At 33.4% G+C, this 71,197-nt stretch overlaps 11 protein-coding genes across 14 annotated transcripts in view; 3 read left to right on the forward strand and 8 right to left on the reverse strand.

Annotated features, from left to right (window-relative positions):
• LOC141678973 (uncharacterized) overlaps positions 1-2,489 on the forward strand; it is a 3,337-nt gene extending 848 nt beyond the window's left edge. The window contains exons 4-5 of the mRNA XM_074485444.1: positions 198-695; positions 2,080-2,489. Coding sequence (XP_074341545.1) covers positions 198-695; positions 2,080-2,178 — 597 coding nt within the window. The 3' untranslated portion in view covers positions 2,179-2,489. The remainder of the gene's footprint in view (positions 1-197; positions 696-2,079) is intronic.
• A 3,614-nt stretch (positions 2,490-6,103) lies between these two features.
• LOC141680972 (F-box/kelch-repeat protein At3g23880-like) lies at positions 6,104-7,135 on the reverse strand. The gene has a single exon (XM_074487042.1). It carries the CDS (start codon positions 7,133-7,135, stop codon positions 6,104-6,106), a length of 1,032 nt encoding a protein of 343 aa, XP_074343143.1.
• Positions 7,136-12,155: 5,020 nt separating this feature from the next.
• On the reverse strand, positions 12,156-13,289 carry LOC141680973 (F-box/kelch-repeat protein At3g23880-like). The gene has a single exon (XM_074487043.1). The coding sequence runs from the start codon at positions 13,287-13,289 to the stop codon at positions 12,156-12,158; it is 1,134 nt and encodes a 377-aa protein (XP_074343144.1).
• Positions 13,290-19,835: 6,546 nt separating this feature from the next.
• On the forward strand, positions 19,836-21,781 carry LOC141681014 (uncharacterized). Of its 2 annotated transcripts, XM_074487078.1 has the most exons (7): positions 19,836-19,927; positions 20,018-20,254; positions 20,347-20,463; positions 20,699-20,815; positions 20,912-20,974; positions 21,081-21,161; positions 21,255-21,781. In XM_074487078.1, the coding sequence occupies exons 2-7, from the start codon at positions 20,150-20,152 to the stop codon at positions 21,714-21,716; spliced, it is 945 nt and encodes a 314-aa protein (XP_074343179.1). In that variant the 5' UTR covers positions 19,836-19,927; positions 20,018-20,149; the 3' UTR covers positions 21,717-21,781. The 2 variants fall into 2 exon arrangements, with proteins under 2 accessions (XP_074343179.1, XP_074343180.1); XM_074487079.1 differs by having other exon boundaries at positions 19,896-20,254.
• Positions 21,782-24,831: 3,050 nt separating this feature from the next.
• Positions 24,832-27,231, reverse strand: LOC141678373 (protein FAR1-RELATED SEQUENCE 6-like). Of its 3 annotated transcripts, none has more exons than XR_012557712.1 (3): positions 26,960-27,231; positions 25,464-26,546; positions 24,832-25,232 (listed from the first exon to the last, which is right to left on the reverse strand). XR_012557712.1 is itself a non-coding variant. In XM_074484674.1 (2 exons), exons 1-2 carry the CDS (start codon positions 27,200-27,202, stop codon positions 25,959-25,961), a joined length of 831 nt encoding a protein of 276 aa, XP_074340775.1. In that variant the 5' UTR covers positions 27,203-27,231; the 3' UTR covers positions 24,832-25,958. The 3 variants fall into 3 exon arrangements, 1 of the variants encoding a protein (XP_074340775.1); XR_012557713.1 differs by having other exon boundaries at positions 24,832-25,254; XM_074484674.1 differs by having other exon boundaries at positions 24,832-26,546.
• On the reverse strand, positions 27,216-28,892 carry LOC141677617 (protein FAR1-RELATED SEQUENCE 5-like). Its single transcript, XM_074483618.1, has 4 exons — positions 28,425-28,892; positions 27,619-27,877; positions 27,288-27,517; positions 27,216-27,246 (listed from the first exon to the last, which is right to left on the reverse strand). Exons 1-4 carry the CDS (start codon positions 28,856-28,858, stop codon positions 27,216-27,218), a joined length of 954 nt encoding a protein of 317 aa, XP_074339719.1. The 5' UTR covers positions 28,859-28,892.
• A 1,820-nt stretch (positions 28,893-30,712) lies between these two features.
• Positions 30,713-31,279, reverse strand: LOC141680974 (F-box/kelch-repeat protein At3g06240-like). Its single transcript, XM_074487044.1, has one exon. The coding sequence runs from the start codon at positions 31,277-31,279 to the stop codon at positions 30,713-30,715; it is 567 nt and encodes a 188-aa protein (XP_074343145.1).
• Positions 31,280-36,858: 5,579 nt separating this feature from the next.
• Positions 36,859-37,425, reverse strand: LOC141680975 (F-box/kelch-repeat protein At3g06240-like). Its single transcript, XM_074487045.1, has one exon. The coding sequence runs from the start codon at positions 37,423-37,425 to the stop codon at positions 36,859-36,861; it is 567 nt and encodes a 188-aa protein (XP_074343146.1).
• A 7,848-nt stretch (positions 37,426-45,273) lies between these two features.
• Positions 45,274-47,348, forward strand: LOC141680976 (uncharacterized). The gene is made up of 8 exons (XM_074487046.1): positions 45,274-45,285; positions 45,388-45,504; positions 45,601-45,663; positions 45,770-45,850; positions 45,944-46,533; positions 46,645-46,822; positions 46,926-47,072; positions 47,184-47,348. Exons 1-8 carry the CDS (start codon positions 45,274-45,276, stop codon positions 47,346-47,348), a joined length of 1,353 nt encoding a protein of 450 aa, XP_074343147.1.
• A 2,237-nt stretch (positions 47,349-49,585) lies between these two features.
• On the reverse strand, positions 49,586-52,332 carry LOC141677037 (protein FAR-RED ELONGATED HYPOCOTYL 3-like). The gene is made up of 3 exons (XM_074482766.1): positions 52,275-52,332; positions 51,616-52,173; positions 49,586-51,202 (listed from the first exon to the last, which is right to left on the reverse strand). The coding sequence occupies exons 1-3, from the start codon at positions 52,305-52,307 to the stop codon at positions 50,615-50,617; spliced, it is 1,179 nt and encodes a 392-aa protein (XP_074338867.1). The 5' UTR covers positions 52,308-52,332; the 3' UTR covers positions 49,586-50,614.
• Positions 52,333-52,342: 10 nt separating this feature from the next.
• LOC141680978 (protein FAR1-RELATED SEQUENCE 5-like) lies at positions 52,343-54,362 on the reverse strand. Its single transcript, XM_074487047.1, has 4 exons — positions 54,187-54,362; positions 53,080-54,046; positions 52,458-52,533; positions 52,343-52,372 (listed from the first exon to the last, which is right to left on the reverse strand). The coding sequence occupies exons 1-4, from the start codon at positions 54,212-54,214 to the stop codon at positions 52,343-52,345; spliced, it is 1,101 nt and encodes a 366-aa protein (XP_074343148.1). The 5' UTR covers positions 54,215-54,362.
• Between the last annotated feature and the right edge of the window lie 16,835 nt (positions 54,363-71,197).

The raw sequence follows: 71,197 nt of genomic DNA on the forward strand, positions 1-71,197 counted from the left end.
ATTTTGTGCAACATATCTATTCATAGGTTTATTGTTATTGTTCTGCACTCTCAAATTCAAATCGTCAAACATGATTAAAAAGTAAATGCCGTGCAGTATATATATAATTATAGTTAGTTTAAATTCTTTGTTCTTGTTACTTAACAATTTTCAGCTTGATTGTGTAAATTTGGACTTATGTCTTTTACATGTTGCAGGAAGATATGGAAAGGGTGCGGGCTTCACAATCCATACCGGAAGAGATGACTTTGGATCCACCTCCATCACCAGCTAGTTTGAAGAAGATACATCGGAAAAATGAATTGAGCCTAACAATCCTAGCGAGGCCCCCGAAAAAGGGAATATCTGTCCTTCATCCTCGACATCCGGTAGCTGAAATTATAGGAGGCTACAAGGCAGCGGAACTGACTAGCTTCCAAAGTACACAGAATTCTCGTTCCTCTTCCCAGCCAATTTCTGATGATAATCTGGATTTGATAGTCAGGGTTTCTGGTGAGATACACCTAATGGTTCATTCCCTGGAGATGACGGAGGTGCCACGTGCATTACTAAATGATCGAATGCAAAGCTTGGCCACTGCAGCATTCCCGAACCGAGATGACCCGAAGCAGCAGGAGTTATGGACTGAATATATGCGGCTTGGGACGGCCTTTGTTGTTGATGCCATGGCATTGAACAAAAAAGTCATTTTGGAGGTACCTTTCTTATCTTAGTTCATATAATTTTCTACGGCATCTTTATTTCAGTTACAGTAATACACATTACCTAAACTATAGAGATAAATTTGATTCTATAGTTATATTATATTTTCTTCAAAACTATTATTCAAAAACAAATATGGAGCCAAAAGTGCCTGTGTACTATGAACATTTTATAACAATAAAGTACATATAGTAAGGAAATTGCTTCCTTGAAAAGCAAGTGAAGTGAATCTATTCATATTTTTCTATAAATAGTCAATAAAGTTATAAAGTCAACTGTGGTTAAATTATTTGAATAAAGTTGGTAAAAAAAGAAAAAGAGACCAGAATATGCAAAACCATATAAAGGGAAGGAAATTTCCATGAATTTACAAGTGCTAGCTAGTTCCCACTTAGGTTTTATGCAAGAAGATATTATTTCTAACAAAGGGGATAGTTTGAGTTAAATTATTGAGGAAGTGAACCAAATTTTAGCTACAATATTTGGCTTCACAACAACAAGAAAATCTAAAGGTCGGTTGGAGAAAATTGACAAAAAAATAGTAGTGTATTAATTTTTTACAAGTTTAGGCAGGGGTGTTTTGAATTTCAAGTATGTTTGTAGGTGAAAAATTGTCCTAAAATAACTATAACTGTAGTCTACATAATTATTTGATTGCATTAAAGCAGGAGCTTCTTGTCAAATAGCTCAACTTGGCCTTTTCTTCAAGAGTGGTTCAGACAGTAGGGAATGACAGATGAGTTGAATGGTAACACAAACACAATGCCTATGAAATGTATAGGCAGCCATTTTTAAAAGCTTAGATTTAAACAATAATTATATGTGAAGAGATAAGGTTTTGGAAATAAGAATATGATGACATTGATTTGTGATGCCTGAAATTTCTGGTACTCGTGTACAATTATTCAGGATTATCGTTATAATTCTGGGCTGATGGAAGGGTTTCACAGTTTGGAAATTATAGCTTTTTTACCTGTGTCTCTAAACTTGTGTATGCTGGAATTTATGTGTGACACACCTGGAATGTATGTTTTATAATTGTAATGGTGCCTGAATTTGTAAGATAATAACTAACCACACCTTGTGCATGTTTTTGTTACGTGGTTTAAAAGTAATATCACTTAGTGAGTAGGAAGCATAAAAATAACAAATATAAATTTATTTGGTCCATGAACCACTACCTATAACTAAGTTTCTATTACAGACTTCTGAAAGTTATTGCAGGTGATAATATAGCGTGTGTTAATAATATTACTAAGTTTTTCTAAATCCTCAGCTGAGTAAAGACACCTTTGTTGGCAGTATACAAATTTTGTGATAATGTAAGCTAATTTCTTTTATGTTGTGTTCTTATATAATGTATACCATGTATTGCAGGGTACTAGAATTGAAAAGGCTCCTTTGTATGACAACCACTTCCAAGACAACGATGAAGATGATGAAGATCAAGATGCTGAGAATTACTCCCTCCATTAGCGTAACACTCCCAGCTCTAACTAGTACTCTAACTAGTACAAGTAGGTTGACTTTGCCGTCGAATGAACTTCAAATATCTACTAATATCATCTGTTAGATAATTATTTTGGGATATAACAACTAATTTCTCCTTGGTAGCTAACTTTTTGGGACAAAAACTTATGTGATATGTCTCCTTTTGGGTTAACTTTTTGGGATTGAACAATCAATCTCCCAGCCTAGCTTAACTTGTTGAGCTATTAGATGTCAAACATTTGACAATATATTGGCATGTATAACCTTTTGGATGTTTTAAGGAAGTTATTCGGATGGCACAATTTAAACTTATCTTTATATTGTTTGAGTTTTTGTTTATTTTTGGAGATTGTGGATGGGATATACAGGTTATGGATATACTGGTTCACAGGGCCGGTTTTTTTTTAAATAATTGTATGTTAAATCTGTCCGCTTTTCGTCACATTTAACATACCAATATCTCATACAATAATTATATCTGACTAATATTAGTCACATTTGCTCTTTAAATTTGATCAAAATCAGTCATTTTTATAAATTCGACTAACACAAACGGAGTCATATTTACAATTTTGACCAAAAAATAACCTAGTCAAATTTATAAATTTGACCGATACCCGTGGTATTTTGTGACCAGAGGCGGGAAATTTAATTTTTACGAAAATTTTGAAGTCAAAGGTCAAAATATAAAACTGACCGATTGAAGTCGATTTTAGGCGGTCAAATTTAGTGGGTCATATTTGAGCGGTCATATTTGGTCGGTCAAATTTAATTAATTTTGACCGATTTCACTAAATTTGACCAGCCTAAAAAAGACCGACACATTTCGGTCGTATTTAGCTAAATACGACCGCCAGCGGTCAAATTTGATTAAATATGACTGGAAAATTTCGGTCATATTTAGCCGTTTTTCTTGTAGTGGGAGATCCTCACGTTCTTTGTGGGATGAACCCGAGGAGGATGAGATATTGATGCCGGGCGAGGAGATAGAGCGCCAAGTACCGTGACAAGCACAATAACCTAATTATACACCTCTATCCGAGACACACTCAAAAGGTTGTTGGGGAAATAAGCCCCCCATCCAATTTTGATCGGTATCGAGAAAGGACAGTAAGTATATCTATTTGGTAATGGTTTTGACTTCTTTATTGGCACATATAAATATTGACAAGTGCGAAATTTTGACTACTAAATATAGTATCAAGAACTCTGATGTGAAAAGGACCTTTAAATAAATTTTTGCAAGTACATTGGCCCCCAGGATGCCAACTTTTGTTAACAAAGTGATTAAGGAGTTTAAGTCACGTTACATATATATATAGCATTTGTGTGTCTGTGTGTGTGTTTCATCATATTTTGAATATCATAATTGAATCAACAACTTATCTTTTGCAGAAGTATTACAAGCTTATAGCTATATAAGATTACTCTCAGTAAGGTCAATGTTTACAAAGATTTTGTAACACACATGAATGCAATAAAAAAACTGAACGAGGTGAAATCAAAGGCATACTCTGATGCCGATAAGAGGGGTTTGCCGTTGTCAGAGGTCAATCGCGGTGATAATGAATGGTGGAAGGATGCACGAGACCATTGCAAATTTCATCCCACCAACATTGCTCTTTGAATCCGGGAATCGCAAGGAGCAAAATAAAAAGCATAATGCCGGTGCAAAAGCTCATGAATATATAAGAAATTTTTGATAGTTTTTAGTACATATTTTTGGATTTTACGCATCGAGCATTTATTTTTTAAAATATTAAGTACAAGAATCGGGATGCATTGGATGCAATGCCCGAAAGGTAGAGGCAGCTGGACATCCTATCCAATGGTGGCTCGAGGCAGTTGCACCGGTAATGACAAGGCCTCCCAAAAAAGAGCTACCTAGTTTTCCAAAAATTTCGGCATCTTCACGCCTCCCTGATCTTTCTGCGAATTATAAAGCTCGACGTGGTGATGATGCCGCATCTTGTAGCCAACCCGCACGTGGATCTATTATGCCGGATGGTATTTTTTACAACGTGGTCCGGATATAATGGAAGGTGTAGCAGGAAATACATCCAAATACCATCAGGAACCCACATACAAGAGAGTAAATATCATTGCCCAGGTCATGCTTGATATGCATAACAATGTAGACAATTATGTCACCGTCTTCTCAGCTACCCTTCTTGGAGAGGTGACCCGTTATGTCGGGACCTTACTCACCCTAATCTGGAAAAGTATAAGGTGGAGCACAAAGAGGTAAAATCATAAAATTTCTCAATTTAGGCCTAATAGTGTTATTTTGAGGCGTTTTAACTCAACTGTATTTTAGGCTATAAGGGGGGCTGAAGAAGGCAGAGATGACACCACCACCAGCAGCGAGGAGGGAAAAGAGGAGGACGAAAATGAGGAGCATGACCGGGAAGGGGACGATGAAAATGATGGCCACGAAGATGACGGTGGCCACGAATACGATGGTGGCGCTAATTAGTAGTTTTTAGTTAATTGTTTATTACTGCTTCTGTCCCATTCAATTTTCTACATATTTTTTTAATAGATGGCACGCATTTTAAGGTGAATATAAAGTATACTTCCATAATTTATTTTTTAATTTTTCGTTCTTTGTATTTAAACATTGAATTTTTATTTAAAATTAAATAATTAAAAAAAAATTATGTAACTATAGTTTACGGGAGCATTTAAGTGTGTGTCGAACTCCACGTTCCCCAATATTTTTTAACTATAATTAAAAAATAATTTAAGTATAACGACTGTATCATTCAAAACTAGTCGGTACAATTTGGTCCGTATTAAACTTAACCCAAAAATTTCGCGAGGCTAAAATGACTACTTCGGTCGCATATTATACCGACCACGTGGATCGGCCGAAAGACGATCGTAAATTTAAATAAAAAATGGATAAAATCGACCGAAGGGTTATTATCGGTCATTTTTCTTTAAATTTAGGACTTAGGGTTTAGGGTAAAAATACATTAATTATATATTCTATATTAAATAAAAGCATATATGTAAAGAAAGAATGATATATATATATATATGTGTGTGTTATAATGGAAAAAAGTAATACAGAATTTTATATTTTTGAAGACACAAGATTTGACTTTTGCAGTTTATACCATATAATGTCTAGCTAGATTATTAACATGCACGATATGTCCTCATATGAACACATTTAGAGTACATGAATATGTAGTCATATGAAAATTTTAGACAAAAATAATTTTTATACTAATAACTCGGGAAAGAACATATAAAATCTTACTCAAATAATTAAATATTTCAATACGACCAATTTTTATTAAAAATTTAAACTATAGTGGTTCATAAAAAAATCTGCACGGCCTAAATATGGGATTCTAAGAAATTTATGTTTTATGAATAGTTTCAGATATTACATGCATCTATAAGAATGCATTGAATATAGAAACCACAAATACATTTATATATATATGGACAATTTTCTAAAATATATGTCATTTTAGTTTTTATAATTTGAACATAATATCATCACATAGGTGTGAATACAAGCAACTTGTTGCATATTAGAATAGCAACCCTAATACAGGAAAACACACCCCATCATAGAATATGATAGATAAAATGTAATATTACATAATACATTTGAATCTTTTGTAATTAAATAAATCAATCAATATAAATATAAACTTTTACTATGCATATTATAAATTAGGTTTTATACATACAATTTTTTTAAAGTCTTCCCCTAATCACAGTAGTCTGAAGAAGTAATATAAAAAACATGTAAATATAAATATTTTCATTTCTTTTCACTTGCTGATGTTTACAAGCTGGGTGAAACTAAACTCTCAACATAGGTATACACTTTTGAACTCAGACAACTTCTGTTGTTTAGCAGATCCCTGAATGTGTTATCCTTTGTGTCTTAGAGTACTATGGTTGAATCCACAAGAAGCATAATATCACCATTTACAGAAGTGCAGATAGGTGTAGGTGTAACATAAAGGCTGCGATTTAGCCTATCCATATGTGGGATGGTGAACAATTTTATCCATGAATCTTGATCACCACAATCTCTCATTACCCATAACTCGACACGGGCATCAAGGGACATCTTGCGGAGCACACAAAGGTTTTCACAGAAAGTGCCCACACTCCATGTCATTATAGCTTCTCCACAGTTTGGCAGCATAACTTCTCGAAATGTATCCCTTATTACATCAAGAGAAATAATATAAGGAAACCTTTGTGGGACGTCTTTAAGCTGCAGATTGGGAGTGACAAGCCAGTGCATAGCTCCATTTCCCAAGTACCCTCCAGACGGCAGCTTATAAGAAACAAAATCTCCAATCAATCTCCAAGAGTCAGATTTTGAGCTATAAACTGACATTTCATGTTTCCAATCAGTGGTAGCGACCGCAAATACTTTAAAATCATCGGCTAATTCATTGTAGCAAAACCCATAGGTTATATGCTTATAACGACAAGTAATCGTATCAAGCATAGGTAGTTTTCTTGAATTTCTTGTGGATGGGTTCCAAAAGAAAACGTAGTTACCGCGACCTGTTAAACAAATCAACCCATTACAGTAACCTACTACATAGGTGATTGTATCCGGATATTCAAGCTCAAGGGCTTCAATATTGTGAGGCTCATTAAGCAGTGAATATATGGAACAACTTTTTAGCTGAAGATCCGAATTAAAAGGTGTATAACTAGAAAGGAGACGATGTTGAGTAAAATGAGGGTCATTAGATGATTTAGAGAGGTGTGTTTTGATAAAATGGGAACTAGAAATTATAGACCGCCATGAGTTGCAAACTCCCTTACATCGGGAAAGATCCCTCACTGTCAGCCTTAAAAACACGTTGTACATGATTTCTTCTGGAATGAAAGGGATGGTGTCAGGGTTTGTGCTTTCATGACTTGCCATTGGCTTGAATTTCTTAGATCTCATTGTCTGAAGGAATAGAAAGTAGTTTGGTGGCGGAATGATGTTTGGTGGCTGAATGATGTCTAGATAAAAGGATGGTCCTACTTATATATGTAGTGATAAAAACCCTAATCCAAAACCCTAGTCTAACAGCATTTTTTTCAAAAGTCTGTTTTGGGTATTAAATATTATCAATTTATATCTATAACAATTTTGACACAATTTCAAAATTTATTTCTCTAATTAGAATTCGTTTAATATTTTCTAAAATTAATTGTAAATTAAAATTTAATAATATATGACAATATGTTACAATACGACCTCAATAAATTATTTTGTTTCCTATTATCATTATTAATATTTTTAACCCAATTTTCACACAACATCCTGCTAATTACCATTTTCAAGTTAATTTCATTTTCTTCTCAACAAGGGTTTGCAAGTATTCTTAGATGAGTAATACTAGACGCACAAAAATTAGAAAAAAAATGTTATAAAATGACGTGACATGGGTGAAGGGGCAATATGAAATAATTTGAAAGGGTGTTATTAGTGTGAATTCCGGATTTCATTTACATGTAGCCAACAAAATTTTTTATAACTATTTTGGAAATTAATTTCGTACGTGTACTATTTTTTATCTGGGTATGATCTTAGAGATGAAAGAAGATAGTCATCCTTGAAATTTGCCCCATCCTACGACTGGGTAACAATGAATTCTTACTTTAAGAAAGAATTAGATGATAAAGTTTCAAGAGTGAAACCCATGTTACTCAAATTTATCTTTCTTCATATTCCTACTAGAGATATCAATATAAGGACGATAACTTTTTTTTATAAGAAGTGTGTGCTTTACTAACTGTTAGATATAGATTTGGTAAAAAAACAGAGGGCTATTAATCCGCGTATTCTATGCCATAATTTTAAAAGCGTGAATGCATTATCACATTGGTTGCTTCTTTCACACTTATTTTATTTTCAGAAGAATTTTCAGCATGTTTCAATATAACCTGAATAAAATAACCATAAAATGGATGATGCAAAGGTAACTGTGAAATTTAACAAAAGTGACTAATTTCATTTCAAATAAATTTATGATTCTCACTTGGTGAATTGGTCAAGTTTTTTCCCGAGATATTTTCAGAAACTTATTGGAACTTGTTCATTCCCTATAGGCTCTTCAGCCGAAATAATGGAAATTCTCAACTTCATACAAAAAGAATATTCTCGATGGGGAGAAATTCGGAGAAAGAGTTTAAACAGGTGCATAATAGAACTCTCATTACAGGAAAATGGTTAATAAATATCGGTTCTGCACCGATGTCTAGGTGGGTGTGGAGAAAAGTCATAGTCTTTCACATCGGTTATGCACCCATGTCTAAGGAAATTCATACATCATTTTTTACTCAGAATTATCATCGCCCTCAAGATCATCAAGAAGATAACAATCAGATTTATACGCGGATGAGGGCATTAGACGATCAAAAACTAGATAATCCTAGAACGAGAACATTTGAATTGAATGATAGTGCAAATGACTCTCCCCAAAACCTGTCCCGACCATGTGATGATGGTCGAAAGGATGATAACGGTCAAAGGATGTTGGACATGTAGAACGAGTTGTTCAAGGGCATAAGGAAGGCAAAAGATACGAAGATCGATATGAGGAATATCGTTATGTTGACTTGAAGTGTAAAAATAGTTGATATGCATGGGATTAAATATATAGTTTTTTTTGTCATTTTTGAGTTTATAAAATTACAAATTTAGGCTTCATTAAATTTTACATTTTATTACAAAGATGTTGATTTTTGAGTCAATATGTCAAATTGGCGTTAATATATGTCAAATTTATTAATATATGGTAAGTGTAGTACTTCGTGTGTGTTATCACTTTGGTTTTGGTCCTATGCAATGCAGGGCGTATTTTGGTATGTTGTTGTGATCGGAGCTTTTCTTGTCATTATTTCGGCGTTGATGGTAAAAGATAAAGGCAAGAGGCTGGTGGGGGAGACGTGCAAAGAATCAAGGACCCAAATAAACACGCCTCATAGGCTACGTAGGGGCAGAAGTAGTGCTGGTGGTGGCACATGTGGTGCTGGTGGGACAAAGGTGGTGGTTCTAGGGGAGATCCTCACGTTCTTTGTGGGATGAACCCGAGGAGGATGAGATATTGATGCCGGGCGAGGAGATAGAGCGCCAAGTACCGTGACAAGCACAATAACCTAATTATACACCTCTATCCGAGACACACTCAAAAGGTTGTTGGGGAAATAAGCCCCCCATCCAATTTTGATCGGTATCGAGAAAGGACAGTAAGTATATCTATTTGGTAATGGTTTTGACTTCTTTATTGGCACATATAAATATTGACAAGTGCGAAATTTTGACTACTAAATATAGTATCAAGAACTCTGATGTGAAAAGGACCTTTAAATAAATTTTTGCAAGTACATTGGCCCCCAGGATGCCAACTTTTGTTAACAAAGTGATTAAGGAGTTTAAGTCACGTTACATATATATATAGCATTTGTGTGTCTGTGTGTGTGTTTCATCATATTTTGAATATCATAATTGAATCAACAACTTATCTTTTGCAGAAGTATTACAAGCTTATAGCTATATAAGATTACTCTCAGTAAGGTCAATGTTTACAAAGATTTTGTAACACACATGAATGCAATAAAAAAACTGAACGAGGTGAAATCAAAGGCATACTCTGATGCCGATAAGAGGGGTTTGCCGTTGTCAGAGGTCAATCGCGGTGATAATGAATGGTGGAAGGATGCACGAGACCATTGCAAATTTCATCCCACCAACATTGCTCTTTGAATCCGGGAATCGCAAGGAGCAAAATAAAAAGCATAATGCCGGTGCAAAAGCTCATGAATATATAAGAAATTTTTGATAGTTTTTAGTACATATTTTTGGATTTTACGCATCGAGCATTTATTTTTTAAAATATTAAGTACAAGAATCGGGATGCATTGGATGCAATGCCCGAAAGGTAGAGGCAGCTGGACATCCTATCCAATGGTGGCTCGAGGCAGTTGCACCGGTAATGACAAGGCCTCCCAAAAAAGAGCTACCTAGTTTTCCAAAAATTTCGGCATCTTCACGCCTCCCTGATCTTTCTGCGAATTATAAAGCTCGACGTGGTGATGATGCCGCATCTTGTAGCCAACCCGCACGTGGATCTATTATGCCGGATGGTATTTTTTACAACGTGGTCCGGATATAATGGAAGGTGTAGCAGGAAATACATCCAAATACCATCAGGAACCCACATACAAGAGAGTAAATGTCATTGCCCAGGTCATGCTTGATATGCATAACAATGTAGACAATTATGTCACCGTCTTCTCAGCTACCCTTCTTGGAGAGGTGACCCGTTATGTCGGGACCTTACTCACCCTAATCTGGAAAACTATAAGGTGGAGCACAAAGAGGTAAAATCATAAAATTTCTCAATTTAGGCCTAATAGTGTTATTTTGAGGCGTTTTAACTCAACTGTATTTTAGGCTATAAGGGGGGCTGAAGAAGGCAGAGATGACACCACCACCAGCAGCGAGGAGGGAAAACCACCAGCAGCGAGGAGGGAAAAGAGGAGGACGAAAATGAGGAGCATGACCGGGAAGGGGACGATGAAAATGATGGCCACGAAGATGACGGTGGCCACGAATACGATGGTGGCGCTAATTAGTAGTTTTTAGTTAATTGTTTATTACTGCTTCTGTCCCATTCAATTTTCTACATATTTTTTTAATAGATGGCACGCATTTTAAGGTGAATATAAAGTATACTTCCATAATTTATTTTTTAATTTTTCGTTCTTTGTATTTAAACATTGAATTTTTATTTAAAATTAAATAATTAAAAAAAAATTATGTAACTATAGTTTACGGGAGCATTTAAGTGTGTGTCGAACTCCACGTTCCCCAATATTTTTTAACTATAATTAAAAAATAATTTAAGTATAACGACTGTATCATTCAAAACTAGTCGGTACAATTTGGTCCGTATTAAACTTAACCCAAAAATTTCGCGAGGCTAAAATGACTACTTCGGTCGCATATTATACCGACCACGTGGATCGGCCGAAAGACGATCGTAAATTTAAATAAAAAATGGATAAAATCGACCGAAGGGTTATTATCGGTCATTTTTCTTTAAATTTAGGACTTAGGGTTTAGGGTAAAAATACATTAATTATATATTCTATATTAAATAAAAGCATATATGTAAAGAAAGAATGATATATATATATATATATATATATGTGTGTGTTATAATGGAAAAAAGTAATACAGAATTTTATATTTTTGAAGACACAAGATTTGACTTTTGCAGTTTATACCATATAATGTCTAGCTAGATTATTAACATGCACGATATGTCCTCATATGAACACATTTAGAGTACATGAATATGTAGTCATATGAATATTTTAGACAAAAATAATTTTTATACTAATAACTCGGGAAAGAACATATAAAATCTTACTCAAATAATTAAATATTTCAATACGACCAATTTTTATTAAAAATTTAAACTATAGTGGTTCATAAAAAAATCTGCACGGCCTAAATATGGGATTCTAAGAAATTTATGTTTTATGAATAGTTTCAGATATTACATGCATCTATAAGAATGCATTGAATATAGAAACCACAAATACATTTATATATATATGGACAATTTTCTAAAATATATGTCATTTTAGTTTTTATAATTTGAACATAATATCATCACATAGGTGTGAATACAAGCAACTTGTTGCATATTAGAATAGCAACCCTAATACAGGAAAACACACCCCATCATAGAATATGATAGATAAAATGTAATATTACATAATACATTTGAATCTTTTGTAATTAAATAAATCAATCAATATAAATATAAACTTTTACTATGCATATTATAAATTAGGTTTTATACATACAATTTTTTTAAAGTCTTCCCCTAATCACAGTAGTCTGAAGAAGTAATATAAAAAACATGTAAATATAAATATTTTCATTTCTTTTCACTTGCTGATGTTTACAAGCTGGGTGAAACTAAACTCTCAACATAGGTATACACTTTTGAACTCAGACAACTTCTGTTGTTTAGCAGATCCCTGAATGTGTTATCCTTTGTGTCGTAGAGTACTATGGTTGAATCCACAAGAAGCATAATATCACCATTTACAGAAGTGCAGATAGGTGTAGGTGTAACATAAAGGCTGCGATTTAGCCTATCCATATGTGGGATGGTGAACAATTTTATCCATGAATCTTGATCACCACAATCTCTCATTACCCATAACTCGACACGGGCATCAAGGGACATCTTGCGGAGCACACAAAGGTTTTCACAGAAAGTGCCCACACTCCATGTCATTATAGCTTCTCCACAGTTTGGCAGCATAACTTCTCGAAATGTATCCCTTATTACATCAAGAGAAATAATATAAGGAAACCTTTGTGGGACGTCTTTAAGCTGCAGATTGGGAGTGACAAGCCAGTGCATAGCTCCATTTCCCAAGTACCCTCCAGACGGCAGCTTATAAGAAACAAAATCTCCAATCAATCTCCAAGAGTCAGATTTTGAGCTATAAACTGACATTTCATGTTTCCAATCAGTGGTAGCGACCGCAAATACTTTAAAATCATCGGCTAATTCATTGTAGCAAAACCCATAGGTTATATGCTTATAACGACAAGTAATCGTATCAAGCATAGGTAGTTTTCTTGAATTTCTTGTGGATGGGTTCCAAAAGAAAACGTAGTTACCGCGACCTGTTAAACAAATCAACCCATTACAGTAACCTACTACATAGGTGATTGTATCCGGATATTCAAGCTCAAGGGCTTCAATATTGTGAGGCTCATTAAGCAGTGAATATATGGAACAACTTTTTAGCTGAAGATCCGAATTAAAAGGTGTATAACTAGAAAGGAGACGATGTTGAGTAAAATGAGGGTCATTAGTTGATTTAGAGAGGTGAGTTTTGATAAAATGGGAACTAGAAATTATAGACCGCCATGAGTTGCAAACTCCCTTACATCGGGAAAGATCCCTCACTGTCAGCCTTAAAAACACGTTGTACATGATTTCTTCTGGAATGAAAGGGATGGTGTCAGGGTTTGTGCTTTCATGACTTGCCATTGGCTTGAATTTCTTAGATCTCATTGTCTGAAGGAATAGAAAGTAGTTTGGTGGCGGAATGATGTTTGGTGGCTGAATGATGTCTAGATAAAAGGATGGTCCTACTTATATATGTAGCGATAAAAACCCTAATCCAAAACCCTAGTCTAACAGCATTTTTTTCAAAAGTCTGTTTTGGGTATTAAATATTATCAATTTATATCTATAACAATTTTGACACAATTTCAAAATTTATTTCTCTAATTAGAATTCGTTTAATATTTTCTAAAATTAATTGTAAATTAAAATTTAATAATATATGACAATATGTTACAATACGACCTCAATAAATCATTTTGTTTCCTATTATCATTATTAATATTTTTAACCCAATTTTCACACAACATCCTGCTAATTACCATTTTCAAGTTAATTTCATTTTCTTCTCAACAAGGGTTTGCAAGTATTCTTAGATGAGTAATACTAGACGCACAAAAATTAGAAAAAAAATGTTATAAAATGACGTGACATGGGTGAAGGGGCAATATGAAATAATTTGAAAGGGTGTTATTAGTGTGAATTCCGGATTTCATTTACATGTAGCCAACAAAATTTTTTATAACTATTTTGGAAATTAATTTCGTACGTGTACTATTTTTTATCTGGGTATGATCTTAGAGATGAAAGAAGATAGTCATCCTTGAAATTTGCCCCATCCTACGACTGGGTAACAATGAATTCTTACTTTAAGAAAGAATTAGATGATAAAGTTTCAAGAGTGAAACCCATGTTACTCAAATTTATCTTTCTTCATATTCCTACTAGAGATATCAATATAAGGACGATAACTTTTTTTTATAAGAAGTGTGTGCTTTACTAACTGTTAGATATAGATTTGGTAAAAAAACAGAGGGCTATTAATCCGCGTATTCTATGCCATAATTTTAAAAGCGTGAATGCATTATCACATTGGTTGCTTCTTTCACACTTATTTTATTTTCAGAAGAATTTTCAGCATGTTTCAATATAACCTGAATAAAATAACCATAAAATGGATGATGCAAAGGTAACTGTGAAATTTAACAAAAGTGACTAATTTCATTTCAAATAAATTTATGATTCTCACTTGGTGAATTGGTCAAGTTTTTTCCCGAGATATTTTCAGAAACTTATTGGAACTTGTTCATTCCCTATAGGCTCAAGGAGTCACGTGCCACACCGCCGCATGTTATGATTCAGCCGAAATAATGGAAATTCTCAACTTCATACAAAAAGAATATTCTCGATGGGGAGAAATTCGGAGAAAGAGTTTAAACAGGTGCATAATAGAACTCTCATTACAGGAAAATGGTTAATAAATATCGGTTCTGCACCGATGTCTAGGTGGGTGTGGAGAAAAGTCATAGTCTTTCACATCGGTTATGCACCCATGTCTAAGGAAATTCATACATCATTTTTTACTCAGAATTATCATCGCCCTCAAGATCATCAAGAAGATAACAATCAGATTTATACGCGGATGAGGGCATTAGACGATCAAAAACTAGATAATCCTAGAACGAGAACATTTGAATTGAATGATAGTGCAAATGACTCTCCCCAAAACCTGTCCCGACCATGTGATGATGGTCGAAAGGATGATAACGGTCAAAGGATGTTGGACATGTAGAACGAGTTGTTCAAGGGCATAAGGAAGGCAAAAGATACGAAGATCGATATGAGGAATATCGTTATGTTGACTTGAAGTGTAAAAATAGTTGATATGCATGGGATTAAATATATAGTTTTTTTTGTCATTTTTGAGTTTATAAAATTACAAATTTAGGCTTCATTAAATTTTATATTTTATTACAAAGATGTTGATTTTTGAGTCAATATGTCAAATTGGCGTTAATATATGTCAAATTTATTAATATATGGTAAGTGTAGTACTTCGTGTGTGTTATCACTTTGGTTTTGGTCCTATGCAATGCAGGGCGTATTTTGGTATGTTGTTGTGATCGGAGCTTTTCTTGTCATTATTTCGGCGTTGATGGTAAAAGATAAAGGCAAGAGGCTGGTGGGGGAGACGTGCAAAGAATCAAGGACCCAAATAAACACGCCTCATAGGCTACGTAGGGGCAGAAGTAGTGCTGGTGGTGGCACATGTGGTGCTGGTGGGACAAAGGTGGTGGTTCTAGGGGAGATCCTCACGTTCTTTGTGGGATGAACCCGAGGAGGATGAGATATTGATGCCGGGCGAGGAGATAGAGCGCCAAGTACCGTGACAAGCACAATAACCTAATTATACACCTCTATCCGAGACACACTCAAAAGGTTGTTGGGGAAATAAGCCCCCCATCCAATTTTGATCGGTATCGAGAAAGGACAGTAAGTATATCTATTTGGTAATGGTTTTGACTTCTTTATTGGCACATATAAATATTGACAAGTGCGAAATTTTGACTACTAAATATAGTATCAAGAACTCTGATGTGAAAAGGACCTTTAAATAAATTTTTGCAAGTACATTGGCCCCCAGGATGCCAACTTTTGTTAACAAAGTGATTAAGGAGTTTAAGTCACGTTACATATATATATAGCATTTGTGTGTCTGTGTGTGTGTTTCATCATATTTTGAATATCATAATTGAATCAACAACTTATCTTTTGCAGAAGTATTACAAGCTTATAGCTATATAAGATTACTCTCAGTAAGGTCAATGTTTACAAAGATTTTGTAACACACATGAATGCAATAAAAAAACTGAACGAGGTGAAATCAAAGGCATACTCTGATGCCGATAAGAGGGGTTTGCCGTTGTCAGAGGTCAATCGCGGTGATAATGAATGGTGGAAGGATGCACGAGACCATTGCAAATTTCATCCCACCAACATTGCTCTTTGAATCCGGGAATCGCAAGGAGCAAAATAAAAAGCATAATGCCGGTGCAAAAGCTCATGAATATATAAGAAATTTTTGATAGTTTTTAGTACATATTTTTGGATTTTACGCATCGAGCATTTATTTTTTAAAATATTAAGTACAAGAATCGGGATGCATTGGATGCAATGCCCGAAAGGTAGAGGCAGCTGGACATCCTATCCAATGGTGGCTCGAGGCAGTTGCACCGGTAATGACAAGGCCTCCCAAAAAAGAGCTACCTAGTTTTCCAAAAATTTCGGCATCTTCACGCCTCCCTGATCTTTCTGCGAATTATAAAGCTCGACGTGGTGATGATGCCGCATCTTGTAGCCAACCCGCACGTGGATCTATTATGCCGGATGGTATTTTTTACAACGTGGTCCGGATATAATGGAAGGTGTAGCAGGAAATACATCCAAATACCATCAGGAACCCACATACAAGAGAGTAAATGTCATTGCCCAGGTCATGCTTGATATGCATAACAATGTAGACAATTATGTCACCGTCTTCTCAGCTACCCTTCTTGGAGAGGTGACCCGTTATGTCGGGACCTTACTCACCCTAATCTGGAAAAGTATAAGGTGGAGCACAAAGAGGTAAAATCATAAAATTTCTCAATTTAGGCCTAATAGTGTTATTTTGAGGCGTTTTAACTCAACTGTATTTTAGGCTATAAGGGGGGCTGAAGAAGGCAGAGATGACACCACCACCAGCAGCGAGGAGGGAAAAGAGGAGGACGAAAATGAGGAGCATGACCGGGAAGGGGACGATGGAAATGATGGCCACGAAGATGACGGTGGCCACGAATACGATGGTGGCGCTAATTAGTAGTTTTTAGTTAATTGTTTATTACTGCTTCTGTCCCATTCAATTTTCTACATATTTTTTTAATAGATGGCACGCATTTTAAGGTGAATATAAAGTATACTTCCATAATTTATTTTTTAATTTTTCGTTCTTTGTATTTAAACATTGAATTTTTATTTAAAATTAAATAATTAAAAAAAAAATTATGTAACTATAGTTTACGGGAGCATTTAAGTGTGTGTCGAACTCCACGTTCCCCAATATTTTTTAACTATAATTAAAAAATAATTTAAGTATAACGACTGTATCATTCAAAACTAGTCGGTACAATTTGGTCCGTATTAAACTTAACCCAAAAATTTCGCGAGGCTAAAATGACTACTTCGGTCGCATATTATACCGACCACGTGGATCGGCCGAAAAAACGATCGTAAATTTAAATAAAAAATGGATAAAATCGACCGAAGGGTTATTATCGGTCATTTTTCTTTAAATTTAGGACTTAGGGTTTAGGGTAAAAATACATTAATTATATAGAGGTGGGTTCTATGGAGTTATAATGTTTTTGGAGTTCTTGGAGACTTGCTTAAACACCGTTGGATTAACATTTCAATCAATGGTTCAGATTAAATGAAAATAATTCTAATTTTTGTAAAAAATGTATTTTATATTGGGGCAGTGTTCTGCATAACCATCAATTTCTATAGAAAACCCCGCGCTCATGTCATATAGCGGTTACAATTTATAATTTATCCACTAACCCATTATACAGCTTCTTCTTGGAGATGGAAAGAGAGTGCATAACTAATTTCTTTGTGGAACAAAACTGAATTGCAGAACTGGAGCAGGCATGAGCGAAGGTATTTCAGTATTCATGTACACACTTAATTGCAATATCCCATCACGTACTGCACCTGCACCTTTATATTGTTAATCCAATCTACTTTAATTTGATTAATGTACTTTTAAGTGAGTTTAGTGAGATTTAGTAAACCAAAATTGTTAAACATTGTTTTGTTTGGGTGTAAAGAAGTACTGCACCCTTATACGTAATTGATTATGTATTGTAGTTCGAGTTTAGCAAAATTTTAGTCTTGCAGTACTTTTTTTGGACAGATGGTAAGGTTTGGTGATTAGGTTTCTCTATAAAATTTGTAGACTAACACTTGTATACTCTTTCGATTACAGGGCAAAGGAGGAGTGGGAGATTAATTAAAAGCCCTTGGCTGTACAGAGGGCCAAAGGAAAAGCATGTATACATTGACTTAAGTTCAGGATCAAGCAAAAGAACTGTTCAAAGAGCTAATAAGGTGTCCATGTACCGCAGTAGTCGTGACAGTAATGCATGTGTATTCGGTAAGAATGTAGTTGCAGGAAACAGTAGAGATGCTCTAGATAAAATAGATGTGGGAGGAGAAAGAAAAATCTTTAGACATGAGCAAAATTTTGACTTAAGTGATGAAGATGATGGTTTTGTTATCCCGGGTGAAATATTTGACAATAGATGTAAATCAGTTCCAGCAGATGATGGTATTAGGGGCAGTAAGTTGACGTTGACACGAACAATGATGAAGACCGGTATGAACAGACGTATAAATGAGGCCCCCCAAAGCATACGTGGACTTAAATTAAAAAGTAGAAAAAGGACGAGGGGAGAGGAGGTTTTCACTTCATCTCTGATATGTTGCAGAAATGATAAATTGCATGTTGTTACAAATCTAATTAAGCTTCAATGTTCTAATTTGATATATTTTTGATGTGATGCAGGACACTAATCAAAGAAGTTTGTGTATAATAAACACGGAAGATCAAATTAGGAGCGGGGTACACTTATATGCATTGAAAAAGAAAGATAAGGCAAGTTCTTCAAAAGTTTGAACTACCATTATTTTTAAAATAAATATAAGTATTTTTTTTAAAATTGTATTGTATATAAATTAATGTATTTTTTTTATTTGGCGGCTATACAGGTTGAAGCAAGTGCTAATGTTAGGAAGAGAAGTTTGTTTTCAAAAAGAGCAAAGGAGGTTGTAGGAAGGAGGGCAAAGAGCATTACACCAAAGACAAACCACAAGAAAAAAAAGGTAAGGATATATAAGCGGTATATTCAAAAAAAGTTCTCTCCATCTATAATGAGAGATGTTATAGGAAATTTGTCAAAATCGCAAGTGGAATGGGTGAAATCAACGGGATTTGGTGAGTTATTGCATTTTCGAATGGAGCATTATGCACACAATCTTGGTTATAATATTGCTGAGTCATTCGATGGTAAATCTTGTTCAGTTAAGCTAAAAGCTGGGGTTATTAAAATAGATGATCGGGTCGTGCATAGTGTTATGGGTTTGCCAATTGGGGATGAAATAATTATATGCAATGAGGATAGCGCAGTATGTGACATTTGGGCTGAACAGTTTTCTGGTTTTGTAAGTTCCCAAATTTCACCATTGATGGTTAGAGACAAGATTCTTGAAAATCGCCAAGCAGATACAAACTTCAAGTGGAATTTCCTGGTCATGCTTTATAATTTCTTCATCGAATCAAATCAGAATCTATTTCTAAAGAGAGATATACTAAGATTTTCTGGAAATATTGAAAACTGTGGCAAATATAACTGGTGTCAGATTCTAGTTGAGAAGTTAAAAAAGACACATACTTATTGGGCTGCAAATACAAAGAGGCATTTTGCAGGACCATTGGCTTTTCTGATTGTAAGTTACAGTTGTTTGAAATTGTATACATGGTGTACGTTAAATGGTAGTAATATGATAATAATAGTTATTTGTCTTTTTAGTATTTGTATGTGTGCAAAATACGGAACAGGGACACTGTTCGTGTTCCTACAACCTATCCAGCTTACCGTGCTTACCGTGCTTGGTCAGACATGCTTATACGCGAACGTCAAAAAGTTGATACAGAAAAAAAATGTTTTGGAGAGGGTATATTACTTAAATTACGTGATGGGACAAATGTAAGGAAGCAAGTCATTCTTTTATTTGGTTCAATATATGTGTTATGTTAATGTTATGTTTTTAATCTGTTTCAAATTATATGCACGCAGGTCAGAGATAACAAGATAAACAGTGAAGGGGAGGTAATAAATGAATAATGTTATTAAAGGGTGGTTTGAAATAAATTTAAATTCTCTTTGTATAACAAGTTGCAGGATTCTGGACAAAATATTGGGTTGACGATGCAAGACTTGGTTGTCATAGATAATATGGAGAACGATAATGGGACGAAAGACATGACTGACATTGAAGAAGCTTATACAATGGGTTCTAAAAAAAATGTTGATGTAAATTAAATATTGTAGTTACGTAATGCACATACTGATTATGTACTGTGCGGATAATTGATTTATTTGTTTCTTAATAAATCTTGCTACAGGAACAAACAGTACACACTAATGGTGTAAATTTGATGGCAAATGCTGAGAATGATGAATTTTTTAATGACACGGATAATTTTTATATAGAGGAACAAATTATGGACATGGATTTTGGGGTAACCTCTTATCATGTTTGAGTAGAAAAATCTGTTCACTTTTTTTGTAAATTGATTTCCAAATATTAATCTCTTTGCACCAGCACAACTTAGTTTACTGATTAAACACATTAGTTTATGTATGTATGATAAGGTTTTCACAATTTAAGTATTAATTCATACTTATTTATTTATACATAAACCTCGTAGTTAACGTACATATAATTTTTTGATTTGTAAAATTATTATACTGCAGGAACAAGTGTTACAGTACAAAGGCAGGAAAGTGGATGTTGTACTCGAAAATGAGGCAATTTTGAATGATGAGAAGAAATTAGAAAGAGCAGGAATCTTGAAGGACATTGAGCCAGAGGTGAATGATAATGATATGACTGTATTTTTTCTTTACATTTTTTACATCATTTATCATATTGGGATTAATATTCTAATCTATCGTACTTGCAAATAGGTTGTATTAGAAAGAAGTGATTGCGAGGACATCGAGATAGTGACAAGAAAGAATACAGATTTGGTGAAATTTAAAATTTAATCCATTATTCATTTTTAAGAAATTAAATATATTATATAATTCATGGGGGGACATGTTAAATTTAACATTACCTGGTCTATACTTGTAGATGTCTGGACTTGGAATTGATATGGTGCAGAACACACAAACACGTGTTGAGCTAGAAATTGATAAGCATTATGAGGAGGAGGTATGTTTAGTTAAACAATTATCTGTGTTTTTGAATTTGATGCGATTTAAACATATGGTTACATGTAATATATTTATATTTATGTTCTGGCAGCCATACATGACATCTTTTGAAAATAATCTGAAGGAATTTGTTGATGTGTATGAAAGGTGCTTGAATAATTGTGAAGTATCATTAGCACTATTTCCTCAAAATTTGCGCCTTGCAAAACTGAAGAAGGAATATAGCCAATATTTCAAGATGTTTGAAGCAACTAGTCCTATAGCCAAGAAATTATTAGTTGGTAATGTAGTTCACGATGCTGGTAAAAAATCTGCAATACTAGATAATTCAGATTTCGTACCTAGCTATTCTTTGGGGTTGTCACAGTTGACGCCCAAAAACCTCCTCAGTGATCTAAAGGGCATTGGTAATTCACAACTACAAGGAAGTTCAGGTTCAGTGAGTTTAGTAGGTAAAGGACAACCTGTGCCTAAAGTTGTTGATGAGAAGGGTGCACATTATAGGGTGGGAGATAAAAGAATTGTAACTACAAAAATGGTGAGACCGCGCTGAGAGGTAAAAGTATCACATCTATGTAGGTCTCCGTACGTGAGCAGAGTTGTTGATGTGAGTAGCCATGTTATAACGACTGAGGAGAGGAATGAATGGAAGTGGCTTTTCCTGAATAGGCGGAACAAAAGGTTAGTGTATTGTATAAATTTTTTATGTGCTATGCATTTATAACGCATATATTCTATCTAGCTAGTATAGATGGCCTAACCTGGACCAATGGATCAATGTGTATTTTTCAGAGATTACTTATTTGAATGGGAGGGCAGAAAGTGTACAAAAGCACACTTTCAGTCACTGCGAGACAATAAATTGGTTGAGACCACGGTGATTGATACATGGACCTACCTATTAAACGAGAATGAGATACTTAAAGCTGATTCTTCACCTTTACGTCTTTTCATGACCACCGAAACCACTGTATGTGATTTTTAACTAAATAAAATAATCTTATTAGTCCAAATTATTATTTCTTCTGCATTATGTGAAAAATAGTAATTATGTGCCATATATGTTAATGCAGTACGGACCCTTGAGGATGGATGTTGGTGTAGGTGATGATTATTCAAAGATGAGTCGTTTTGCTGCATTTGATGACAACATGGACCTTGTCATCAAAATGGTTAATGAGATGCATAATAAGCAGTATGATGTGAAAGACTTTGATATGGTAAGATGGATAAAGTGTATAATTTCTTTATCTACTCATTTTTTTGGCTTTTTTTTCATGTGCCACATTATAATTTAATTAACTAAAACATTTCTCCTGTAAATTTTCTAGTTTTTTTTTCCTATTTACGATTCGGGCCATCACTATATCATATGCTATAACATGAAGAAAACACGATTAGAGATTATTGATAATAGAGTCCAAACTGCTGGAGTGGAGGAAACGTATGGTGATCTACCAGCACGTCTGGTATGTGTAGGATTTAAGAACTTTTAGATGAATGGAGGTTGGAACATCCTTCGACAAACTCTAATTATTTTGTGATATTAACGAATGCAGCATGAATGTTTTTGTCACTGGATTTCAATTTATGACCTGCCAAAAGAGAGCGAGATTAATAATTTGCAACCCAGAGTTCATAGGATGGGATGGCAAACAGAAATGAACTTTGTTGACTGCGGTATCTTTGTAATGAGACACATGGAGACATACATGGGCAGCTTGTGTGCCTGGAAGGTTGGCCTCCGTGTGGAAAAGGTATATTTAATCGTTTTTAACTTCTATTTAATGTTAATGTACATTGTAGTAAATAAATGAATTAAAATGTGTGTCATTATGCAGGAAAATCAACAAGCACTGCTGAAAAAATTAAGAATGATCTATTGTCACAGTCTGTTGACATGGAGTGAAAATACCAAAAAGAATGGTACTTTGGAAGGAGCTGCAAATTTGGCTAAGGGAAAAATCTTGGTTGCATGACCGGCTAAGGAAAAACAAATGTACTTTGAGTTTTTATTGTTGTGCGGATTGAATGTTAATTCTGATAGCATTAAGCTCTACTATTATACTGTAACATTTTGCTTTCATTTGGTTGTATTGATGGAAATTGTAGACCTTGGATTTACTTTGGAAATTTATAGGTATACCAGTTTGAATTTAATTCAGATGGATTTTAATTTAGTGGTAGTGATGTACCAGTCATCAACAAGCATGATAATAATAATACCTCTTGCTTATGTTGTACTATCCGCTACAAGCCATATAAGTTGTATTAAAATTCTGCACCAAATATTTAGAAAAATGAAAAATGTTTTGCACCCAAACAAAACAAATGTTCTGCACCACATAAACCGCTAAAGAAAAATCAAGAGTTGAATTTTCACATGAAAACTCAGTTCTTCGTGCAAAAAGCATGATTGTCTAGTTCATGGCACAAAGGTAACTGATGTAGTCTTCAGATTTTATGTCAGAGACAAGACCAGGATCCATGGCCTTGTTGGGGTTAACTGATTAGTTTTTACTGCAGTATCAAGAGCGTTTTCTCATAATTAGTTTATGTCTTCTGTATCGGGATTTCTCTGTGGCTTAGAAGTGCATTGATAATCTGCACACCAAAACTAGTTTGTTAATAAAAAAAATTGAATTTGACTAAAGAAATATTACCTTTAAGCATTGCAACTCTAAAGAAAATATTCTTGCTAAATATAGTTACATCCAACTAAGACAAATAAAATAGGATTTTTCTTGAAATATCATGTCCAAATCTGCAGAAAAATGTCCAGAAGTGTTGCTGAAAAATGATAAAAAAATCTGCAGAAAAATGACTAGAAACGCTGTTGAAAAATGATCAGAAACACTACACAAAACTGATGAAAAACACGGCATAAAATTACAAGAAACACTGCTGAAAAATGATCAAAACCCCGTCAAAATCTGCCCCGAAAGGCAGCTTAAAAATGGCTAGTTGGTTTGCTGAAATTTCCTGTGAAAATACCAGAAAATCTGCTCCAAAAGCACCTGAAATCTTCAGAAAAATTGCTGAAAAATCCCATAAAAATTTCAGAAAATCTGCAGAAAAAATAACTCAAAATCTGCAGAAAAATGTCCAGAAGTGTTGCTGAAAAATGATAAAAAAATATGCAGAAAATTGACTAGAAATGCTGCAGAAAATTGTCAGAAAAGCTGCTGAAAAATGATCAGAAATACTGCACAAAACTAATGACAAACACGGCAGAAAATTACCAGAAATACTGCTGAAAAAAGATCAAAAACCCGCCAAAATATGCCCCGAAACGCAGCTGAAAAATGGCTACTTGGTTTGCTGAAATCTCCTGTGAAAATACCAGAAAATCTGCTCCAAAAGCACCTGAAAATCTTTAGAAAATATGCTGAAAAATCCCATAAAAATTTCAGAAAATCTGCAGAAAAAATAATTCAAAACCTGCAGAAAAATGTTTAGAAGTGCTGCTGAAAAATGATAAAAAAAAAATCTACAGAAAATTGACTAGAAACGCTGCAGAAAATTGTCAGAAAAACTGCTGAAAAATGATCAGAAACACTGCACAAAACTGATGAAAAACACAACAGAAAATAACCAGAAACACTGCTGAAAAATGATTAATAACCCCGTCAAAATCTGCCCCCAAAGGCAGCTTAAAAATGGCTAGTTGATTTGCTGAAATTTCCTGTGAAAATACCAGAAAATCTGCTCCAAAAGCACCTGAAATCTTCAGAAAAATTGCTGAAAAATCCCATAAAAATTTCAGAAAATCTGCAGAAAAAATAACTCAAAATCTGCAGAAAAATGTCCAGAAGTGTTGCTGAAAAATGATAAAAAAATATGCAGAAAATTGACTAGAAATGCTGCAGAAAATTGTCAGAAAAGCTGCTGAAAAATGATCAGAAATACTGCACAAAACTAATGACAAACACGGCAGAAAATTACCAGAAACACTGCTGAAAAAAGATCAAAAACCCGCCAAAATATGCCCCGAAATGCAGCTGAAAAATGGCTACTTGGTTTGCTGAAATCTCCTGTGAAAATACCAGAAAATCTGCTCCAAAAGCACCTGAAAATCTTTAGAAAATATGCTGAAAAATCCCATAAAAATTTCAGAAAATCTGCAGAAAAAATAATTCAAAACCTGCAGAAAAATGTTTAGAAGTGCTGCTGAAAAATGATAAAAAAAAAAAATCTGCAGAAAATTGACTAGAAACGCTGCAGAAAATTGTCAGAAAAACTGCTGAAAAATGATTAGAAACACTGCACAAAACTGATGAAAAACACAACAGAAAATAACCAGAAACACTGCTGAAAAATGATTAATAACCCGCCAAAATCTGACCCGAAACGCAGCTGAAAAATGGCTACTTGTTATGGTGAAATTTGCTGTAAAAATAAGCCGAAAACCAAAAAAACAAACAATATTATTAAAAGTGAGAATGGAGATACTTCTCGACCGGAAACGACATGACCATGAATTATTATTAATACAACTTAATACTTGACAATTACAAAGATATTAAATCTTGACACTGCTGATTTTTCACGTTTTAAGCTTCTTAATTTTTAAGTTCTGCACCCACGAAACAATGTTCTGCACCCAACAATCTATGTACTGCAAGTAAAAAAAATCTGCAAATAAAAATATATTGATCTGCAAATAAATAATTAGGTATTACTAAAAGTTACCGAAAATATTTTGGTGTGCACATGAATAAAAAAAGGAAATAGTCAATATTGAAAATCATCCAAACTCCATATGAACATCGGTACAAACACAAATTTTTATCTATTAAGTACATTCTTTGTTTAGTGGACAACTTCGTGCATTGTGGCCTGCTGCTAATTTACAACGACTACACGTCCTCCGCTTCCCTGCTTCAATTGCAATCTCCCGACTGCTCTTAATCCGGCTGCCACTTCCCTTGTTTCTGCTTACATGTGGAATTTGAACAGATATTTCCGTATCTGGAATAGGGCCAATAAACTTATCAACTCTTTCAGCATTACCCTGATCCATGTTATTATCACTATCTTTTGTTATTGAAGAAGCAATTGTTTGCAAGCCTGTGATAACTGAATCCAACTTTTCCTCATCTTCTTCAGCATGATTCATACAATTGTGAAATTCAAACCATGCCCTTGTCCTTTTTAACTTCTTTTTGTCCCTCTTTTCGAAAAGAGCATCAACTTGGGATGATCCGAGAAATGAGTGACGCTTCAAGGCATTTTTTGTCCAGCGTGGCTTTACAAATTCACGAGGTATCTGCTTGACACCGCACTGATGCAAAGCAGCAAATGCATGTTTGCATAGGTAACCTCTTTGAAAGAAAAATTTGCAGTTGCATTGCACATAGTTGTCACTTAGTCTAACTGAAACCTGAGAAGGGGACAAACTTTGAGGTGATATATATTATTATTCAAAACTCTAAAAAAATTGTTTTCTATTGTTCACAATAAGGAACAAAGTAGCTCAAACACTAATATCATAACAAATTTGCCAGAAGAGAGCTATATCATGTGTCGACTAAGTGAGAAATAGCATCACGTGTTGTCAGATGCTATACTAAGGCAGTGTCGAATGACATCAGAACCACTGAGAAACATGAATAAGAGTGAAGACCTAAGATTTCACAAAACTACCAAAAATATAGCACGAACACATACTATAGGTCATAGACATTAAACTCAAAAGTATGAATTATAAATAAGATTGAAGATTCATATAATAATGCAGGAAAACTTAAGTATATTACGATATTTCCATAGAGAAATGACTATTCTGAAATATACCTCAAAAATTTTATCATGTAGTAGATCATCTTTAACTTTAAAATAACGATGCTCATTATCTCTTGTAATATCTGGCATACTAGTATGATAACAAGCTGCTTTGATCTCTTCCCTGACAAGATAATAGAGTTCAAGTGTATACAACTTAAATGCATCTACTTCAATGCTCATTGAGGTATCAGTGAAAGGTATTTGATCAGATCTCTTGTCATCTTCGGCATTTTTAAGACGTTGCTTGTCCATGGCACTCTCAAAACTAGAATAGAATTCTACTAATGTGTGACCGCCTTCATGGAAGTGCTGAAAAAAGCTATTAGAACTCTCAGACCTTGAAGTAGTTCTTAGCAAACCAGCCATTTCTATGTCTGAAAAATAAGTTGGAATCCATTCATTGCGTTTGTTGAACATTTCAGTCAACCAAGGATTAGACTCCAATTTATATTCTACAATGACATCATTCCAACGTTCCACAAACTCTGTTTGCGTTAAATGATCTGAATAAACTGCAGACTTCAATTTCTGGATAAATTTCTTGTCTGAAGCTAGAGCAGGACCAACCTTAATAAAAAAAAATAAAAAAAAAATAATGAAAAAACTTGACATAAGATTTATGTATGAGCATATGATTTAAAAGATGCATACTTATTAATTTAATTTACCTTTGTCGGTAACTTATTCATGATATGCCACATACAAAGTCGATGTTTTGTTTGACGCCACCACTTATTTAAAGCCTTTTTAATGGCAGCACACTGATCTGTAATTACACAACGGGGGGCACGACCCATTACTTTCTTAAAAGTATTAATGAGCCATTTGAAATTTTTATAATTCTCCTTCGCCAATAGACCAGCAGCAAACGTAACATTCTTCCAATGATTGTTAACACCGGTAAAAGGTACAAATACCATGTTATATCTGCCATATGAGCAGAAGCAACACAAATCAGACATCATACTATATAATGTGCATCTCAAGTGGAGCATTTAAAATAAACTCTATAATATTACATAATTCTAAGTACAATTGTTTGTAATCACATGTACTGCTAAAATGTAAATATGTATGCGAGCATGGGGTATTTATGCTTTATAATTCACATATAGAACAATATTCTGTTATATAAATCTGCCAAGATAATAACTAGCATCAAACATTCCACTAATATATTACTAACCTTCAAATTTTTTAATGTATGATGTCCCCGGTAAGAAGCATAAGAATAGATGACCATTTAAAGAAGGATATATAAATTAAAGTGGATATTTAGAATTTAATCTTTTCAAGTTCTAAGTTATAATCGTACATAATTATGTACAAGTTATTATAACGTACCACACTGACTAGTTTAATTGAGGAACAAAAACACGTCAATGAAATGGATACCTCACAAACTAGTATAGACTTTCATTTAATAAAATTGTACATTGGCAAGTAAATAAAAGATAGAAATATATGTACTTACCTATTAGTCCGAAAAGTAGGGTCAAATGAAACTATATCGCCAAACACATCAAAATTTGCTTGCCCAATTGCATCTGTCCAAAAAAGACCGGTCAAGTGGCCCTTCCTATCAACCTTATAGTCATAGTAAAATGTATTTTGAGAGCTCTCCTTCTTTAATTTAAACTTGGCCAAAATCATATCAGAATCATGCTTTCCAATACGAGCTTTTACGTCTCTAGCAAAATTCTTAAAATCGGTTAACGTAGCACCCACTTTTTCATATGATCCAGCTCGTTCTTTTGCTAAAGAGAATGCTTTTGTTGCACCTATATTGACTCTTGCACAATCCATTATAAGGTTCTGGTGAGGAACAGATACATTCCTGTTGCATTTTAAAAACATTTTCTCAGCTCCAGATGCTAGAGGATGATTGTGTTCTTCGTTAAAACCCATTATAACCAAACCTCCGGTTCCTACAGGTTTCAAAACTATCCGAGCTTTGCAATTACATCTACGAGATGTTGTTCGTCTGGTTTTCTTCGGCCCGTTCCCAATAGTTTCACTTGATACTTTACAAGTGCTCCTATCTGGATTGCCACCACGGTTACAAATAACATGTCTGGCCAATAAAGTACCACGACCATTAGTTCTCTTAGTCGACTTTCGAACAGCAAATCCACAAGCGCGGCCGTATTCCTTATAAAATTTAACAGCTTCTTCAAAAGTTGAAAAATACTGATTTGTTTGTGGTTTGTGCTTGTTGTCACATTTTGGTGTCCAAAGTTCTCTACCATCCACGGAAACAAAACATGTAGACTCACACCCATTTTCATTATTTGATTCCTCCAAATCTTCATCTGAGCTTTCACTACTGGTCTCCCCTTTTGATTGTTCAGAATCTTGTTCACATTCTGATTCTTCGGAATCTTTTTCACATTCCGATTGTTCAGAGTCAGAGCTTTCAATATGAGGATGGGATTGAGAACCTAATATTTAACCAAAAAATTAATTAATACAACACTATAAATGGTTCTTTAATTGAAACACACTAGGATACTGCAACATTTGTATTCAAAACATAGTATATCAAAAACGATTATGCTTAAATCAATTACTGATGATTTACCTGATTCTTCAACGTTAGTCATAGTCATGCTTTTTTAAACCAAAAAAATCAACGGTTTAATCAAGGAGTAAAAGAATGGAGAATGCAAAACCAGTCCAGTGTTTAGATGTTGAATAAGAATAGGTGGGATACTAAAAAGTCGGATAGGTAAGTTCATATCTACAAACAAGATAGTGAATCCCATAACCACGTTGATGTAACTGTCACGACAATACTGAATCTTTATAATCCTATAATTATTAATTAAGAATTAAAAACACTATAAATAATGACCGTAGGATTAAGCAGAAATGAATGGTCAGGATTAAGGACTCCAAGTCTCCAATTAAACTAGGACTCCATTGAACTTTCCTCTAATTATATATTCTATATTAAATAAAAGCATATATGTAAAGAAAGAATGATATATATATATATATGTGTGTTATAATGGAAAAAAGTAATACAGAATTTTATATTTTTGAAGACACAAGATTTGACTTTTGCAGTTTATACCATATAATGTCTAGCTAGATTATTAACATGCACGATATGTCCTCATATGAACACATTTAGAGTACATGAATATGTAGTCATATGAATATTTTAGACAAAAATAATTTTTATACTAATAACTCGGGAAAGAACATATAAAATCTTACTCAAATAATTAAATATTTCAATACGACCAATTTTTATTAAAAATTTAAACTATAGTGGTTCATAAAAAAATCTGCACGGCCTAAATATGGGATTCTAAGAAATTTATGTTTTATGAATAGTTTCAGATATTACATGCATCTATAAGAATGCATTGAATATAGAAACCACAAATACATATATATATATATGGACAATTTTCTAAAATATATGTCATTTTAGTTTTTATAATTTGAACATAATATCACCACATAGGTGTGAATACAAGCAACTTGTTGCATATTAGAATAGCAACCCTAACACAGGAAAACACACCCCATCATAGAATATGATAGATAAAATGTAATATTACATAATACATTTGAATCTTTTGTAATTAAATAAATCAATCAATATAAATATAAACTTTTACTATGCATATTATAAATTAGGTTTTATACATACAATTTTTTTAAAGTCTTCCCCTAATCACAGTAGTCTGAAGAAGTAATATAAAAAACATGTAAATATAAATATTTTCATTTCTTTTCACTTGCTGATGTTTACAAGCTGGGTGAAACTAAACTCTCAACATAGGTATACACTTTTGAACTCAGACAACTTCTGTTGTTTAGCAGATCCCTGAATGTGTTATCCTTTGTGTAGTAGAGTACTATGGTTGAATCCACAAGAAGCATAATATCACCATTTACAGAAGTGCAGATAGGTGTAGGTGTAACATAAAGGCTGCGATTTAGCCTATCCATATGTGGGATGGTGAACAATTTTATCCATGAATCTTGATCACCACAATCTCTCATTACCCATAACTCGACACGGGCATCAAGGGACATCTTGCGGAGCACACAAAGGTTTTCACAGAAAGTGCCCACACTCCATGTCATTATAGCTTCTCCACAGTTTGGCAGCATAACTTCTCGAAATGTATCCCTTATTACATCAAGAGAAATAATATAAGGAAACCTTTGTGGGACGTCTTTAAGCTGCAGATTGGGAGTGACAAGCCAGTGCATAGCTCCATTTCCCAAGTACCCTCCAGACGGCAGCTTATAAGAAACAAAATCTCCAATCAATCTCCAAGAGTCAGATTTTGAGCTATAAACTGACATTTCATGTTTCCAATCAGTGGTAGCGACCGCAAAAAATCATCGGCTAATTCATTGTAGCAAAACCCATAGGTTATATGCTTATAACGACGAGGTAATCGTATCAAGCATAGGTAGTTTTCTTGAATTTCTTGTGGATGGGTTCCAAAAGAAAACGTAGTTACCGCGACCTATTAATTAAACAAATCAACCCATTACAGTAACCTACTACATAGGTGATTGTATCCGGATATTCAAGCTCAAGGGCTTCAATATTGTCAGGCTCATTAAGCAGTGAATATATGGAACAACTTTTTAGCTGAAGATCCGAATTAAAAGGTGTATAACTAGAAAGGAGACGATGTTGAGTAAAATGAGGGTCATTAGTTGATTTAGAGAGGTGAGTTTTGATAAAATGGGAACTAGAAATTATAGACCGCCATGAGTTGCAAACTCCCTTACATCGGGAAAGATCCCTCACTGTCAGCCTTAAAAACACGTTGTACATGATTTCTTCTGGAATGAAAGGGATGGTGTCAGGGTTTGTGCTTTCATGACTTGCCATTGGCTTGAATTTCTTAGATCTCATTGTCTGAAGGAATAGAAAGTAGTTTGGTGGCGGAATGATGTTTGGTGGCTGAATGATGTCTTGATAAAAGGATGGTCCTACTTATATATGTAGCGATAAAAACCCTAATCCAAAACCCTAGTCTAACGGCATTTTTTTCAAAAGTCTGTTTTGGGTATTAAATATTATCAATTTATATCTATAACAATTTTGACACAATTTCAAAATTTATTTCTCTAATTAGAATTCGTTTAATATTTTCTAAAATTAATTGTAAATTAAAATTTAATAATATATGACAATATGTTACAATACGACCTCAATAAATCATTTTGTTTCCTATTATCATTATTAATATTTTTAACCCAATTTTCACACAACATCCTGCTAATTACCATTTTCAAGTTAATTTTATTTTCTTCTCAACAAGGGTTTGCAAGTATTCTTAGATGAGTAATACTAGACGCAAAAAATTAGAAAAAAAATGTTATAAAATGACGTGACATGGGTGAAGGGGCAATATGAAATAATTTGAAATGGTGTTATTAGTGTGAATTCCAGATTTCATTTACATGTAGCCAACAAAATTTTTTATAACTATTTTGGAAATTAATTTCGTACGTACTATTTTTTATCTGGGTATGATCTTAGAGATGAAAGAGGATAGTCATCCTTGAAATTTGCCCCATCCTACGACTGGGTAACAATGAATTCTTACTTTAAGAAAGAATTAGATGATAAAGTTTCAAGAGTGAAACCCATGTTACTCAAATTTATCTTTCTTCATATTCCTACTAGAGATATCAATATAAGGACGATAACTTTTTTTTATAAGAAGTGTGTGCTTTACTAACTGTTAGATATAGATTTGGTAAAAAAACAGAGGGCTATTAATCCGCGTATTCTATGCCATAATTTTAAAAGCGTGAATGCATTATCACATTGGTTGCTTTTTTCACACTTATTTTATTTTCAGAAGAATTTTCAGCATGTTTCAATATAACCTGAATAAAATAACCATAAAATGGATGATGCAAAGGTAACTGTGAAATTTAACAAAAGTGACTAATTTCATTTCAAATAAATTTATGATTCTCACTTGGTGAATTGGTCAAGTTTTTTCCCGAAATATTTTCAGAAACTTATTGGAACTTGTTCATTCCCTATAGGCTCAAGGAGTCACGTGCCACACCGCCGCATGTTATAATTCAGCCAAAATAATGGAAATTCTCAACTTCATACAAAAAGAATATTCTCGATGGGGAGAAATTCGGAGAAAGAGTTTAAACAGGTGCATAATAGAACTCTCATTACAGGAAAATGGTTAATAAATATCGGTTCTGCACCGATGTCTAGGTGGGTGTGGAGAAAAGTCATAGTCTTTCACATCGGTTATGCACCCATGTCTAAGGAAATTCATACATCATTTTTTACTCAGAATTATCATCGCCCTCAAGATCATCAAGAAGATAACAATCAGATTTATACGCGGATGAGGGCATTAGACGATCAAAAACTAGATAATCCTAGAACGAGAACATTTGAATTGAATGATAGTGCAAATGACTCTCCCCAAAACCTGTCCCGACCATGTGATGATGGTCGAAAGGATGATAACGGTCAAAGGATGTTGGACATGTAGAACGAGTTGTTCAAGGGCATAAGGAAGGCAAAAGATACGAAGATCGATATGAGGAATATCGTTATGTTGACTTGAAGTGTAAAAATAGTTGATATGCATGGGATTAAATATATAGTTTTTTTTGTCATTTTTGAGTTTATAAAATTACAAATTTAGGCTTCATTAAATTTTACATTTTATTACAAAGATGTTGATTTTTGAGTCAATATGTCAAATTGGCGTTAATATATGTCAATTTATTAATATATGGTAAGTGTAGTACTTCGTGTGTGTTATCACTTTGGTTTTGGTCCTATGCAATGCAGGGCGTATTTTGGTATGTTGTTGTGATCGGAGCTTTTCTTGTCATTATTTCGGCGTTGATGGTAAAAGATAAAGGCAAGAGGCTGGTGGGGGAGACGTGCAAAGAATCAAGGACCCAAATAAACACGCCTCATAGGCTACGTAGGGGCAGAAGTAGTGCTGGTGGTGGCACATGTGGTGCTGGTGGGACAAAGGTGGTGGTTCTAGGGGAGATCCTCACGTTCTTTGTGGGATGAACCCGAGGAGGATGAGATATTGATGCCGGGCGAGGAGATAGAGCGCCAAGTACCGTGACAAGCACAATAACCTAATTATACACCTCTATCCGAGACACACTCAAAAGGTTGTTGGGGAAATAAGCCCCCCATCCAATTTTGATCGGTATCGAGAAAGGACAGTAAGTATATCTATTTGGTAATGGTTTTGACTTCTTTATTGGCACATATAAATATTGACAAGTGCGAAATTTGACTACTAAATATAGTATCAAGAACTCTGATGTGAAAAGGACCTTTAAATAAATTTTTGCAAGTACATTGGCCCCCAGGATGCCAACTTTTGTTAACAAAGTGATTAAGGAGTTTAAGTCACGTTACATATATATATAGCATTTGTGTGTCTGTGTGTGTGTTTCATCATATTTTGAATATCATAATTGAATCAACAACTTATCTTTTGCAGAAGTATTACAAGCTTATAGCTATATAAGATTACTCTCAGTAAGGTCAATGTTTACAAAGATTTTGTAACACACATGAATGCAATAAAAAAACTGAACGAGGTGAAATCAAAGGCATACTCTGATGCCGATAAGAGGGGTTTGCCGTTGTCAGAGGTCAATCGCGGTGATAATGAATGGTGGAAGGATGCACGAGACCATTGCAAATTTCATCCCACCAACATTGCTCTTTGAATCCGGGAATCGCAAGGAGCAAAATAAAAAGCATAATGCCGGTGCAAAAGCTCATGAATATATAAGAAATTTTTGATAGTTTTTAGTACATATTTTGGATTTTTACGCATCGAGCAATTTATTTTTTTAAATATTAAGTACAAGAATCGGGATGCATTGGATGCAATGCCCGAAAGGTAGAGGCAGCTGGACATCCTATCCAATGGTGGCTCGAGGCAGTTGCACCGGGAATGACAAGGCCTCCCCAAAAAAGAGCTACCTAGTTTTCCAAAAATTTCGGCATCTTCACGCCTCCCTGATCTTTCTGCGAATTATAAAGCTCGACATGGTGATGATGCCGCATCTTGTAGCCAACCCGCACGTGGATCTATTATGCCGGATGGTATTTTTTACAACGTGGTCCCGGATATAATGGAAGGTGTAGCAGGAAATACATCCAAATACCATCAGGAACCCACATACAAGAGAGTAATGTCATTTGCCCAGGTCATGCTTGATATGCATAACAATGTAGACAATTATGTCACCGTCTTCTCAGCTACCCTTCTTGGAGAGGTGACCCGTTATGTCGGGACCTTACTCACCCTAATCTGGAAAAGTATGAGGTGGAGCACAAAGAGGTAAAATCATAAAATTTTCTCAATTTAGGCCTAATAGTGTTATTTTGAGGCGTTTTAACTCAACTGTATTTTAGGCTATAAGGGGGGCTGAAGAAGGCAGAGATGACACCACCACCAGCAGCGAGGAGGGAAAAGAGGAGCATGACCGGGAAGGGGACGATGGAAATGATGGCCACGAAGATGACGGTGGCCACGAATGCGATGGTGGCGCTAATTAGTAGTTTTTAGTTACTGTAATTGTTTATTACTGCTTCTGTCCCATTCAATTTTCTACATATTTTTTTAATAGATGGCACGCATTTTAAGGTGAATATAAAGTATACTTCCATAATTTATTTTTTATTTTTCGTTCTTTGTATTTAAACATTGAATTTTTATTTAAAATTAAAAAATTAAAAAAATAATTTATGTAACTATAGTTTACGGGAGCATTTAAGTGTGTGTCGAACTCCACGTTTCCCCAATATTTTTTAACTATAATTAAAAAAATAATTTAAGTATAACGACTGTATCATTCAAAACTAGTCGGTACAATTTGGTCGTATTAAACTTAACCCAAAAATTTCGCGAGGCTAAAATGACTACTTCGGTCGCATATTATACCGACCACGTGGATCGGCCGAAAAATGATCGTAAATTTAAATAAAAAATGGATAAAATCGACCGAAGGGTTATTATCGGTCATTTTTCTTTAAATTTAGGACTTAGGGTTTAGGGTAAAAATACATTAATTATATATTCTATATTAAATAAAAGCATATATGTAAAGAAAGAATGATATATATATATATATATATGTGTGTGTTATAATGGAAAAAAGTAATACAGAATTTTATATTTTTGAAGACACAAGATTTGACTTTTGCAGTTTATACCATATAATGTCTAGCTAGATTATTAACATGCACGATATATCCTCATATGAACACATTTAGAGTACATGAGTATGTAGTCATATGAATATTTTAGACAAAATAATTTTTATACTAATAACTCGGGAAAGAACATATAAAATCTTACTCAAATAATTAAATATTTCAATACGACCAATTTTTATTAAAAATTTAAACTATAGTGGTTCATAAAAAAATCTGCACGGCCTAAATATGGGATTCTAAGAAATTTATGTTTTATGAATAGTTTCAGATATTACATGCATCTATAAGAATGCATTGAATATAGAAACCACAAATACATATATATATATGGACAATTTTCTAAAATATATGTCATTTTAGTTTTTATAATTTGAACATAATATCACCACATAGGTGTGAATACAAGCAACTTGTTGCATATTAGAATAGCAACCCTAACACAGGAAAACACACCCCATCATAGAATATGATAGATAAAATGTAATATTACATAATACATTTGAATCTTTTGTAATTAAATAAATCAATCAATATAAATATAAACTTTTACTATGCATATTATAAATTAGGTTTTATACATACAATTTCTTAAGTCTTCCCCTAATCACAGTAGTCTGAAGAAAGTAATATAAAAAACATGTAAATATAAATATTTTCATTTCTTTTCACTTGCTGATGTTTACAAGCTGGGTGAAACTAAACTCTCAACATAGGTATACACTTTTGAACTCAGACAACTTCTGTTGTTTAGCAGATCCCTGAATGTGTTATCCTTTGTGTCGTAGAGTACTATGGTTGAATCCACAAGAAGCATAATATCACCATTTACAGAAGTGCAGATAGGTGTAGGTGTAACATAAAGGCTGCGATTTAGCCTATCCATATGTGGGATGGTGAACAATTTTATCCATGAATCTTGATCACCACAATCTCTCATTACCCATAACTCGACACGGGCATCAAGGGACATCTTGCGGAGCACACAAAGGTTTTCACAGAAAGTGCCCACACTCCATGTCATTATAGCTTCTCCACAGTTTGGCAGCATAACTTCTCGAAATGTATCCCTTATTACATCAAGAGAAATAATATAAGGAAACCTTTGTGGGACGTCTTTAAGCTGCAGATTGGGAGTGACAAGCCAGTGCATAGCTCCATTTCCCAAGTACCCTCCAGACGGCAGCTTATAAGAAACAAAATCTCCAATCAATCTCCAAGAGTCAGATTTTGAGCTATAAACTGACATTTCATGTTTCACAATCAGGTGGTAGCGACCGCAAATACTTTAAAATCATCGGCTAATTCATTGTAGCAAAACCCATAGGTTATATGCTTATAACGACAAGTAATCGTATCAAGCATAGGTAGTTTTCTTGAATTTCTTGTGGATGGGTTCCAAAGAAAACGTAGTTACCGCGACCTGTTAAACAAATCAACCCATTACAGTAACCTACTACATAGGTGATTGTATCCGGATATTCAAGCTCAAGGGCTTCAATATTGTGAGGCTCATTAAGCAGTGAATATATGGAACAACTTTTTAGCTGAAGATCCGAATTAAAAGGTGTATAACTAGAAAGGAGACGATGTTGAGTAAATGAGGGTCATTAGTTGATTTAGAGAGGTGAGTTTTGATAAAATGGGAACTAGAAATTATAGACCGCCATGAGTTGCAAACTCCCTTACATCGGGAAAGATCCCTCACTGTCAGCCTTAAAAACACGTTGTACATGATTTCTTCTGGAATGAAAGGGATGGTGTCAGGGTTTGTGCTTTCATGACTTGCCATTGGCTTGAATTTCTTAGATCTCATTGTCTGAAGGAATAGAAAGTAGTTTGGTGGCGGAATGATGTTTGGTGGCTGAATGATGTCTAGATAAAAGGATGGTCCTACTTATATATGTAGTGATAAAAACCCTAATCCAAAACCCTAGTCTAACAGCATTTTTTTTCAAAAGTCTGTTTTGGGTATTAAATAGTATCAATTTATATCTATAACAATTTTGACACAATTTCAAAATTTATTTCTCTAATTAGAATTCGTTTAATATTTTCTAAAATTAATTGTAAATTAAAATTTAATAATATATGACAATATGTTACAATACGACCTCAATAAATCATTTTGTTTCCTATTATCATTATTAATATTTTTAACCCAATTTTCACACAACATCCTGCTAATTACCATTTTCAAGTTAATTTCATTTTCTTCTCAACAAGGGTTTGCAAGTATTCTTAGATGAGTAATACTAGACGCACAAAAATTAGAAAAAAAATGTTATAAAATGACGTGACATGGGTGAAGGGGCAATATGAAATAATTTGAAAGGGTGTTATTAGTGTGAATTCCGGATTTCATTTACATGTAGCCAACAAAATTTTTTATAACTATTTTGGAAATTAATTTCGTACGTGTACTATTTTTATCTGGGTATGATCTTAGAGATGAAAGAAGATAGTCATCCTTGAAATTTGCCCCATCCTACGACTGGGTAACAATGAATTCTTACTTTAAGAAAGAATTAGATGATAAAGTTTCAAGAGTGAAACCCATGTTACTCAAATTTATCTTTCTTCATATTCCTACTAGAGATATCAATATAAGGACGATAACTTTTTTTTATAAGAAGTGTGTGCTTTACTAACTGTTAGATATAGATTTGGTAAAAAAACAGAGGGCTATTAATCCGCGTATTCTATGCCATAATTTTAAAAGCGTGAATGCATTATCACATTGGTTGCTTCTTTCACACTTATTTTATTTTCAGAAGAATTTTCAGCATGTTTCAATATAACCTGAATAAAATAACCATAAAATGGATGATGCAAAGGTAACTGTGAAATTTAACAAAAGTGACTAATTTCATTTCAAATAAATTTATGATTCTCACTTGGTGAATTGGTCAAGTTTTTTCCCGAGATATTTTCAGAAACTTATTGGAACTTGTTCATTCCCTATAGGCTCAAGGAGTCACGTGCCACACCGCCGCATGTTATGATTCAGCCGAAATAATGGAAATTCTCAACTTCATACAAAAAGAATATTCTCGATGGGGAGAAATTCGGAGAAAGAGTTTAAACAGGTGCATAATAGAACTCTCATTACAGGAAAATGGTTAATAAATATCGGTTCTGCACCGATGTCTAGGTGGGTGTGGAGAAAAGTCATAGTCTTTCACATCGGTTATGCACCCATGTCTAAGGAAATTCATACATCATTTTTTACTCAGAATTATCATCGCCCTCAAGATCATCAAGAAGATAACAATCAGATTTATACGCGGATGAGGGCATTAGACGATCAAAAACTAGATAATCCTAGAACGAGAACATTTGAATTGAATGATAGTGCAAATGACTCTCCCCAAAACCTGTCCCGACCATGTGATGATGGTCGAAAGGATGATAACGGTCAAAGGATGTTGGACATGTAGAACGAGTTGTTCAAGGGCATAAGGAAGGCAAAAGATACGAAGATCGATATGAGGAATATCGTTATGTTGACTTGAAGTGTAAAAATAGTTGATATGCATGGGATTAAATATATAGTTTTTTTTGTCATTTTTGAGTTTATAAAATTACAAATTTAGGCTTCATTAAATTTACATTTTATTACAAAGATGTTGATTTTTGAGTCAATATGTCAAATTGGCGTTAATATATGTCAAATTTATTAATATATGGTAAGTGTAGTACTTCGTGTGTGTTATCACTTTGGTTTTGGTCCTATGCAATGCAGGGCGTATTTTGGTATGTTGTTGTGATCGGAGCTTTTCTTGTCATTATTTCGGCGTTGATGGTAAAAGATAAAGGCAAGAGGCTGGTGGGGGAGACGTGCAAAGAATCAAGGACCCAAATAAACACGCCTCATAGGCTACGTAGGGGCAGAAGTAGTGCTGGTGGTGGCACATGTGGTGCTGGTGGGACAAAGGTGGTGGTTCTAGGGGAGATCCTCACGTTCTTTGTGGGATGAACCCGAGGAGGATGAGATATTGATGCCGGGCGAGGAGATAGAGCGCCAAGTACCGTGACAAGCACAATAACCTAATTATACACCTCTATCCGAGACACACTCAAAAGGTTGTTGGGGAAATAAGCCCCCCATCCAATTTTGATCGGTATCGAGAAAGGACAGTAAGTATATCTATTGGTAATGGTTTTGACTTCTTTATTGGCACATATAAATATTGACAAGTGCGAAATTTTGACTACTAAATATAGTATCAAGAACTCTGATGTGAAAAGGACCTTTAAATAAATTTTTGCAAGTACATTGGCCCCCAGGATGCCAACTTTTGTTAACAAAGTGATTAAGGAGTTTAAGTCACGTTACATATATATATAGCATTTGTGTGTCTGTGTGTGTGTTTCATCATATTTTGAATATCATAATTGAATCAACAACTTATCTTTTGCAGAAGTATTACAAGCTTATAGCTATATAAGATTACTCTCAGTAAGGTCAATGTTTACAAAGATTTTGTAACACACATGAATGCAATAAAAAAACTGAACGAGGTGAAATCAAAGGCATACTCTGATGCCGATAAGAGGGGTTTGCCGTTGTCAGAGGTCAATCGCGGTGATAATGAATGGTGGAAGGATGCACGAGACCATTGCAAATTTCATCCCACCAACATTGCTCTTTGAATCCGGGAATCGCAAGGAGCAAAATAAAAAGCATAATGCCGGTGCAAAAGCTCATGAATATATAAGAAATTTTTGATAGTTTTTAGTACATATTTTTGGATTTTACGCATCGAGCATTTATTTTTTAAAATATTAAGTACAAGAATCGGGATGCATTGGATGCAATGCCCGAAAGGTAGAGGCAGCTGGACATCCTATCCAATGGTGGCTCGAGGCAGTTGCACCGGTAATGACAAGGCCTCCCAAAAAAGAGCTACCTAGTTTTCCAAAAATTTCGGCATCTTCACGCCTCCCTGATCTTTCTGCGAATTATAAAGCTCGACGTGGTGATGATGCCGCATCTTGTAGCCAACCCGCACGTGGATCTATTATGCCGGATGGTATTTTTTACAACGTGGTCCGGATATAATGGAAGGTGTAGCAGGAAATACATCCAAATACCATCAGGAACCCACATACAAGAGAGTAAATGTCATTGCCCAGGTCATGCTTGATATGCATAACAATGTAGACAATTATGTCACCGTCTTCTCAGCTACCCTTCTTGGAGAGGTGACCCGTTATGTCGGGACCTTACTCACCCTAATCTGGAAAAGTATAAGGTGGAGCACAAAGAGGTAAAATCATAAAATTTCTCAATTTAGGCCTAATAGTGTTATTTTGAGGCGTTTTAACTCAACTGTATTTTAGGCTATAAGGGGGGCTGAAGAAGGCAGAGATGACACCACCACCAGCAGCGAGGAGGGAAAAGAGGAGGACGAAAATGAGGAGCATGACCGGGAAGGGGACGATGGAAATGATGGCCACGAAGATGACGGTGGCCACGAATACGATGGTGGCGCTAATTAGTAGTTTTTAGTTAATTGTTTATTACTGCTTCTGTCCCATTCAATTTTCTACATATTTTTTTAATAGATGGCACGCATTTTAAGGTGAATATAAAGTATACTTCCATAATTTATTTTTTAATTTTTCGTTCTTTGTATTTAAACATTGAATTTTTATTTAAAATTAAATAATTAAAAAAAAAATTATGTAACTATAGTTTACGGGAGCATTTAAGTGTGTGTCGAACTCCACGTTCCCCAATATTTTTAACTATAATTAAAAAATAATTTAAGTATAACGACTGTATCATTCAAAACTAGTCGGTACAATTTGGTCCGTATTAAACTTAACCCAAAAATTTCGCGAGGCTAAAATGACTACTTCGGTCGCATATTATACCGACCACGTGGATCGGCCGAAAAACGATCGTAAATTTAAATAAAAATGGATAAAATCGACCGAAGGGTTATTATCGGTCATTTTTCTTTAAATTTAGGACTTAGGGTTTAGGGTAAAAATACATTAATTATATAGAGGTGGGTTCTATGGAGTTATAATGTTTTTGGAGTTCTTGGAGACTTGCTTAAACACCGTTGGATTAACATTTCAATCAATGGTTCAGATTAAATGAAAATAATTCTAATTTTTGTAAAAAATGTATTTTATGTTGGGGCAGTGTTCTGCATAACCATCAATTTCTATCGAAAACCCCGCGCTCATGTCATATAGCGGTTACAATTTATAATTTATCCACTAACCCATTATACAACTTCTTCTTAGAGATGGAAAGAGAGTGCATAACTAATTTCTTTGTGGAACAAAACTGAATTGCAGAACTGGAGCAGGCATGAGCGAAGGTATTTCAGTATTCATGTACACACTTAATTGCAATATCCCATCACGTACTGCACCTGCACCTTTATATTGTTAATCCAATCTACTTTAATTTGATTAATGTACTTTTAAGTGAGTTTAGTGAGATTTAGTAAACCAAAATTGTTAAACATTGTTTTGTTTGGGTGTAAAGAAGTACTGCACCCTTATACGTAATTGATTATGTATTGTAGTTCGAGTTTAGCAAAATTTTAGTCTTGCAGTACTTTTTTTGGACAGATGGTAAGGTTTGGTGATTATGTTTCTCTATAAAATTTGTAGACTAACACTTGTATACTCTTTCGATTACAGGGCAAAGGAGGAGTGGGAGATTAATTAAAAGCCCTTGGCTGTACAGAGGGCCAAAGGAAAAGCATGTATACATTGACTTAAGTTCAGGATCAAGCAAAAGAACTGTTCAAAGAGCTAATAAGGTGTCCATGTACCGCAGTAGTCGTGACAGTAATGCATGTGTATTCGGTAAGAATGTAGTTGCAGGAAACAGTAGAGATGCTCTTGATAAAATAGATGTGGGAGGAGAAAGAAAAATCTTTAGACATGAGCAAAATTTTGACTTAAGTGATGAAGATGATGGTTTTGTTATCCCGGGTGAAATATTTGACAATAGATATAAATCAGTTCCAGCAGATGATGGTATTAGGGGCAGTAAGTTGACGTTGACACGAATAATGATGAAGACCGGTATGAACAGACGTATAAATGAGGTCCCCCAAGGCATACGTGGACTTAAATTAAAAAGTAGAAAAAGGACAAGGGGAGAGGAGGTTTTCACTTCATCTCTGATATGTTGCAGAAATGATAAATTGCATATTGTTACAAATCTAATTAAGCTTCAATGTTCTAATTTGATATATTTTTGATGTGATGCAGGACACTAATCAAAGAAGTTTGTATATAATAAACACGGAAGATCAAATTAGGAGTGGGGTACACTTACATGCATTGAAAAAGAAAGATAAGGCAAGTTCTTCAAAAGTTTGAACTACCATTATTTTTAAAATAAATAGAAGTATTTTTTTTAAAATTGTATTGTATATAAATTAATGTATTTTTTTTATTTGGCGGCTATACAGGTTGAAGCAAGTGCTAATGTTAGGAAGAGAAGTTTGTTTTCAAAAAGAGCAAAGGAGGTTGTAGGAAGGAGGGCAAAGAGCATTACACCAAAGACAAACCACAAGAAAAAAAAGGTAAGGATATATAAGCGGTATATTCAAAAAAAGTTCTCTCCATCTATAATGAGAGATGTTATAGGAAATTTGTCAAAATAGCAAGTGGAATGGGTGAAATCAACGGGATTTGGTGAGTTATTGCATTTTCGAATGGAGCATTATGCACACAATCTTGGTTATAATATTGCTGAGTCATTCGATGGTAAATCTTGTTCAGTTAAGCTAAAAGCTGGGGTTATTAAAATAGATGATCGGGTCATGCATAGTGTTATGGGTTTGCCAATTGGGGATGAAATAATTATATGCAATGAGGATAGCGCAGTATGTGACATTTGGGCTGAACAGTTTTCTGGTTTTGTAAGTTCCCAAATTTCACCATTGATGGTTAGAGACAAGATTCTTGAAAATCGTCAAGCAGATACAAACTTCAAGTGGAATTTCCTAGTCATGCTTTATAATTTCTTCATCGAATCAAATCAAAATCTATTTCTAAAGAGAGATATACTAAGATTTTCTGGAAATATTGAAAACTGTGGCAAATATAACTGGTGTCAGATTCTAGTTGAGAAGTTAAAAAAGACACATACTTATTGGGCTGCAAATACAAAGAGGCATTTTGCAGGACCATTGGCTTTTCTCATTGTAAGTTACAGTTGTTTGAAATTGTATACATGGTGTACGTTAAATGGTAGTAATATGATAATAATAGTTATTTGTCTTTTTAGTATTTGTATGTGTGCAAAATACGGAACAGGGACACTGTTCGTGTTCCTACAACCTATCCAGCTTACCGTGCTTGGTCAGACATGCTTATACGCGAACGTCAAAAAGTTGATACAGAAAAAAAATGTTTTGGAGAGGGTATATTACTTAAATTACGTGATGGGATAAATGTAAGGAAGCAAGTCATTCTTTTATTTGGTTCAATATATGTGTTATGTTAATGTTATGTTTTTAATCTGTTTCAAATTATATGCACGCAGGTCAGAGATAACACGATAAGCAGTGAAGCGGAGGTAATAAATGAATAATGTTATTAAAGGGTGGTTTGAAATAAATTTAAATTCTTTTTGTATAACAAGTTGCAGGATTCTGGACAAAATATTGGGTTGACGATGCAAGACTTGGTTGTCATAGATAATATGGAGAACGATAATGGGACGAAAGACATGACTGACATTGAAGAAGCTTATACAATGGGTTCTAAAAAAAATGTTGATGTAAATTAAATATCGTAGTTACGTAATGCACATACTGATTATGTACTGTGCCGATAATTGATTTATTTGTTTCTTAATAAATCTTGCTACAGGAACAAACAGTACACACTAATGGTGTAAATTTGATGGCAAATGCTGAGAATGATGAATTTTTTAATGACACGGATAATTTTTATATAGAGGAACAAATTATGGACATGGATTTTGGGGTAACCTCTTATCATGTTTGAGTAGAAAAATCTGTTCGCTTTTTTTGTAAATTGATTTCCAAATATTAATCTCTTTGCACCAGCACAACTTAGTTTACTGATTAAACACATTAGTTTATGTATGTATGATAAGGTTTTCACAATTTAAGTATTAATTCATACTTATTTATTTATACATAAACCTCGTAGTTAACGTACATATAATTTTTTGATTTGTAAAATTATTGTACTGCAGGAACAAGTGTTACAGTACAAAGGCAGGAAAGTGGATGTTGTACTCGAAAATGAGGCAATTTCGAATGATGAGAAGAAATTAGAAAGAGCAGGAATCTTGAAGGACATTGAGCCAGAGGTGAATGATAATGATATGACTGTATTTTTTCTTTACATTTTTTACATCATTTATCATATTGGGATTAATATTCTAATCTATCGTACTTGCAAATAGGTTGTATTAGAAAGAAGTGATTGCGAGGACATCGAGATAGTGACAAGAAAGAATACAGATTTGGTGAAATTTAAAATTTAATCCATTATTCATTTTTAAGAAATTAAATATATTATATAATTCATGGGGGGACATGTTAAATTTAACATTACCTGGTCTATACTTGTAGATGTTTGGACTTGGAATTGATATGGTGCAGAACACACAAACACGTGTTGAGCTAGAAATTGATAAGCATTTTGAGGAGGAGGTATGTTTAATTAAACAATTATCTGTGTTTTTGAATTTGATGCGATTTAAACATATGGTTACATGTAATATATTTATATTTATGTTCTGGCAGCCATACATGACATCTTTTGAAAAAAATCTGAAGGAATTTGTTCATGTGTATGAAAGGTGCTTGAATAATTGTGAAGTATCATTAGCACTATTTCCTCAAAATTTGCGCCTTGCAAAACTGAAGAAGGAATATAGCCAATATTTAAAGATGTTTGAAGCAACTAGTCCTATAGCCAAGAAATTATTAGTTGGTAATGTAGTTCACGATGCTGGTAAAAAATCTGCAATACTAGATAATTCAGATTTCGTACCTAGCTATTCTTTGGGGTTGTCACAGTTGACGCCCAAAAACCTCCCCAGTGATCTAAAGGGCATTGGTAATTCACAACTACAAGGAAGTTCAGGTTCAGTGAGTTTAGTAGGTAAAGGACAACCTGTGCCTAAAGTTGTTGATGAGAAGGGTGCACATTATAGGGTGGGAGATAAAAGAATTGTAACTACAAAAATGGTGAGACCGCACCGAGAGGTAAAAGTATCACATCTATGTAGGTCTCCGTACGTGAGCAGAGTTGTTGATGTGAGTAGCCATGTTATAACGACTGAGGAGAGGAATGTATGGAAGTGGCTTTTCCTGAATAGGCGGAATAAAAGGTTAGTGTATTCTATAAATTTTTTATGTGCTATGCATTTATAACGCATATATTCTATCTAGCTAGTATAGATGGCCTAACCTGGACCAATGGATCAATGTGTATTTTTCAGGGATTACTTATTTGAATGGGAGGGCAGAAAGTGTACAAAAGCACACTTTCAGTCACTGCGAGACAATAAATTGGTTGAGACCACGGTGATTGATACATGGACCTACCTATTAAACGAGAATGAGATACTTAAAGCTGATTCTTCACCTTTACGTCTTTTCATGACCACCGAAACCACTGTATGTGATTTTTAACTAAATAAAATAATCTTATTAGTCCAAATTATTATTTCTTCTGCATTATGTGAAAAATAGTAATTATGTGCCATATATGTTAATGCAGTACGGACCCTTGAGGATGGATGTTGGTGTAGGTGATGATTATTCAAAGATGAGTCGTTTTGCTGCATTTGATGACAACATGGACCTTGTCATCAAAATGGTTAATGAGATGCATAATAAGCAGTACGATGTGAAAGACTTTGATATGGTAAGATGGATAAAGTGTATAATTTCTTTATCTACTCATTTTTTTGGCTTTTTTTTCATGTGCCACATTATAATTTAATTAACTAAAACATTTCTCCTGTAAATTTTCTAGTTTTTTTTTCCTATTTACGATTCGGGCCATCACTATATCATATGCTATAACATGAAGAAAACACGATTAGAGATTATTGATAATAGAGTCCAAACTGCTGGAGTGGAGGAAACGTATGGTGATCTACCAGCACGTCTGGTATGTGTAGGATTTAAGAACTTTTAGATGAATGGAGGTTGGAACATCCTTCGACAAACTCTAATTATTTTGTGATATTAACGAATGCAGCATGATTTTTTTTGTCACTGGATTTCAATTTATGACCTGCCAAAAGAGAGCGAGATTAATAATTTGCAACCCAGAGTTCATAGGATGGGATGGCAAACAGAAATGAACTTTGTTGACTGCGGTATCTTTGTAATGAGACACATGGAGACATACATGGGCAGCTTGTGTGCCTGGAAGGTTGGCCTCCGTGTGGAAAAGGTATATTTAATCGTTTTTAACTTCTATTTAATGTTAATGTACATTGTAGTAAATAAATGAATTAAAATGTGTGTCATTATGCAGGAAAACCAACAAGCACTGCTGAAAAAATTAAGAATGATCTATTGTCACAGTCTGTTGACATGGAGTGAAAATACCAAAAAGAATGGTATTTTGGAAGGAGCTGCAAATTTGGCTAAGGGAAAAATCTTGGTTGCATGACCGGCTAAGGAAAAACAAATGTACTTTGAGTTTTTATTGTTGCGCGGATTGAATGTTAATTCTGATAGCATTAAGCTCTACTATTATACTGTAACATTTTGCTTTCATTTGGTTGTATTGATGGAAATTGTAGACCTTGGATTTACTTTGGAAATTTATAGGTATACCAGTTTGAATTTAATTCAGATGGATTTTAATTTAGTGGTAGTGATGTACCTACCAGTCATCAACAAGCATGATAATAATAATACCTCTTGCTTATGTTGTACTATCCGCTACAAGCCATGTAAGTTGTATTAAACTTCTGCACCAAATATTTAGAAAAATGAAAAATGTTTTGCACCCAAACAAAACAAATGTTCTGCACCACATAAACCGCTAAAGAAAAATCAAGAGTTGAATTTTCACATGAAAACTCAGTTCTTCGTGCAAAAAGCATGATTGTCTAGTTCATGGCACAAAGGTAACTGATGTAGTCTTCAGATTTTATGTCAGAGACAAGACCAGGATCCATGGCCATGTTGGGGTTAACTGATTAGTTTTTACAGTATCAAGAGCGTTTTCTCATAATTTGTTTATGTCTTCTGTATCCGGGATTTCTCTGTGGCTTAGAAGTGCATTGATAATCTGCACACCAAAACTAGTTTGTTAATAAAAAAAATTGAATTTGACTAAAGAAATATTACCTTTAAGCATTGCAACTCTAAAGAAAATATTCTTGCTAAATATAGTTACATCCAACTAAGACAAATAAAATAGGATTTTTCTTGAAATATCATGTCCAAATCTGCAGAAAAATGTCCAGAAGTGTTGCTGAAAAATGATAAAAAAATCTGCAGAAAAATGACTAGAAATGCTGTTGAAAAATGATCAGAAACACTACACAAAACTGATGAAAAACACGGAATAAAATTACAAGAAACACTGCTGAAAAATGATCAAAACCCGGTCAAAATCTGCCCCGAAAGGCAGCTTAAAAATGGCTAGTTGGTTTGCTGAAATTTCCTGTGAAAATACCAGAAAATCTGCTCCAAAAGCACCTGAAATCTTCAGAAAAATTGCTGAAAAATCCCATAAAAATTTCAGAAAATCTGCAGAAAAAATAACTCAAAATCTGCAGAAAAATGTCCAGAAGTGTTGATGAAAAATGATAAAAAAATATGCAGAAAATTGACTAGAAATGCTGCAGAAAATTGTCAGAAAAGCTGCTGAAAAATGATCAGAAATACTGCACAAAACTAATGACAAACACGGCAGAAAATTACCAGAAACACTGCTGAAAAAAGATCAAAAACCCGCCAAAATATGCCCCGAAACGCAGCTGAAAAATGGCTACTTGGTTTGCTGAAATCTCCTGTGAAAATACCAGAAAATCTGCTCCAAAAGCACCTGAAAATCTTTAGAAAATATGCTGAAAAATCCCATAAAAATTTCAGAAAATCTGCTGAAAAAATAATTCAAAACCTGCAGAAAAATGTTTAGAAGTGCTGCTGAAAAATGATAAAAAAAAAATCTGCAGAAAATTGACTAGAAACGCTGCAGAAAATTGTCAGAAAAACTGCTGAAAAATGATCAGAAACACTGCACAAAACTGATGAAAAACACAACAGAAAATAACCAGAAACACTGCTGAAAAATGATTAATAACCCCGTCAAAATCTGCCCCGAAAGGCAGCTTAAAAATGGCTAGTTGGTTTGCTGAAATTTCCTGTGAAAATACCAGAAAATCTGCTCCAAAAGCACCTGAAATCTTCAGAAAAATTGCTGAAAAATCCCATAAAAATTTCAGAAAATCTGCAGAAAAAATAACTCCAAATATGCAGAAAAATGTCCAGAAGTGTTGCTGAAAAATGATAAAAAAAATATGCAGAAAATTGACTAGAAATGCTGCAGAAAATTGTCAGAAAAGCTGCTGAAAAATGATCAGAAATACTGCACAAAACTAATGACAAACACGGCAGAAAATTACCAGAAACACTGCTGAAAAAAGATCAAAAACCCGCCAAAATATGCCCCGAAACGCAGCTGAAAAATGGCTACTTGGTTTGCTGAAATCTCCTGTGAAAATACCAGAAAATCTGCTGAAAAATCCCATAAAAATTTCAGAAAATCTGCAGAAAAAATAATTCAAAACCTGCAGAAAAATGTTTAGAAGTGCTGCTGAAAAATGATAAAAAAAAAATCTGCAGAAAATTAACTAGAAACGCTGCAGAAAATTGTCAGAAAAACTGCTGAAAAATGATCAGAAACACTGCACAAATCTGATGAAAAACACAACAGAAAATAACCAGAAACACTGCTGAAAAATGATTAATAACCCGCCAAAATCTGACCCGAAACGCAGCTGAAAAATGGCTACTTGTTATGGTGAAATTTGCTGTAAAAATAAGCCGAAAACCAAAAAAACAAACAATATTATTAAAAGTGAGAATGGAGATACTTCTCGACCCGAAACGACATGACCATGAATTATTATTAATACAACTTAATACTTGACAATTACAATGATATTAAATCTTGACACTGCTGATTTTTCACGTTTTAAGCTTCTTAATTTTTAAGTTCTGCACCCACGAAACAATGTTGTGCACCCAACAATCTATGTACTGCAAGTAAAAAAAATCTGCAAATAAAAATATATTGATCTGCAAATAAATAATTAGGTATTACTAAAAGTTACCGAAAATATTTTGGTGTGCACATGAATAAAAAAAGGAAATAGTCAATATTGAAAATCATCCAAACTCCATATGAACATCGGTACAAACACAAATTTTTATCTATTAAGTACATTCTTTGTTTAGTGGACAACTTCGTGCATTGTGGCCTGCTGCTAATTTACAACGACTACACGTCCTCCGCTTCCCTGCTTCAATTGCAATCTCCCGACTGCTCTTAATCCGGCTGCCACTTCCCTTGTTTCTGCTTACATGTGGAATTTGAACAGATATTTCCGTATCTGGAATAGGGCCAATAAACTTATCAACTCTTTCAGCATTACCCTGATCCATGTTATTATCACTATCTTTTGTTATTGAAGAAGCAATTGTTTGCAAGCCTCTGATAAATGAATCCAACTTTTCCTCATCTTCTTCAGCATGATTCATACAATTGTGAAATTCAAACCATGCCCTTGTCCTTTTTAACTTCTTTTTGTCCCTCTTTTCGAAAAGAGCATCAACTTGGGATGATCCGAGAAATGAGTGACGCTTCAAGGCATTTTTTGTCCAGCGTGGCTTTACAAATTCACGAGGTATCTTCTTGACACCGCACTGATGCAAAGCAGCAAATGCATGTTTGCATAGGTAACCTCTTTGAAAGAAAAATTTGCAGTTGCATTGCACATAGTTGTCACTTAGTCTAACTGAAACCTGAGAAGGGGACAAACTTTGAGGTGATATATATTATTATTCAAAACTCTAAAAAAATTGTTTTCTATTGTTCACAATAAGGAACAAAGTAGCTCAAACACTAATATCATAACAAATTTGCCAGAAGAGAGCTATATCACGTGTCGACTATGTGAGAAATAGCATCACGTGTTGTCAGATGCTATACTAAGGCAGTGTCGAATGACATCAGAACCACTGAGAAACATGAATAAGAGTGAAGACCTAAGATTTCACAAAACTACCAAAAATATAGCACGAACACATACTATAGGTCATAGACATTAAACTCAAAAGTATGAATTATAAATAAGATTGAAGATTCATATAATAATGCAGGAAAACTTAAGTATATTACGATATTTCCATAGAGAAATGACTATTCTGAAATATACCTCAAAAATTTTATCATGTAGTAGATCATCTTTAACTTTAAAATAACGATGCTCATTATCTCTTGTAATATCTGGCATACTAGTATGATAACAAGCTGCTTTGATCTCTTCCCTGACAAGATAATAGAGTTCAAGTGTATACAACTTAAATGCATCTACTTCAATGCTCATTGAGGTATCAGTGAAAGGTATTTGATCAGATCTCTTGTCATCTTGGGCATTCTTAAGACGTTGCTTGTCCATGGCACTCTCAAAACTAGAATAGAATTCTACTAATGTGTGACCGCCTTCATGGAAGTGCTGAAAAAAGCTATTAGAACTCTCAGACCTTGAAGTAGTTCTTAGTAAACCAGCCATTTCTATGTCTGAAAAATAAGCTGGAATCCATTCATTGCGTTTGTTGAACATTTCAGTCAACCAAGGATTAGACTCCAATTTATATTCTACAATGACATCATTCCAACGTTCCACAAACTCTGTTTGCGTTAAATGATCTGAATAAACTGCAGACTTCAATTTCTGGATAAATTTCTTGTCTGAAGCTAGAGCAGGACCAACCTTAATAAAAAAAAATAAAAAAAAAATAATGAAAAAACTTGACATAAGATTTATGTATGAGCATATGATTTAAAAGATGCATACTTATTATTTTAATTTACCTTTGTCGGTAACTTATTCATGATATGCCACATACAAAGTCGATGTTTTGTTTGACGCCACCACTTATTTAAAGCCTTTTTAATGGCATCACACTGATCTGTAATTACACAACGGGGGGCACGACCCATTACTTTCTTAAAAGTATTAATGAGCCATTTGAAATTTTTATAATTCTCCTTCGCCAATAGACCAGCAGCAAACGTAAAATTCTTCCAATGATTGTTAACAGCGGTAAAAGGTACAAATACCATGTTATATCTGCCATATGAGCAGAAGCAACACAAATCAGACATCATACTATATAATGTGCATCTCAAGTGGAGCATTTAAAATAAACTCTATAATATTACATAATTCTAAGTACAATTGTTTGTAATCATATGTACTGCTAAAATGTAAATATGTATGCGAGCATGGGGTATTTATGCTTTATAATTCACATATAGAACAATATTCTGTTATATAAATCTGCCAAATAATAACTAGCATCAAACATTCCACTAATATATTACTAACCTTCAAATTTTCTAATGTATGATGTCCCCGGTAAGAAGCATAAGAATAGATGACCATTTAAAGAAGGATATATAAATTAAAGTGGATATTTAGAATTTAATCTTTTCAAGTTCTAAGTTATAATCGTACATAATTATGTACAAATTATTATAACGTACCACACTGACTAGTTTAATTGAGGAACAAAAACACGTCAATGAAATGGATACCTCACAAACTAGTATAGACTTTCATTTAATAAAATTATAAATTGGCAAGTAAATAAAAGATAGAAATATATGTACGTACCTATTAGTCCGAAAAGTAGGGTCAAATGAAACTATATCGCCAAACACATCAAAATTTGCTTGCCCAATTGCATCTGTCCAAAAAAGACCGGTCAAGTGGCCCTTCCTATCAACCTTATAGTCATAGTAAAATGTATTTTGAGAGCTCTCCTTCTTTAATTTAAACTTGGCCAAAATCATATCAGAATCATGCTTTCCAATACGAGCTTTTACGTCTCTAGCAAAATTCTTAAAATCGGTTAACGTAGCACCCACTTTTTCATATGATCCAGCTCGTTCTTTTGCTAAAGAGAATGCTTTTGTTGCACCTATATTGACTCTTGCACAATCCATTATAAGGTTCTGGTGAGGAACAAATACATTCCTGTTGCATTTTAAAAACATTTTCTCAGCTCCAGATGCTAGAGGATGATTGTGTTCTTCGTTAAAACCCATTATAACCAAACCTCCGGTTCTTACAGGTTTCAAAACTATCCGAGCTTTGCAATTACATCTACGAGATGTTGTTCGTCTGGTTTTCTTCGGCCCGTTCCCAATAGTTTCACTTGATACTTTACAAGTGCTCCTATCTGGATTGCCACCACGGTTACAAATAACTTGTCTGGCCAATAAAGTACCACGACCATTAGTTCTCTTAGTCGACTTTCGAACAGCAAATCCACAAGCGCGGCCGTATTCCTTATAAAATTTAACAGCTTCTTCAAAAGTTGAAAAATACTGATTTGTTTGTGGTTTGTGCTTGTTGTCACATTTTGGTGTCCAAAGTTCTCTACCATCCACGGAAACAAAACATGTAGACTCACACCCATTTTCATTATTTGATTCCTCCAAATCTTCATCTGAGCTTTCACTACTGGTCTCCCCTTTTGATTGTTCAGAATCTTGTTCACATTCTGATTCTTCGGAATCTTTTTCACATTCCGATTGTTCAGAGTCAGAGCTTTCAATATGAGGATGGGATTGAGAACCTAATATTTAACCAAAAAATTAATTAATACAACACTATAAATGGTTCTTTAATTGAAACACACTAGGATACTGCAACATTTGTATTCAAAACATAGTATATCAAAAACGATTATGCTTAAATCAATTACTGATGATTTACCTGATTCTTCAACGTTAGTCATAGTCATGCTTTTTAAACCAAAAAAAACAACGGTTTAATCAAGGAGTAAAAGAATGGAGAATGCAAAACCAGTCCAGTGTTTAGATGTTGAATAAGAATAGGTGGGATACTAAAAAGTCGGATAGGTAAGTTCATATCTACAAACAAGATAGTGAATCCCATAACCACGTTGATGTAACTGTCACGACAATACTGAATCTTTATAATCCTATAATTATTAATTAAGAATTAAAAACACTATAAATAATGACCGTAGGATTAAGCAGAAATGAATGGTCAGGATTAAGGACTCCAAGTCTCCAATTAAACTAGGACTCCATTGAACTTTCCTCTATATATATATATATTTGAGAGCCTAATCATCATTATTTACATAACAATAATCCTTAATCTTATTTACATATTAATATATATATATGTGCCTACTAAGATCAAGACTTTCACTCTGGACACTCAATACCTTAATATCGCAATTGAATGTGTCAAGACCTTAAGATTGTTTCTGTCAAGGCCTTGACTATGTTGTTGAAGGCCTTTGGAATGATTCTTTTTGTTTCAAGGTCTTGAGGAAGAATCTAATGCCCTTAATCCTAACTTAGACCGTATAAAACACATATAATCCACACAAAGAAGTATCTTTTCACTTCTTTCTCAATGGATTACACTAAGAAAATTGCATACATCCATATTCAATTTTTTTTTTAAATTACGTAAAGAGCCTACAATAATAAAGCTCCAAACATTCAATTTTCTTACACATGTAATGGTGGCCCAAAGGAATTTAATTAAGAACTTACATGTTCAGGTGTCCAACTGAGATAACAAATGAATATTTTTGACAAGATGCACGAATGAGCAGGAAAAGTAGGTTTTGATGGCCAACATTGAAAAAATGTGGTACATGATTTTAGGAAGGGCAACTTGGATGTTAATGATGCTCAAGCGAGATTGCATTTGTTGTATCGCTTAAAAAAAGTGATGGGAATTTTTTCATTAGAATTCTAATTGATGAAAAAAAATTGAATGGTCTTATATGGGTTGATCCTTGTTCTTTGATATCTAATAAAAAATTTTGTGATGTTGTGTTTGATACTACATATGGAACCAACACGTATGTCATGTCGTTTGTGCCATTTTATTAATACTACAAGTTTTGAGCGGGTTTTGGTATTAGTCGTGGAAGGAGAAAAACCCCTGGGCTATCATTACCGATCAAAATCAACACATTCTTAAGGAAATTTAATCTTAACTGTGGAACACCACACATTTATTATGTTCTTGGAAAATTAGTAACAAACTTCTACAAAATCTTTTTAATGTATATTCCAAACACCTATAAGGTTTTGAAAGTGGTTTAAAAAATATACCATTCATTGACCAAATATATATATATATATATACATTAATTATATACCATTCATTGACTAAATTTATATATATACATACATATATATATACACATAAATTATTTTAAAAACTTTTTTTGTTGGAAAAAAATCAAATGTTCAAATTTTTATAAAAAAAATCTTAAAAATAAGCTATGTAACTATAATATATAAGAACCTCAAAATGCGTGTCGAGCACTCTATTTCAAATATTAAGAATTGATTGGAACATAGGGAGTATAATATTAGAAATTCAAGACTTAAAACTTAACACATTATATATAATACAAATATATAGTTATATATAGGGGTAAATATAAGTGATCGCGGTTTGATTTGGTTCGGGTTACATGTTAAAACAGAACCAGACCATATAACTGTGGTTTTTAAAAACATTCAAACCAACCCGAACCTCGTATCCCAGTAAAACCAAACCATTCGGTTCGGTTTAGCGGATTTTGATGGTTTTTGACATTTTTTAGTAGTGAACTCGGTAAATAAAATAACATCTCTTTTATTTAAATGTTTCCACTTAAAATTTACATAATTATTAGTATAATTATGAAATCTTTCATAGTAAAGTAAATCACTAGTATTAATTGCAAATAACTTACGTTTAACAAACATGTTGATCAATTTAGTTGCAACAACAAATGTAATGCAAAAACAATATAAAACACTTTGAAACATATGATGAGTTGATGATAATTTGATGAGATCTAACTCGAATTTAGTTTTTGATTATTGGACATAATTATTTTACAAGTATAAAATCGTGTGTATATATGTTGGTAAATTGATGCGGTTTGGATCAGATGGTGATAAAGTTAAACCAAAATCAACCCATAACCTGCGAATTTCTAAGGTAGATGAACTTTAATCGCAAACCATATTCCAATTTCGGTTGTGTCGGTTTAATATCGGATCGGATTATGCGCATAAACCCCGCAACTTGATCACCTACGCGTAAACCTCTGTGAAGAATTCTTTAAAATTAGAAACTAGTCACATGCACGTGTTACTTTGTGTATATATTATCTAACTATGGTCTTTTTTTTTCAAGAATACACTTTTAAAATTATATAAATTTATATTTATGTTTTAGTTACTTTTATGATCGAAAAGATAATATAATTAAATTTTAGAGTATGTTTATAATGTTGTGTAGAAAAATTGTTGTGTTCACCAAATTTTAAATGTTATTTAAAAATTTTCCCATTTTTTTATATAGTTTGATTTTTTTTTTAAAATTTGTTCATGTTAGTTATTTTTTGAGATAATATTATATTTTACGTAACACCTTATTGGGTTTCGTAAAAAAGGTCGTATTGTTCCAAAAAAATGTTATAATATTCACTAAAAATCATACAATGTATTATTTCAAATATAATTTTGATTAAAATTAAAAATTATTTTTTATAAAGTTAAACAAAATGTGATGAGTAAAAACATATATATCATGTTATAGGTACTTTTTGCCTTATAAAAAAATAAATTTAATATCATAATTACGTAGGTAATTAATGTGTCCTCAAAACAAAATTACAAAAAAGTTAAATAAAATATACGATTCATACCTTAAAGTTTTAAATATTAAAAAATATTATAAAAAATATTATAATATGGTTTTAAAGTGTAATTATATTGTATGTAGATGTCCTCAAAGTTTTTAGTGAGGCCTGTGACTTGACGCGATGATACCTCATTAATTGTACTTTATTGCCTATGTGTGGTCGACATGCTAAATATGCAAAAGTTGGAGGATCAGGTGGTAACTTGAGAAATAAAAGTAGCTAAAATGTTTATGAGTTATCCTATGTGGTTATGTGTCTAGGCCTTGGCTCACACTTGCCTCTATACAGCCACCCCTTTGTGCGGCCAAAATTTAAGAAACTAAAAAAGTCATAAATGAGCAATTATTAGGTCAGTTTTGAGGATTATAAATGAGTGACTCATTATTTGCCAAATAGGTAAAAAATGACTTATTTTCAACCAAAATTAGTCATAGCTCACTTATTTTGTAAGTCGAAAATCAGTATGTTTCCCATACTATATTTTATCACAAGGGTTACACAACCTCCTCAGATACTGTATTTTAGACAATTAACAAAAAATATATTAAGCAACAAAAAAGAAGGGGTGGAAGACAATAAGGAAAAAATATCTTAGAAAATAAAAAGGGACAATTGTTTAATATTCGACAAAGATGCCAAGAAATAAAATAAAAAATTATGTGAACATTACATAATTAATAACATGATTAACAACATTACATGAAATTAATAACATCACAAAAGAACAACACACTACATTAGTTTTGATGACTTTCTCCAACCACTCTTTATTTATGGGATGGGTGTTTGTTGTCCTAGAAATTTTAATAATAAAGAGGAAAATCTTCGGAGCTAACAGCTTCAACCTTATGGGAATTCCTACAAAAAAATTTATTTGCTAAATTGTATGTAATTTCTTCATATGTGTAGCACCAGCTTATATCCTTAGCTTACCATGTGTTTGGAATTGTAGTGGCAAAAAAGACAAAATATTTTTTATTCAAAAACTAAATGTTGTTAGGTGAACTTTTGAAAACTTGTTTTATAAATTTTAAAAGATTTATTGACCTTTTAACGCTTAAAGTACTAACATTTTACCCATAAATACTAAGGTATGTGATTAATATACTTATTTTTGTTATATTCAAATAAGCATGAGTGTAGTCTGTTTCCAATGGTGTGTCCTAGCTGGCACTGTAAGGCTTCATTTGAATTGGGGGCTGTTGAGGGATGCGTTGGGGGTTGTGTCGTCAACATGCTAAATAGGCAAAAGTTGGACCATCACATGGTAACTTGAAAAATAAAAGAAGCTAAAATGTTAGTTAGTTATCTCATGTGGTTACGTGTCTAGGTGTTGGCTCACATTTGCCTTAATACAGTCATGCCATTTTGTGGGGCCAAAATTTAAGAAACTAAAATAGTCATAAATTAGCAATTTTTATGTCAATTTTGACAATTATAAATGACTGACTCATTATTTGCCACTTGACTCGTTCGAACAAAGCAAATAGGTAGGAAATGGCTTATTTTCAACCAAAATTGGTCATAGCCCACTTATTTTGTCAGTCAAAAATCAGTATTATTCCCGTAATATGTATTATATCACAAGGATTACACTACCTCCTCCGATACTCTTTTATGTTATTTCCTCCAATTTCCCATCGAGCTATTGAATTTAATGAGATCAGATTGATACATGCACCCAAAGATAAAGGGTAAAACTAATGAATTATTCGTCAATTTGTAATATTTACTCATGAATTCACATGGAAGACAATTAACAAAAAATATATATTAGGCAACAAAAAAGGAGGGGTGGAAGATAATTAGGAAAAAATATCTTAGAAAATAAAAAGGGACGATTGTTTAATATTTGACAAAGTTGCAAAGAAATAGAATAAAAACAAATTTGTGAAAATAAATGTTTATAAAGATGAATTTGGGGAATGGTTGAGCTCCATGGGAGAGTAAAGGGGTAGCCCATAAAACATGATTAACAACATTATAAGAAATTAAAAATGTCACAAAAGAAGAACACACTGCATTAGTTTTGATGACTTTATTTATGGGATGAGTGTCTATTGTCCTGGGAATCTTGAGAGCTAACAGCTTCAACCTTATGGGAATTGCTACAAAATTTTTTGTTTGCTAAATTGTATGTAATTTCTTTATGTTTGTAGCAGGAGCCCTTAGCCTTAGCTTATGATGTGTTTGGAATATCAGTGGAATAAAAGACAGAAGATTTTTATTCAAAAACTGAAATATAGGTAGGTGAACTTTTGAAAACTTGTTTGATAAATTTTAAAAGACTTTTGGACCTTTTGACGCTTAAAGTATTAATATTTTACCCATAAATCCTAAGGTATGTAACACCAGGTGTTGGTATTAGTTGCACACATGGCAGTAGTCATGGTTAGTCGACATAAAATTCGACTAAAAATAGTAAATAACGAGTAGGAAATCTGACCGTCACGGTATCGAGTCATTATTTTTAAATACCGACCAAGTTAGGCCTTATAACGATCAAAATTGCGGTCGTTAAAGGCCCTCTTTTCACAAAAATCTCATATTCTTGTATGATGGTGAAAGATGGTATATACGAGATCATAGGAGATAAGATGTCGAAAGTTGTTGATGTTAGACGAGTTAGATGATAACTTTCCAATGGATGATATGTTCAACCACGATGATTCAAGAGGAAAATATTGTAGATTTTTAATAAATAATGTGTCATAACAATATCAATTTCTGATTTACAAACTTTGTTGTAACTTTTGATCAACTTTTACTTAAGTGCGACCAATTAATTGTACAGAAATCACTTGTACAAAATCACAGGCTGAAGCCTGGCATTAGTTTTCTTGAGGGAAGAGTTCACCAGAGTGAAGTGATCTCTGACTTGTATCGTTATATCCATAACCTCACATATGAGTCCCAGCTCCGAAAGATTGAATATCTCCCTTCTCTTCCTAAAAACTCTAACTGTATCTCAAGTAGAATGACTCACTCTATCGTCATTCGAGTTTACGAGAACTACTATTGTTAGATTAAGAATCGTATTTAAATACTTTTATGGAATCAACCTTTATCTTCGTTAGTGAATTTAGTCTTTTGCCTTCATACTTTTGTATTTAGATCGGTAATTTTTGGTAAGTCCCCACTCCCCACTACTTGAGTTGATTTCTAATTACCATTACTTTTTAGAACGACTCCCCAATTGTTTATAGGCAATTTTTCTCTGCTACTGATATCATCTTAAATATTAATACTAAAGGTGAAAGTCAAAACCAAGCTCTTGTTGCCAGTTGGGCAGGGGCATTTGACACGTAACTAACAATACCTTTTTAATACCCAAAAATTCTTTTATTATACCAATATTCAAACACTACTTGTTAATAAAGGCATCATAGGTTGGTGTTGCATAATATTTGAAGTCAAATCAGCACATGTTCCGACATGGTCACTCCACATCAATAGGCGGGCCCATATTTTTGCCATATGAGTAGTATAGCCCATATTTTATTTACATCGAAAGTGGGGGTACTTTGATTCTATACCAACAATTGTGCTCACAATTTACTATCTGAGATTTTCGCGGTAGATATTTATGTCAACAAATTCTTTATTATGTGGTTTTAAATAATTTATGTTAATCGGTAAATAAATATTAAAATTTAATTCATTCCAGTTTAACGAGTCAAATATTCCCAATTATTTAAGGAAAGAGAATCGAGAGGAAAGTATAAATATTGGAAATCATTCATTCTCAAACTGAGATGAAAAACAAATTCAAAACTTTGCTGACCAGATATCAATGTATGATATCAGTGGAATGGAAGCAAGTGTTAAGAATCTCAAGACCTTATTTGTGGCCCTGAATGAACAAGTTCAAAATCATATCATTCACTCTAATGACACAAGACTGAAGATGGATCAAATGCACTCTAGAAGATACACTCCTTCAGCCTTGCCCATGGATGAAATTAAGAATGTTGTAGAGGACACTTTTAGGGTTTCTACTTCCTCCACATCTCAATCATCATCCACACTACAAGTTCAAGAACTGCAATATCAAGTTTCTTCTCTCAAATCTTCCAATGACTAACTAAGTTCCTAAGTTCAAGCTCTTACATCCTTGGTGCAAAGTCAAGAGACGGATATTAAAACCCTGATGGACTCTCACAAGCATCTTTAAATGCAAAACTCTGTTGCTTTGGGAGCCATCACGGGGAAGCTCAACATACAACTGCCTTCCCTACCGGAAGAAATAAGGCCAAAATTATGAACTCCCCTACTCATGCCTGTTATCAAGACTAAAGGGAGATTAAGGTTAGGATTCAACAATCCAGGGATGCTAAATCTAAATCTAAGGAGCCTATTCAGGTTGGCCAAAGTTTTTCACAAACTCAACAATTTCAAGATGTAGGAAAAGAATGACTCGTCAAGGCTGCAGAAGGACCATATCAAGATCAAGAATTCAGTGAACTTCTTGCAGTCCCGAGGTTGTCTCTTCAAAATAACTATATAACATACAAAAGAGCATTGGCCAAAACTATCAATTCTACCAGGGCAGTGGTTGTGAATATTGAAAATTACTTAAAGAAGAGGATTATTGTCAACGTCAATGATGATGGTGTGGATAGATGCCTTCAAGTATCTATGTCAAATCTTAACATACTAAGGGCATCTGAGCTAGATGTTTTGATTGACAAAGTGCATGTAGTCATCACAGAGGACACTCAACTTCTTCATGAGCTTAAAAATGCACAGATAGCAGCTTTTCCTGAACCTATCTATATCCAAACAAAGGAGTGTCCTACATCTGCCCAAGAACCAAATAATACAAACAACTTACTATTCCTAAAATTTTTGTTAGATCAAATATGAAGACAATCATGACTATTTAATCTGATCTAAAATACAAAAAGAACAAGAACGCTGAAGATTTGGAGATGAAAAAGATCTTATACAGATACTTGCTGAATCGTGACACTATGTTGCCAACTACTCAATTTAATTTAAAAGATCACAAGGATGATGATGAGCAGAAGCATGATGGGCAGAAACCTTCTAACTCAAATCCAAGTCAATCTTCAAGAGCAACTGGCCGCAAGGATAAAAAGAAGGATGAGAAGAAAGATGATGACAAGAAGAAAGGAGATGAAAGAAGGAGGAAAAAGAAGGAACACAATCCAGGACCACACCAACAGACCCTACAAATACAAATGATAAAATCTCAACCTACCAAATCTCTTAGCTCAAACACTCAACCATCTCTCACCTCAAAGCCAAAATTTCTATACAAGCCAACTGCAAACTCACTTCTCAAAATTCCAATCACTTCCACTCAAACAAGCTTGAAGAAAAATCACAACCCTACCTTCATATAAACCTTCAATGAAGAACACTTTAAATTTGTTGGAAGAAACTGCTAGTTACTGAGTGATCATTATGGAATTGTTATGATTAAACTTACTTTCTTCCACTAAATTGGTACCTCACAGATGAAGAATATTTTCAGCAGCTAGCTAAAGAAATAATAAGAGTCTGGGTTGTATCATATACAAAAGTCGGAATTTATTATGATAATAGTTCTTTCACTCTACTTGGAAGCAATATAATCGACACACTTTCAACCACAGAGTTTAAAGGAGTGATCAGTCTAATGAAGGATAAGGATACTATTACAAGGTTCTGGAAAAATTGTATCATTTTTTTGTCATAGCATCCAAAAAAGTGAGAGAGTCCTCATGTTAGAGATTTAAATGGGAGAGTTCATATTGCATTTGGTCTCTCCTTAAAAAGACAGCTATTATAGTTCACTGTCCATCAGAGTATCCATTAATTTTAAAGGGTGACAAGTTCGGGTATTAGTCATCATCTTAATTTCAAGTGTTGAGTGCTTGCCACCCTGTAATAGTAAAGATACGTAGAACAGTAAGTTTGTCCTTAATGTTCAGTTTTTAAATACACTTTAAATTAAGGAACATAAAAAGCATAAGAAACTCGAATCCTCAGTTTTTTTTATGGATAAAAGAAGTGTATACACTAAGTAGAATATTTACTGTTCAAGAACTTTTTGGTTTAGAGCAAGTAGCAAAACAGAGCCACAAATATTTAAATCCATAACCTCTATTTTCGATTTCTGTTTTTTCTTGCTCTCAACCACTTCTACTTTTAACGTTTATATGTGAATGAGATGTTGTTAATATGTTATGTTTTACTGCTCTTTTATTTCCTTATATTATCTTATTTATTTTAATTTTTTGAACCCCATGGCATGCCCGCTGAATTCCTTTTTTTCATCGTATGCTAGATTCAGTATGTCAAATTACTGTAAACTTCATTTAATATAATTTATATAATCGTAATATATCTTGTTCTTCAGATTGAATAAGCAAATAATGTATATATTATACCCACATAGTTTTATGTTCTAACCCTTCTGTTCAAGCTTTGCGTAGGAGCCTGTTCTTCCTGCAACCTTCCTCCGAGCCCGCATAATTTTGATGCTTGGAAATATGCGTGTCATCAAATTTCAAGCATGGAGAAGCATTTTAAGAAAAGAATTTAGAATTTCCGAGATCTGGAGGATGATTGGCTCAGGAAATTCATGTATAAAATTTTTACTAACATGGTTGTGCTCTAGAACATTCCTATGATCATAGCAGTGCTTATATTTGGACTTGCACTTTGGTTGAATGTCGTTCTCCTTGATGTAGGAAAAGTGTTTACTATCATATATCTTTCACTATCGAGTATTTTGATATTTTTGCCCTTTTGAAGTTAGAAATTATGTACTTTGATAGGTAAAACCAAAGTATGTATCCGATTTCATGTATGCTTGTTGATAAGACCTTAGAACCGGTTTAATAAGTTTTAAGTTTCATTATATGCTTGTTGTATTGAATGTTGGATGCCTTATTTGGCAGGAATAATGTAAAAGAAGAACAATTATTTCAAAAATTTTATTTTTGTAGTGTTGCATTTGACTCTATACGATGTTGCGTAATACTAAACATGATGTTGCATATTAATAATAATGGTGTTGCAGATGACTAAAATCAGCGTTGCACTACACATTATGGGACCCACTGCTGACGTGGCAAAAGTGGCTCCCACTGCAAATGTGGAAAATATGGGACCCCTTGCTGACGTGTCAAAGTAGGGGCCACTACTGACGTGGAAACATGACGTGTCACTTGCCACGTAGGACACAGTGGTGATGTGACTTCATTTTATGAAACACTAACTGTTGTTGTCATTGTACACTTTTACTGTTACAAAAGACGCATAATGCAACACTTTCTAGTGTTGCATAATTCGTTGCCTTAAGGCTCTACGGCCACATCCACATTACAACCCCACCCTGGTGTTGCCTATTACCTTATGCAACACCAATTAGGCCTTATGCAACTGTATAGTAGGGGTTACCTATGTGCGCTTGTGATGTATTATATGGCCATTCTTTATTTATATATTCATGATCTTATTCACAGAAGGCATCTTAATAACCTAATTGTATACTAGATGATAATTTCTGCTTCCAAACTTTATGTCTTTGTTACCTTTTCAATTTCATTTAGGAAATGGGAAGAGTTTGCAGTTTGTAAAGGTGAGAATTGAGGTACTTTTTGATTTTATATGTTTTCTTTTGGCTTATTAACTTAAGGCTCTTGTGAAATATAATTATCTTGGTTGTACAACACTGGGCTCATCCTTTCAACTATTACAAATTATAACATTCTTTACAAGTATATTTTGCTGGATTCTTAAATTTAATTTTAAGACAAGGGTACGAGCACCGCTTTACATTAGTGTGTGCACACTACAAATATTTAAGTAATTAATGATCATCATTACTACAATCCTATCAATTTTAGTTGAAATTTTATTTTATTATTTCTTTATATTTCACGGAACTCTTGTAGTTGTAGGAAGGATGGAGCACAGACCTCTGTCTTCTTCAAGAGATTCCTCAAGGCCACTACTATTAAAGCTTGTGATCTTGATCAACTAAGTAGTGTTTATTCATGTCAATAAGTATCCTGTACTGGTTAAGTTAGTACTCTGGTTGATGTTTACAATTTGATGAGATAAGTAGTACTTATCATGGGAATAGTATGTCTAGGATGATATACATATTTTGGTTAGAATATTTTTCGGGTTGATTATACAAACTAAGCTATCTTATTTATTTATATTGAATTCAACTAGCTAATATATATATATATTGGTTGAGTTTTGGGACTTAAGTTATTTCAGTATTATGGTTAAATACATTCTCCAATAGCACCAAAGATTAGTAAAAATTCAAATATTTATTGTTAAAACGTGTTTGATACATTAATTATAAAACAATAAATGATGTGAATAAGGTGATTTAACAACATAAATTTAAACAAAACCTATATTATATAACACCTATAACAACGGTTACCTACAGGAATTGATGTTAAACTATATTTTTCATACGAGTTACATATAAATAAACGATGTCTGAAATTTATAAAAATATTCTAAGACATTAGAAATCTTCCCAAAGTGTTATATACGACTACTTTAGACATCAGGTAAAAACCGATGTCTATGTAAAATTAACTTTAACATCAGTCACGAATATATCGGTCCTTTTTTACATACACATCGTTGTTTACCCGATATATAAAATCTCTTTCTAGTAGTGGCTTGAAAATCTTCAAAGCTAATAGCTTCAACCATATATGAATTGCTACATAATTTGTTGTTTTGGCCCTTAAAGTATTAATATTTGTACCCATAGATCCCAAACTTACCATATAGGAATTGCTACATAATTTGTTATTTTGGCTCTTAAAGTATTATCATTTGTACCCATAAATCCCAAACTTAAGTGGACGTACATTTTAAACTCTAAGGTATGTGATTAATATACTTTATTTTTTTATCTTCAAATAAGGGTGAGTGTTGTTTGTCTCCAATAGTGTGGACTAGCTCAGACTGTAAGAAATTTTTTGAAAGGGAGGGTCGGGATTCATGGGGCAAGAGGGTGTTTGCGAGCGTTGTGGACTAATATAAAATAGAGTGTTATGTAACCCGCAGCTGCTAACCTTCGGATGTGCGCTAGGTAAACCCAATAGAGTCACACAATAGCTTGCAAACCACATGAACCAAGGTAAACCGCATTTAAGCGACATGCTCTGGCCAGGAGGCATAATCATAAATTCTACTCCTGTGAGATTCGAACTTGTGACCAAAAGGATAATTATCCCCTCTTTAAGCAACTGAGCCAACACTCGCTTGAGAAAATAGAATGTGTTTCAAGGCCACAAATACGGGTGTTGTTGATGGTTATTGGCTAGTTTAGGGTTATAGCATTAGCCTTGTCCTGATAATTTTTTTAAGTTATAGTTGAAATTCGTAGGCTCAACAGAATTAGTTAAAGTGCAACTGTTCACAAATGAGACAGTCCTTTTTGTCTTAGCAAATGAGACAGGCTGTAACTGAATGAGACAGATACTATATATTCAGCAGAATGTAAGTTGCACAAATATAAACATGCAATGCTGGAAATATGTTAATACAAGAACACCAAATCTTTTCACTTGGTTCGGCCCCTATACCTAGTCTATGGCCTACATCCAAGTCCCCATGCCAACTAGCATAGCGAATGTATTATATCCACTTAAATAAAGTACTTACAAACTTTCCTTGATTACAATCTTGGCCCTGAATGAAAGAACCCTTTCCCTAGCACACAGCTACCTAGCACACAGCTACTTGGCCTTGATCTTGTAATCAATATTCCCACAACCCGGGACAAGTGATACAATACACCTTTCTTTCAAATACAAAGATAATAATGTGAAAGATTACAACTCGACTATAAACTCTTAATTAACTGGATAATCAATGAATATAATTAAGAGGATGTTTTTCTCAGAAAGATATAAGATGGAAAGTGCAGAGAGTTGTATGTTTCTGAAAAACATCAAGTCGGTTTATATAGAAAACATGTAACGGATATAATGTATTTCAAACTCTTTTAAAGATAATAAAAGATAAGATTAGGTTTGAAATATTTGAATGTATAAAACAAGTAATGCGTTAGTATTGTTTCTTGAAAGAGATAAACTTGAGAGAGTTAAGAAATTTGAAATTTGTTAGGTTTATCTAAGATAGAGTTTGTTTTGAGAAGATAAGTCAAAGGTTATCCAGTTAACTAAGTTAACATTAAACAAAACTCTAATACTTATCTAAGTAACTAACAATCTGATTTGCTGTAGACTTCTTCAATGCATCATCAGAAATCACGGATTAACAATAATATTTAGAAAGTGTTAAATTTTGTTGGAAGGTCTTAACTAAACAATCAAACAAACCCATTATTCTTATATTAATATTGTAATATAAAACACATATGAAAGGTTACCAAGAAAGATTTGGACAAAGTTAAAAAATATATATATGTGAGTGTTATTAAAATGGGTAGTAATGATTTTAGAATTTAAAAATAAATACCAAGAATTACTTATAATTACAAATTAACAAAATGTGAACATAAACCTAAATTTGGTAAATGGTGTGCTATTTTGTTGGCATTTTAACTATTAACAAAATGTTAAATATAACATATATAATATAATAAGGTAATTAAATTATATGGAAAAAAGTACATGGTTTTAAAGGGTTTGACCTATAACCAGAGTTGAAAACCTAGTTTCAAATGCTAGAGTTATTTGACTAAGAAATGATTCCAAATTCAAGTTTTTGATAGACAATATAGGAATATAGGTGGTGTGTTGAATCATTTTCTCCATTATTTTTTTCAAAATCCTTCATAGATATGTAACAAAAGAAATAATTTTAAAAATTAATAGTTAGCTACTAATGATGTGCATATATCTTAGCCTCCTCAAACAGCCTTTAGGTATATGTTTATATATAGTTTCGAAGGTTTGTGGTTAGTAAAAACTTAGATATTCAAATCTATGGAAAATAACATTTTTTTTAAAATTACTATCCTAAATGAATGACTCATTCCCTTAAACCAACCATTCTAATTAATCATTTTGACTGTGATATTATTGAATGTATTGGTTTAGAAGTAGACAATATTGTATTCAATGATTCTCCTTCAATCTAATCCCATTCCCAACTAGTGGCACAAATTAGAGTTTTTACCAACATAAATTATTATACCAATTTTATTTTGAAAGCTTATTAACATAAGTTAAAATATATTAATTAAAAATAAAAAATTATTAAAAAATTAAATTAGTTAGATTAAAAAAAATGCATTAAATGAACATGCTGTGATTTTCCGTATTAACCTGTATAGCTTTTAAGCTAGTGTAGTTAAGGTTAAGAAAATAATCTTGTAGGTAAAATCACAATAATAAGGAGCCAAAGAAATATACTCTTTAAAGGAAGGCCCAGCCCCAAGAAAAACAAGGGTCCAAGAAAAAAGGTATTTTGGGTAGCAACCCATCAAGATAATAAGATGATTTACTATTTCTAGTCCATTCTAGAAACTTGTATATAAAATTTTTAAAAACAAAACCTCCCCTACTAGTACATTCTAGAATCTTCATTATTTAGTTCATAACCATACACCATTAGTCATATGTTTACAACATCTCCCTTATCTTCTCTTATAGTTTTATGATATCTAAAATAAATGTTATTTGAGTATTGAATATAGGGAAAACCATAAAGCCACCCCTTTTGTCTTTTAAAATTAGAGGTTTATTTTACTATATTAAAGGAAACAAATGTGTAAGTGACATGAAGTTCCTAATTGAGAAGCCATCATACATATACACACGGGTGCCCATGTATATTTTTGTGACTGAGTATCCCATATTTCCATATATTTTTTTTTATTGCTTATTTCAATTTTCTTTGTTTTTCAACCTACCTTTAAGATTTGATATGTTGTATTTTGGGTCTGGTTATCTTTTTTAACCCATACAAGTATTGTGTGTTGATATTTTTTAAATTTTTATACAACAGTTGATTTAAAAGAGATTTTTTGTGTCCTCGTAGGTAGTGGCCATATTTGTCAAAAAAAGAGATCGGACAATTTGGATAGAATTATTTGATAGTTGTTGTTTATAATGGATAATGGACATAGAGAAAGTGAATATGATTGTTCTCATAAAAAAATGTTATTCTTGATTTTTTCTTTCATTCTGCCACATTTTTACAAATTAACTAAAGTCAAAAGATAGAAAAAATCAAATATAAGTATTAGAGAAATTATTAATTATATTAAAGTTTGTTGTTTGAGCCCAATTACATTATTGGTTTATTAATTTTGGATTGGCTTTTTGGTAGGTGGATGAAAAACTAGTTGATAACCTTCTTATTCAATATTAAGCTCTATTTATTATCTTTTTAATATAATGGTGAATATTTCCTTCCAAAATCTTTACATAATATGCTTGTGTTCCTATTTGCAGTGAAACAATGAAGAAAATGCTCCACAATACTAAGGATTACTTGTATATGATAGGTATCGTATACAATTTAATAAATTGATGTAAAATATTAAATATTTTTTTTATCTGGTAAGGGTTACACCCCAAATTGAATTGGGCAAGTGTTTTCCACCTTTGTTATAACCAACCAAACACATGCTCATGAAATTGGATCCTACTAACAGGTTTTGAAGATCCTGACACATGAGACTGGAAGGACTGTGCCTATACATCCAACCTGCTATTGCACGTGCAAAAGGGCAATTGATTAGCCCCAATGGTTGCAAGCCTGTTTTTACAGAGTTGATGCTGCCAACTTAATACCCAAATCCCAAATCACTATTAGACAAATGAATGTGAAGAAAGAAAACAATAATAAATTTAAGTAAACTATGTTCATATATACATAGTGTTTTAATAAATTATTTTAGTTATTACCAAGAATTGTAACTCTTGAAGTTTTTGTTAAATGTGTTAAAAAATTGTTTATAGTTGATTTCTCCTTAATACTTTGTTAGATAAGGCCATATTTTTATTTTATACATAAATACTATGTACTGCAATGCTATGGGGTCATCTTATACATTTGAAATACTTAATTGTACATTTGGGATGAAAAGCTCATACCATATCAAGTTTATATATTTTTCCACCCATATCTTTTCTATATTGTTGTAGATAAAAAAATATCTAAAACTAAACCAATTCAAAAGCGTACAAAAATATCAAAAATACAAGAAATATAGATGGAACCTTTTTAGAAGATAAAAACGACTAACTTTTATACATAATGAACTTATCAAGTGCTTCATCTTATATCTAAGCAAATAAAAATAATAGTATCTACTACAATCATCAATAAAGGTAATAAAATATCATTTACTGTCTTTATTAAACAAGTCATTAAATTCACATATGTCAGTATGAACTAAATCCAAAATTTCAGAATCTCATAATATTATCTCTTACAACATTATGAAATGGTTTTCTTATTGATTTTAGAAGAGACAAATACTGGACACCTAGATTTGTTACTAATTGCATGCTCTAGAATCAACTCTAAATTTATCATATTCATTAGAGAACCAAAAATTAAATGACCAAGACGAGAGTGCCAAAAATTAGATGATTCAACGTAATTAACCGAAGAAGCAACAATTTTATTAACCAAACCGTTAATCATAGGCTCAACATTAATAAAAAATAAAACATCCAAAAAATAACCTTTGCCCAAGATTACACCAGTTTGAGTGATAAATACTTTATTACACTTCAAAAAACTTCAAAATCATCCTTAATAAATAAGATCCACTGACAATATTTTTATGAATGTTAGGAATATGATGCACTCTAATCAGGGATAGAACACGCCTACAACACTAGCATTCCCCATGGTCACTGTCCTTTTATGAGCCAGTTGATAAGATACAAATTGAGTTTTGTCAGCACAAATGGGCACATTAGCTGCAGTATCCATCAATCACTCTTTAGGAAGATAAATAAATAATATTATAGGTGTATTGGTAACATACCCTTCATTGATTACAAAAGCATGTGCTTCACCAATAACCATATTAGCTATAGGCACAAC

Source organism: Apium graveolens, chromosome 8 (genome assembly GCF_009905375.1).
Source record: "Apium graveolens cultivar Ventura chromosome 8, ASM990537v1, whole genome shotgun sequence".
Classification (NCBI taxonomy): Eukaryota; Viridiplantae; Streptophyta; class Magnoliopsida; order Apiales; family Apiaceae; genus Apium; species Apium graveolens.

Excerpts from the sequence above, each read along its gene's own strand:
- LOC141680972 (XM_074487042.1), bottom strand. The coding sequence starts at position 7,135 with ATGAGATCTAAGAAATTCAAGCCAATGGCAAGTCATGAAAGCACAAAC.
- LOC141680973 (XM_074487043.1), bottom strand. The coding sequence starts at position 13,289 with ATGAGATCTAAGAAATTCAAGCCAATGGCAAGTCATGAAAGCACAAAC.
- LOC141681014 (XM_074487078.1), top strand. The coding sequence starts at position 20,150 with ATGCAAGACTTGGTTGTCATAGATAATATGGAGAACGATAATGGGACG. Across the intron at positions 20,255-20,346 it reads GTTCTAAAAAAAATGTTGAT|GAACAAACAGTACACACTAA; the intron begins GTAAATTAAATA and ends ATCTTGCTACAG. Across the intron at positions 20,464-20,698 it reads TTATGGACATGGATTTTGGG|GAACAAGTGTTACAGTACAA; the intron begins GTAACCTCTTAT and ends ATTATACTGCAG.
- LOC141678373 (XM_074484674.1), bottom strand. The coding sequence starts at position 27,202 with ATGGACAAGCAACGTCTTAAAAATGCCGAAGATGACAAGAGATCTGAT. Across the intron at positions 26,547-26,959 it reads TACATGATAAAATTTTTGAG|GTTTCAGTTAGACTAAGTGA; the intron begins GTATATTTCAGA and ends TCCCCTTCTCAG.
- LOC141677617 (XM_074483618.1), bottom strand. The coding sequence starts at position 28,858 with ATGGGTTTTAACGAAGAACACAATCATCCTCTAGCATCTGGAGCTGAG. Across the intron at positions 27,878-28,424 it reads CCTACTTTTCGGACTAATAG|ATATAACATGGTATTTGTAC; the intron begins GTAAGTACATAT and ends CTCATATGGCAG. Across the intron at positions 27,518-27,618 it reads TGAATAAGTTACCGACAAAG|GTTGGTCCTGCTCTAGCTTC; the intron begins GTAAATTAAATT and ends TTTTTTATTAAG.
- LOC141680974 (XM_074487044.1), bottom strand. The coding sequence starts at position 31,279 with ATGTCAGTTTATAGCTCAAAATCTGACTCTTGGAGATTGATTGGAGAT.
- LOC141680975 (XM_074487045.1), bottom strand. The coding sequence starts at position 37,425 with ATGTCAGTTTATAGCTCAAAATCTGACTCTTGGAGATTGATTGGAGAT.
- LOC141680976 (XM_074487046.1), top strand. Across the intron at positions 45,851-45,943 it reads ATAAGCATTTTGAGGAGGAG|CCATACATGACATCTTTTGA; the intron begins GTATGTTTAATT and ends ATGTTCTGGCAG. Across the intron at positions 46,534-46,644 it reads CTGAATAGGCGGAATAAAAG|GGATTACTTATTTGAATGGG; the intron begins GTTAGTGTATTC and ends TGTATTTTTCAG.
- LOC141677037 (XM_074482766.1), bottom strand. The coding sequence starts at position 52,307 with ATGTGGCATATCATGAATAAGTTACCGACAAAG. Across the intron at positions 52,174-52,274 it reads TGAATAAGTTACCGACAAAG|GTTGGTCCTGCTCTAGCTTC; the intron begins GTAAATTAAAAT and ends TTTTTTATTAAG. Across the intron at positions 51,203-51,615 it reads TACATGATAAAATTTTTGAG|GTTTCAGTTAGACTAAGTGA; the intron begins GTATATTTCAGA and ends TCCCCTTCTCAG.
- LOC141680978 (XM_074487047.1), bottom strand. The coding sequence starts at position 54,214 with ATGACTATGACTAACGTTGAAGAATCAG. Across the intron at positions 54,047-54,186 it reads GACTAACGTTGAAGAATCAG|GTTCTCAATCCCATCCTCAT; the intron begins GTAAATCATCAG and ends GTTAAATATTAG. Across the intron at positions 52,534-53,079 it reads CCTACTTTTCGGACTAATAG|ATATAACATGGTATTTGTAC; the intron begins GTACGTACATAT and ends CTCATATGGCAG.